At 32.8% G+C, this 59498-nt stretch overlaps 3 protein-coding genes and 1 long non-coding RNA gene across 4 annotated transcripts; 2 read left to right on the forward strand and 2 right to left on the reverse strand.

Annotated features, from left to right (window-relative positions):
- Positions 1-11926: 11926 nt before the first annotated feature.
- LOC112323344 (uncharacterized) lies at positions 11927-23508 on the reverse strand. Its single transcript, XR_002976769.2, has 5 exons — positions 23046-23508; positions 13121-13298; positions 12692-12783; positions 12506-12598; positions 11927-12429 (listed from the first exon to the last, which is right to left on the reverse strand). It is a non-coding gene; the product is annotated as an uncharacterized LOC112323344 (long non-coding RNA).
- Positions 23509-30212: 6704 nt separating this feature from the next.
- LOC18111226 (putative disease resistance protein RGA3) lies at positions 30213-31243 on the forward strand. The gene is made up of 2 exons (XM_024581348.1): positions 30213-30620; positions 30689-31243. Exons 1-2 carry the CDS (start codon positions 30213-30215, stop codon positions 31241-31243), a joined length of 963 nt encoding a protein of 320 aa, XP_024437116.1.
- Positions 31242-33874, forward strand: LOC112323288 (putative disease resistance protein RGA3). The gene is made up of 2 exons (XM_024611844.2): positions 31242-33680; positions 33767-33874. Exon 1 carries the CDS (start codon positions 31243-31245, stop codon positions 33148-33150), a length of 1908 nt encoding a protein of 635 aa, XP_024467612.1. The 5' UTR covers position 31242; the 3' UTR covers positions 33151-33680; positions 33767-33874.
- Positions 33875-55791: 21917 nt separating this feature from the next.
- Positions 55792-59253, reverse strand: LOC18111224 (putative disease resistance protein RGA4). Its single transcript, XM_006389534.3, has one exon. The coding sequence runs from the start codon at positions 59251-59253 to the stop codon at positions 55792-55794; it is 3462 nt and encodes a 1153-aa protein (XP_006389596.3).
- Positions 59254-59498: the final 245 nt, after the last annotated feature.

The raw sequence follows: 59498 nt of genomic DNA on the forward strand, positions 1-59498 counted from the left end.
TTATACATTAATTCAATCTCTTTACAAAACTCAACTTGGTATCAGAGCAGCAACAAAATCTTCCTTCACGCTTCTGGTTTATTGTTCGGTCATCTCCTCCAGACCGTTGCACTCCTCTGCTTCCGTCTTCATTCAGGGTAGTTTCTTTCAGCCCTTCCTCCCTCACTTGTCTGTCTGCCTCTCCCTCTCTCTTAACAATGGACAACCAAGAACTTCAACAAGGTGCTGCTGTTGCACCAATCTCTCAATCCTCTTTAGCGACTGCTACTGCAAGCATAGTTCCTATGCACTCTTCTCTAGATACCATGAACAGGTCTGCCATCATTCCTCTTTCTAATACACAGCAGGTAATCTCCTTACGACTCTCCAATACCAATTTCTTGTATTGGAGGATGCAGATGAAACCGTTTCTCTTGGGCCAAGGTGTGTACTCCTTTGTTGATGGCACCTCACCATGTCCTCCCTCTCATCTTATATCTACTACAACATCCTTACCATCGGTCAATCCTTCATATCTACTATGGACACAACAAGATCACCTAATCATGAGTGCTCTTTTATCCTCGCTCTCCACAGAAGTGCTGCATCTAGTTGTGGATTGTAAAACTTCTCAAGAAATCTGGACAACGCTGGAAACTGCCCTTGCTTCCCCTTCAAACTCACGGATTATGCAGCTCCACGGTGCATTCCAAGAATTACGACAGCATGATGACTCTGCCAGCACTTATTTGCAGAAGGCTAAGGCCTTGTTTGATGAACTTGCAGCTGCTGGCAGACCAATCTCCATGGCCGAATTTAATTTGTATGTGTTTCGGGGGTTACGCAGTGATTTTAAGGATCTGGTAACCAGCCTGTCCACTAAGGCTGATCCCATCTCTTACACAGACCTCCATAGCCATCTCCTCACACATGAATTTCTCCATAAGGCTTCACTCCATCCTGCTGTAACAGCTCCTCTGTTACCAACTCCATCACAGCAGCCATCTGCATTTTTTGGGCAGCGTCAGTTTGGTTCCAGTACTGGAAGAAGGGGCCGGTTTCGTGGGGGTTGGAGACAGAGTAATCGTAGCTACAATCGTGGGAATCATGGCTATAGTTCAGACTCAGCAAATAATAGTTATGGTTATGGTTCAGGTCCGAAATTTGGACAACAGCAAAACCGTTTTTCATCTGGCTCTGGTCAGCAGTTTGGGCAACAAGGAAACCGATTGGGAGGCTATAACAGAACTGCGAAGTGTCAGCTGTGTTATGACTATGGACATACCGCCCAGCAGTGCTCTCAATTGGCTACTCATAATCTACAAGCTAATGCCAATTTAGCATTTAATAATGCTCCTATAACTGCTCCTGTTACTTGGTTTCCTGATACAGGTGCAAATCATCATGTGACACCGGACCTTGCGAGTATGACGAGCTCAGAACCTTATTGTGGTAATGATCATTTACATGTTGGCGATGGTAAGGGCCTCACTATTTCTAATATTGCTCACTCTAAAATTCGTTCACCCAAACGCACATTTACCTTATCCAATATTTTACATGTGCCTCACATTAAAAAACCTCTACTTTCTGTTCAAAAGTTTTGTCTTGAGAATAATGTGTTTTTTGAATTTCATCCATTTTTATTTTATGTTAAGGACCTCATGACAAAGGAGGTGCTTCTTTCCGGTCGGAGTAGAGATGGTCTATATATTTTATCTGCATCGTCTGCAATGTCGTTGCCTCAAGTCTTCTCATCTACATGTGTCTCTACTTCTACTGATGTCTGGCATCGTCGGCTTGGACATCCTAGTCCACGCATTCTGAATTTTCTAGTGTCAACTAAACAGGTGTCCTGTACGTCAAAACAATTTAATTTTAATTGTCTAGCATGCCCTTTGGGAAAATCTTCTCGTCTGACTTTAAAAACTACGGGTCATCAAACTCAAGCTCCTCTTGATCTAATTTTTAGTGATGTTTGGGGTCCTTCCCCTATGTTTTCGTCCGATGGTTTTCGCTATTTTGTTATTTTTGTGGATGCCCATACCAAATTTATCTGGTTTTATCCTTTGGTTGTAAAATCTGATGTGTTTGCTATATTTCATCAATTTCAAGCACTCGTTGAGCGCCAATTTTCTTTAAAAATTAAGTCTGTTCAAACAGATTGGGGTGGTGAATATCGCAAACTCAATACATATTTCAAAACCATTGGTATTCAGCATCGTGTTATTTGTCCGCATACTCATGAACAAAATGGAATGGTTGAACGTCGTCATCGACATATTGTTGAAACTGGGCTCACTCTTCTTGGCCAATGTAAAGCTCCCCTAAAATACTGGAGTTATGCTTTTGAAAGTTCAGTATATTTGATTAATCGCATGCCCACTGCTGTTCTTAATCATAAAACACCATTTGAATGTCTTTTAAAATCAACTCCTGATTATGCTTTCCTCCGCACTTTCGGGTGTCTTTGCTTTCCATTTCTTCGTCCATACAATGCTCATAAGTTAGATTTTCGGTCATCCCCTTGTGTCTTTCTAGGATATAGCAATTCACATTTAGGATATCGATGTCTTGATTTGTCGTCAAACCGTATTTATCTTGCTCGTCATGTTCGTTTTCATGAAACTGTTTTCCCTCTTGACAAAACTGAACAGATTGTAGATTCACCCATACAACCTCCTGCTGCTACTTTACAGCCCATCCCATCATCCTATCCAAACACTCACCCGGCACCCCCTGCACCCCCTGCACATAACACAACCCTTTGGGCAGCCTTACCATTACCTGCATATCACTGTCATGATCATTCCTCAGGTACAGGTTCAGACTTGCCGTTCTCTCTTGCTGGTTCATCTGCCGTCTTCCCTGTTGTTCCCACCAGCAGTGAACAACGTGTGGAGGTCACCCCTGATGGTTCCCCTGTCAGCTCCCCTGTTCGTCTCCCCAGGAGTGAACAGATTGTGACTGTCTCACCTGCTGTTTCCCCTTCTCGGCTTGGCCCTGTATTGAGCTCCTCATCGCCAGGTTCTTCATCTATTTCCTCTCCTGGAATTAATTTATGTGTTGATTTGTCTCAATTCTCCCTTCAGCAAGCCACGACTAGTGAGTCTGCCACTCCCCCTCCTGCTGCCCGCACCCACTCCATGGTACTTCGCCCACGTGTATCCAAGACAGCAAATTTTAGTGTCTCCCCTGCCTCCCGGGTAGTTTCTCTACCTCAACAGGAACCACTTTCTTTCAAAGATGCCAACCGGTACTTGATTTGGCATAATGCTATGATAGAGGAAATCAAGGCACTTCATGGTAATCACACTTGGTCACTGGTGCCCTTACATCCATCCATGAATGTGGTAGGTAGTAGGTGGGTTTATAAGATTAAGCGGCACGCTGATGGTCGAATTGACAGATATAAAGCACGGTTGGTTGCCCGCGGTTTCACGCAGCAAGAAGGGATTGATTACTTGGAGACATTTAGTCCAGTGGTTAAGCCTACCACGGTTCGACTTGTGATCACGATTGCTGTCACACATGGTTGGAAAATTCATCAGTTAGATGTCCATAATGCCTTCCTGAATGGCATTCTTCAGGAAGAAGTGTACATGGCACAACCACCTGGCTTTGTTGATCCTACACTTCCATCTTATGTGTGTCGTCTTCATAAATCCTTGTATGGTTTGAAACAAGCACCTCGAGCATGGTACAATCGGTTAAGTGAGTTTCTCATCTCCATTGGATTTCAGGCATCCAAGGTTGATACTTCTCTGTTTATTCTATCTTTTGGTGGTGCAATGATCTATCTGCTTGTGTATGTTGATGATATTCTATTAACTGGGAGTGACTCGACCTTGCTTCAACGACTAATTACTTTGTTGAGTTCAGAGTTTAAGCTTCGGGACTTAGGGTCGGCCCACTTCTTCCTCGGAATAGAAGTTAAATCGACTTCTATGGGTCTCTTACTCAGTCAACACAAGTACACACTAGACATTATCCAACGAGCAGGTATGACTTCTTGCAAACCAGTTGATACTCCGTTGTCTCCCTCGTCTAAATTGGGATCTGTGCCTGGTACTCTTCACTCTACCCCAACACGGTATAGACAGATTGTTGGTGCTCTACAGTACCTTACTTTCACTAGACCTGATATTTGCTATGCAGTAAACAAGGTGTGTCAGTTTATGCATGCTCCTACTGAGGATCATTGGGCAGCAGTTAAACGCATCTTACGTTACCTTCAGGCTACAGCCACCTATGGTCTGCATATTACTCGGGACTCCTCCTTGTCTCTTCATGGCTTTACTGATGCTGACTGGGCTGGCAGTATTGATGATCGAAAATCCACAGGTGGTTATCTTGTGTACCTTGGTTCCACTCCTATTTCCTGGAAATCTGGGAAACAACGCACTGTTGCTAGATCCTCTACAGAAGCTGAATACAAAGCCTTAGCTGATGGTACTGCTGAAATCTTGTGGATTCGCTCTTTATTGTCAGAACTACGACTTCCATCTTCACCCAGCACGACGTTATGGTGTGATAATTTAGGGGCCACTTTCCTGTCTGCTAATCCAGTGTTTCACGCACGTACTAAACATGTTGAAGTTGATTATCACTTTGTTCGTGATCGCGTTGCTAAGAAAGAAATTCAGGTACGATTCATCTCTTCCAAGGATCAACTAGCTGATGTTCTTACCAAGCCTCTCCCTCCAGTTTCGTTTGTTTTCTTTCGATCCAAGCTTCGGGTGGAGTCTCCACCTTCAGCTTGACGGGGCATATTATGGAAAGAGTCCTATATATATGTAAATACCTTGTATAGGAATAATTATCATGTATAATAGATTCCACCCTTGTATTATACACAACCCTAAAGGTATTAATATCAAGGAAGGGCTGCTGTGATTGGCGTCCAACACATTATACATTAATTCAATCTCTTTACAAAACTCAACTGAGCTAACTTTATTTGTATGGGTTTCAGTTATTTTATATTTTCATTTAACTAAGACTATTTATTATTTGTTTGCCAGTTTGTCATCTTTTTTATGGCTTTGGAATCTTAATAAAATCTCTTTGATTACTATATATAAAAAAAATTAATTGGATGGTATATAATCACGGACTTATATTAGAAGTGAACATCAATAGGTTTGGTTAGGCTGGATAAAAGAATCCAATCAAATTGAAATATTTTTATAAAATATTAAATCAAACTAAACTAAATGAAAAAATTAAAATCATTAGTATTGTTTGGTTTAACTTTTATGAAAATTGAATAAGTTTAAATTAATTAAAAAAAAATGAGCTATTTTCATCATTTTTTTTTTAGATAAAAAAGGTGTCGTTTAGTGTAATGTAGTTAATTATATATATAATCTCAGTTTTTCTAGTTTTATTTCTTGTTTTTAAAATTTTAAATTAATATGGAACTGAAATGATTTTTTATTAAAAATTGTCTAATTATTTTTTTAGTTTGATTTCTCAAATCAAATTTTTAAGTTAATTTTAGAGTGATTTTTACAAATATTAGGTATAATCTACTTATTTTTCTAAGCCGGAGTACATTACACGAACTGCTGAGCTAGGTGGTCTGATATTTCAAATTACCTTTGCTTTTCTTTTCTTTGAACTTTTTGTATACAGTATAGAAGAATCCCATTGTCACGCGACAACTAAGAAAAGTTAGATGTAAACGAGCGACAATCACTCTATCATGACAAGAGAAGCCTGCAAACTCTTCTATCTCTATCTCTATCTCTTTAAATCTAATGTCCGTACGTGACAAATCGGTAGCACTTTTGGCTCCTAAAAAACAAAAGACAAAAGATAGATTAATGTTTGATAAGGCGGCCCACAAATAACATTCTTTCAGGTTGTATAATTTCAGGTTATCTTTGTCAAACTTTACGAGTCCAAGAAAGAATATTACCAAACCACTTCCAACTCCTTTTAATTATTGGGAGATATATGTTCACTTTTGGTAAGCAAACGTCAGCTCTAGCCAGTGTCCAAGGAGATGAAACATTAAATATCTTTCCATTTATCTTTGACCTACTCAAATAAACGACCAAACTTGCACGTTCTTTTCTTTAGGGAGTTGGTGTGATATCATTTTCTTAATTTCGGACAGAGTTATCTTGCTTCGAAAGACCAGTAGTAGAATCAATCAGATTAATATAATTTATATTATTTTTTAATATAATACCATCTTATGTTATTAATTAATCTCAAATAAAATAGAGAATGAAACTTGTGAGATTCGAATATGTAATTATGTGAGATTTTGCACATTGTCGCACCGCAATTAAGAAAAGTTACATTGGAGCGAGCGGCAATCACCCTAATATCGCACGACAAGTTTGCAAACTCTTCTATCCTTTTGTCTTTGAAGCTCATGTGCCTACTTACCATTTTTTAAATTAATAAAAAACAAATATCCACTATACGACAAGAGATCTATATCCTAGCAATCAGCGTCGTTGATGTTTTCTTCAAAGAAGAAAATGGATTGGAGTTCCCATAAAAAATCATCAAGTTTTAATTCTATCTTTTTTTTTTCGCTTCGGATTATTTGGGGATTTTCGAACGATATCCACAAAACCCAAGTGAATGCGGCCAGAAAGGGACTTGGACCTTCCAACATTGCCCCATTGGTCAGTATAAATAAATATCACTACCTCTTCTATTTTCATACCCAAATCCCTACAAAAGATTCCATATCATTTGGCAAATAGATTTCTAATTTTCTTTTATAAATTTTTCTCAGCCCTTTTAATTTACTAGAAATGGAGCAGGTGGCAATGGAAAAAGCATTGTCCAAGAGTGATGCAACAAATAATCGAATGGAACTTCCGATGGAAAGCCTTAGAAATTTCCCCATCCCTGATGGTCAAAATTATTTCGAATTTGTTGCAATGGACACGGTAGACCGGCCATGGGAATTCAAGGTCTCCACTCGCAACGAGGGAAAATATAAGAAGCCTTGGATGTCTGGCCAATGGGGGAGCTATGCTCATGAGAAAGGGTTGAAGAAAGGAGATAGAGTTAAGTTGATTATGCAAGTGGAGGGAAATGGTGTCAGGAGTTATCGTATCACGGCTGAAAGAAACCTGGCGATGGGCATCTGGATTCCAGTTGAAGATTTTGCAAGCTAAAAATGGAAATACTTAAGGTGTGTTAAAAGAAATGTTGCCCCTTTCTTCCTTGATGTTAAGTCTTGTTGTTGTAATTTTGGTATTAAGTTAATTAGCCTAGTTGCTTTGTACCTTGTATCCTTTGTAGTTGCTTGCACCATTAATCACTGGTTCCTGTACTTTATGTTTTTTGTAGACTTACCAGTACATGGTTGGTATGTTGTGTATTAATTTCCGTTTTTTCTTTTATAAGAAAAGGGCATGCTGTTATGAGTTTTTTGGCTTGTAATTCTATCTTTGTGGGTAATTTTGGTGTCTTTTTTTTTCCATTTTTTTTAAAGTATTATGACACCATGACATCAACGAGAACTTTCTGAAATTAAAGAGCTACTTATGTTTAATAAAAGAACAACATCACTTTTATTGTATAATTTCTTAAAAATATATTTTACTATATATTTTTCTTTTAGATTTATCTATAATTATTATTACGTCTGATATCATAATAACCTTTAAAAATTATATATAAAAAACATCTAACATGTTTATTTTTTTAAGGATTCGCAACTCGAATGTGTTACCGACATGTAGGGCCCGAGTTTTTATTTCTCTTTCTTTCTTTCAGTATTTCAAGTTGGAAAAGCCACTCTTTATGGAACGAGATAGTATTAATTAAGTAATTAATGCTGGATCGTCAACATCCATCAGACTTATGGAAGACTTGGCAGCGTTTGGAAAAGCCACTCTAATCATTTTCTTAATTCTTGAAAGCTCGTGTCTTTCAAAGGCCTTTATGACCGTCAACATATGAGATGCTCATGAGTTTGATTTCTATCAATTTTATTTTATTTTTTTATTTAATTAAATTAAATAAGTTTAATACAATGTAATGGTGGGTTTATTTAATATTTAAGGATAAAAGACTTTTATTTGAATGATATGTGTTAGAAAGCTTTACGAGTCCAAGAAAGATTATTACCAAACCACTTCCAACACCTTTTATTATTGGGAGAGCATGGCAGATATATGATCACTTTTGATAAGCAAAAGTCAGCTGTAGCATACTTATAATTAAACTTTCCATCATAAAATAAGTAAACAAGACGAAAGTATTATTATTAAATTTGGTTTCATTTAACAAATTAATTAAATAACATGTTCAAAGTATAGCTCAATTCAAGTTAGGTTTATTTAAAAATTATTTTAAATATTAACCTTTTTAAATTTAACTGGTTGATAAATTAATTCATGACTTGATTGACTAGTGATGAAACTTAAATAAAATTTAAATGAATGTTTTTATTTTATTTTTTTAAAATAATATTATTTAAATTATTTTTAAAATATTATTTTAGAATTAATTTAGATTTTCGAAATCCAATCCAAACTCTCAATTAGTTCAGGTACTGAGCCGGGCATGACAAATGTGGAGGTGAAAAAAAATAGCATATAGCATATACAGTGCATAATTGATGGGATTTATTTAATCATAACTACATATTACACTTGCGATGATTTGTTCTTTTCTTTGTGGTGTGAAAAAAAAAATTATTAGAGAAAAAATCTACTACTAACACTGAGCCTAATTGAACATGCTTCGTATTAGTAAAAAATCCTAAGATTTTTTTTTAAATAATCTCATTTTATAATTCTTAAAACAAGTTTAGGTAAATTTTATTGACAAGATCATTTTGGGAGTTGACCCGGATTTGGTTTTATATCTAATGAAAAAACTAAATCGCAAAGATAATTAAAATATTATGTTAATGATGTAATAATGAGATAAATAGGGGATTTGCAATGACTATTAAATAATGTTGTGATTTTAGAAACTGTTTTGGAATACGGTGCAAATCGTGTTTTTAAAAAAATTATTTTTTTTTGTTAAAATTTAATATGTTTTATATATTTTAGATTGTTTTGATGTGCTGATGTTAAAAATAATTTTTTAAAAATAATATTATTATCATATATTTTAGCATGAAAAGTTATTTGTTAAAATTTAATATGTTTTATATGTTTTGGATTGTTATTTGAAAACCAACCACAAGTTTTGGACAAAATACTCCCATGAAGCGTGCAGCTTTGCCAATGCAAATAAATACCCTTTCTTTGTGAAGGATTTTCCAAATTGCCAACGATTTAATTATTTCCTTAATTTCGCATTAAAAATGATTGAAAGGTAAAATCATGCATAAAACGTCAGATTATGAGATCATGCATGACGTCAGATTATGAAATCAGCTGACGTACCTATCTGATCACTTGTCTGAAATAAGATAACAAAAACTGCTTTAATGATTCTTTTAATTTTTCAATATGATTAGTGGGTCCAAGGAGATGAAACATTAATCTTTTCATTTATTTTTCGACTCCTCAAATAAACGACCAAACTCGCACGGCCTTTTCTTTAGGGAGGTGGTGTGATATGTCATTTTCTTAATTTCGTACAGATTTATCTTGCTTCCAAATACAAGTAGAATCAGTCAATTTAATATAATTTATATTATTTTTTAATACTTAAAACTTGAATAGAACCATATCTTTTTGTGATATTAATTAATCTTAAATAAAAAAGAGAATGATATTAAAATTCAAATTTATACAGATATTAAAATCCAAAATCTCAACAAGAGGACATTTTGCACATTGTCGCACCACAATTAAGAAAAGTTACATTGGAGCGTGCGACAATCACCCTAATATCGCACCATAAGTTTGCAAGCTCTTCAATCTCTTTGTCTTTGAAGCTCATGTGCCTCCTTACCATTTTTTAAATTAATTAAAAAAAAAGCCACTATACGACAAGAGATCTATATCCTGGCAATCAGCGTCGTTGACGTTTTTCTTAAAAGAAGAAAATGGATTGGAGTTCCAATAAAAACAAATCATCAAAGTTTTAAGAAAATAATAAGAATTCATCAATAAGGGTTGTTTTTTTAAAAATAATAATCAATGTTTTGAAGTTACAGATGGATATAAAAAGATGTTGGTCGTGATCCCTGCCATATATGTGAAGGTCATTGGTGGCGGATATCATATAGAAAAAGTATTTTAATTTAAAATTTTAAGATATTAAATAATATCTTAAAAATAACTTTATATTATTTTTTTATAAGACCTTCATTAATCATGAGCATCCTCTCTCTCTCTCTCTCTCTCTCTCTCTCTCTCTCTCTCTATATATATATATATATATATATATATATATATATATATATATAATAACGTGTTATATAGTTTAAAACGACCTATTAGCTTTCCAAAATGTGGATTGAAATTTAGAAATTAATGAAAGAGGATTTTTCCTGACGCAATGTACACTGAGAATAATAGAATTAGAAGTTATTCATGAGTTTTATCTTTATAACTCAAAACCATAGAAAATTTTTTAACTAATCTTTTCTAATAAAATTTTTTTAGGAAAAACTTAAAACAAATAAAACTCTACCATGATTATAAAAATTATTTAAGGTTTTGAAGATTTGGCTTAAGCAAAATTACAAATTAATTAGACAATAATTTTAAAAGGTCCAAAATCCTACTAGCAACCTACCATGATTCTTTTAATCTATTGATCAAATATCATAGTATCTTAAGAAATAAATCTCATGTAATTAATTACCAGTCAACTCATTAATTAAAATTAGTATTAGTCAATTATCAGACAACATGGTCATGATATGATTTGATGTATAAACTTTTCAGAAGTGTAGCTAAATGTACATGTGTCACATGATAATTGATTAATACTAATTTGAATTAAGGAATAAGACCTAATCAAATAATTTATTGAAAGATCGATGGCATGATATTTCTATTTAAAGAGTATTAAATACATTTTTGTCTAAAAATTTATCCACCGTTTCTCACTACAAAATTTTTTTACCGATGTAAGCTATATATGAATTTTTTTCCAAGATCACTGAAAGTTTCTTGCTATCTGCACTTTATGTCTTGAATTTTGCAAGATGCGAACGATCGATGATGTTTTTATTTGTAAGTGTGGTTGCTGTTGCAATTGCAGTTCAAAATGTTTTTTATTTAAAAATATATTAAAATGATATTTTTTAAAAAAATTATTTTTGAGATCAACACATCAAAACGATCCAAAAACATAAAAAAATTAATTTTTAACAAAAAAAAATTGATTTTTTTAAAAATACAGCTTAACCCATATTTCCAAACTACACCAAAATGCAAGAGTCTAGACAGCTTGCGAGTGTTGGGGTGTGGGTCTTCACATTTTGACCTTGATGCTTGCATCTTTGGTAGCTAGCTTAATGGTTTAGAATTTGTTTTATGATATCAAATTTAATAGTTTTATCAATAAAAATTTTTGTTGATATTTATATTCATAATTTTTGGTAAGTATTTTACTAATAGATTCATGAACAGAAATAATCTATCAGCAAAAATCTTATTAGTAATTTTTGGTCTGTTGGTAAGTCCGTCAATAATAAATTTATCGATGAATTTACAGACAAACAAAGTGGGTCAAAAACAATTTATTTGCTTCATTCAGTCAGTATTTCCCTCGAGAATTTTGTCATATAACCAACAAAATATCATATGTAATTTCATCGGTGTTTGTACATCAGTATATTCATCGATAAATACAACATATCACTGACAAAATATCATTTGTAATTTCATTGGAGAGTTGACAGTAGTGGTAATATTTGCAATAATTCTTTTCCAACTCTCTGAAATATACTAACAATGTGGTTCGTCGGTAACCCCGTCAGTATTATTTTCAAATATATATATTTTTTAAAAAATATATTGCACAGAAGTAGAAAAATAATTAAAATTAAATATATAAAAAGAAATTAAAATAATAGAAAAATTAAATATTTATTACAAATTTAAACAATTTTACATTCAAATAAAATAAATCTAAAACAAAGACGGCGCTGAAGGAGGAGGAGGTTGGTCGTCGTCGAGACCGTGAGGCCAATAAGGAGGAGCACCTAGACCACCCATTTGTGATCTCATCTCCATTAACACTTGGCGGAGTTATTCATAATCTACAATGAGTCGTTCGTATTTTTTGTTAGGATAGGTCGTCTGATCATGTATTCGTTGGTCTAACATTGCCTCAAACTCGGGAGTGAGTGCTTGGAACCAATTGTGAGCATCCAACGGTCGAAACATTATGGATTGCCCACAAGTTCTTTGTTGTAGTGTTAAAGAGTCCATACACCCGATTTTTATCGGGCCCACTAGACGATCTTGTGTCCAATCACAAATCTAGATCGAGATCCAAATGGGTCGAAGGATCGTCCTCGTATCTCTCCTTCAAGTAACTGTTATATGTATTCTAAAAAGAAAAAATAAATTCATCAAATTGAAGGAAATTATAACTTAATAAAAAAAATAGTTGAAAACCAACATACCACAAAGTGCTAAGCTCAACTATCAATGAACTGCTGCATCTCTTTTTGGCAGTCATCACTTCGCATATGAACAAAAAGTTTCATCCAACTTAACTTATGTTCAAGAATCGTGCATGCAAGATAAAAATGTTATCAGTTAAATATATTTATAAAAATAAAAAAATTGAAGAATTAAAAAAATATTACCTTTCGCTTCGTATGCGAAACAAACGGAACAGAGTCGTTGGTGTGCGTGGTAATAGAACCATGAACACGCCGGTGTCGATTCTCCATTCCGACTGTTACATCACGTGTTGAATTTAGTCTACCCATACAACCTTTGAAATATATGGCTATCTGAAATCCTTTCAATAAACTAACCAAATTAAAATAATAATAAAAAAATAAGTTAATACTAAACTTAAACTTTAAAACTCATGCTTTGAAATGCGGTTTCCATTTAAAATGTTTGGAAATTTGAATTTATTAAAACAATGGAATTTTCATTGACAATTTAAAGACCGATGTTATTGTTCTTGAAACTTCAATGTTTGTAAACCTAAAATTACATTCATTAAATAAAATTATTTTTTAAAAAATATTAAACATGTCGTTATGAAATCAAATAAAACTTACATTGAAAAGTCATTTTTCCATTAGGCCTTGTACTTGCAGGTAAATGGATCCTGCTGTGAATGGAAGCCCCCCTCAATGTTGCAGTATCGCACTTGGCAACCCCATGTCGTGAGTCGTTGCATGTGCCTTAGGTATCTGTAATTGGTCGGCACCTAATGATTTGTTGTCGTCAGCATCGCTGCTAAAAGAATTAGCAGTGATCATGTCCTCACGATGTGCAATAAACTTTCCCTTAGGCATCTATATAAATTAATAAATAAAAAAATTAAATGATTTCTATTTTTTTAAAATTCAATAGCACCTTCCCTATATGGGAGGCTACTCAAAATTTTTAAACCTGAAAATACACAACATGTATACCGCAAACCAGTTGATTTTGCTCAAAATTCTCATTTTCTAAGTGGCAATATATTTAATCCTAAATTTACAAAAAATTAATCTAAATTAAAAAAATCAAAATAATAATTAAAATTAATCCTACACATTTAATTGAAATTGAAAAATAAAATTGGAAAACAAATAACTAAAATTCTTCAAAATAATGACAAAATTATTTAAATAACAACTAAAATTAAACACAAAATTGAACAAAAATAATGACAAAAAATGCAAAAGAAAACAAATAAAGAAGAAAAAGAAATGAAAAATTCTTACCTTTATGGCATGTATAGTGTCAACTGAGAATTAAAAAAGAAAAACAAAATAAATTGATGCAACTATATTATTCGATAGTTTTGTCTATATTTACCTAGTATTTTGTTCATGTTTTATATATAAAATACCTTGATAATCTTTGTTTTATGTTTTGAAGGCACTTTTGGATGTAAGATTCGAAAAAGAGTAAATTGGAGATAAAATTCAGACCATGTTCCAACTCGTGTCGAATATTGGCAGATTTGACCTCTGATTGATGTTTTATGTAGAAATTGAGTTGTAGTGGTTGAATTGAAGTGATTCTATTGGAATTAGAAAGCTAACATCTATATCTTTCTATATATATATGGCAAGAAAAAGAAGAAGAAGGGGGATGGAAATCACAGCATTCAAAGACAAGTCTCACATTCTACCAATTTTAATCTTTGACTATTCCGACTTTAATATCTTGCATTAGAGATGTCCATTTCATGCACACTCAATTTTTTTGGATTCTGAACTCAAAGACTTATCAACCTACCAAATTGCAGTATAAAAAAAGCTGATATGAGAGAGATATGATTTTTTTAAGACAACCCATAAATTATGTCAGCAAACAGGTTTTATGAAGAAATAAGTCCAACTTACTTACAAAGCATCCAAACCGACATGACAATTGTTTCTTCGTATGGAAAAAGGTCTTTAATTGAGCAAGTTAATTTCTCTAAGTCCAATGTCAAAGCTTAAAGATTTTATGCAAGACTATTTTTTTTCTTTTTAGAAAAATAGTTATTGTACTACTTAAATGTAGATTTTCTACTTTGAAAAGGATTATTTTTATTTTTTAAGGAAAAAAATGGATTAGAGGGATGTGGGGATTAGGGTTTTCTATTAAATAAAAAGAAAGAGAAAAAAAAAAGAGAATGGTAGCCAAAAAGAAGAAGAAAACTCCACCCTTTTCTCCTATACTTGAAATTATATTCTTATATGTTCTCTTAATTAGTTTTTTAATGGACATGCAATGCTAAGTTATTTTTCTTGGTTGAAAGGATACAAAAACCATCAGATTTCAAAAGACTGTGAGATCTATTTTATCTTTTCGTTTTAGTTTATATGATGAATATGAATGTTTTTCTATGATTAGTTAGTTTCATTGTTAGAGCGGACTCTAAATTATTATTTTAAACCAATCTACTGCTAAATTTGCTATCAAAACCAGAGTTGAGATATTTAACCTTCTGAAGTGACTAGGTTTAATAATTATGATGGATCTATGTTGTTAATCTTAGGGAAAATATTCAATTACATCGAACATAGATTGCAGACAGTTATGTTGTCTAGATTTATCAACCTATTTAGTTCTTAAGGTTGCCATTGAATTAAATTACTGGTGCGGACACTATGGTTGTTTAATGGTTAGGGCTAGTTACACTGTAGATTGGTTAACTGATTAATGTTAAGGAAAGATAGATATTTAGAAGATAAATTGACGTATCGTTTCAATAATCAATTTTGATTTTTATAAGTGAACGTTTACTTGAGACCAAGGTTTTTCTCTTGATAAGTTTCATATTTATTTAATTTATCTTTATTATTTTATTCTATTTACCATAACATAGCCTAGATAACCTTAAAATCCCCTAACTTTGAATCATGTAACATAAATACCTGAACTAGATTGTCCTCATAGGAATGACCCTTTACTTCCTTCCATTATACTATCTTGTTTGTTTAAACAAGGGTAATTAATTTATGTGACCACTGTCATAACCGTCATAACCCATTTCAGGGTTATTCCCTAATATTACACATTTTTCCTTCCAAAATAAAATTAAGAAATAAAAAATAAAATAAAATAAAGACTGACAACGTGGAGAAAGCAGACCGAGGAGGATTTCAAAAATATAAAAAAATCAAACTACAATTTTGGAGGAAATTCAAGGCCTAATTGTATCCTAATATACCCAAAAATAGTGAAACAATGCAAATTCAATGTCAAATTAAATGATTATTGAATGAATTGATTTAATCATAGGCCAAATTGAAGTTTAATTATGTTTAATAATTAATTTGGATCCAGTTAAAGGATTTAATTAGGTGCAAAAACTTAATTATACTTTAAAAGGGTCAAATTAATTTTATTAGGGGCTTAATTGGTGAAAATTAAGTTTAAGAGCTCAATTTAGGCTTAATTGAAAAAATTGAAATTTTGAAAGACCAAGTTTAATTTTTAACAAGTTAATTGATTGAAATTAAGAGCAAAATGATAAGAAAATCAAAGTTTTTGGGTCAATTAGGGGTCAAATTAAAAACTTTCACAGTTAAGGATCACTTTGCAAAGAGTATCAAACTATAAAGGCGAAATTGATTGAAACCGGGGTGAAATTGAAAGTTTAATAATTAATTAAGTGTCAAATTGCATAAATTCGAGACTAAGGACCATAGTGAAAAAGACACGTAAATATTTAGGTGCTGATATTGAAGTTCGATAGGTGCTAAATTGCACTAAGTCAAACATTTAAGGTCAATTAAGGGTGCAACTAAACAATATTGAAAGCTGGAGGACTATAGGACTAGACGACGTGTCGTGTGGTAACTGTTCATTGTCTTTCCTCTTTTTTTTCAGCCAAAAAGTTACCTAGGTGACTAATTTTCAGATGCATTTAATGCTTCATATGTCCACCAAATTTGACAACACCTGAACCAAAATTATCACCTGACATCCTTCTAATCTCGGGTAAGTCCAGTTTAGGTCGAATGACACCATAACGGCCCTAGCGCTGATCTAAAGTGACAAACTAAAGCAGTCTTATGGCCTGAGTAAGGAGTTCATAGTGCCTACTTTGAACTAACAGGTAGGATCCTTCCCAACCGAATCAAGGGCTAATATGTTTTTCTAGTGTAGACAAGATTGTTCTCTTCCATCCCCTATAAATAAGGGAGGATTTCATGACCCGAGTAGGGAGAAATTCAAGTCCAAAGTCGGCTGAAAACCAGATTCCCCCATTTTTTTTCCTCTGTAACGAGTTCTCTCTTTTTTTTCTCTCTTTGATGTGGCCTTCGGCTACCACCACACTCACCATTGGCTTGACAACCATCAAATCCACCAACCCAACTCCTCACCAACGGTAGAGCAGCCACCGTGAACTCCTCTCTCTCCTCTACAAGCTTTTTTTCTTTTTCTTCCTTCTTTGCCACCCGTCACCCGCACCACTGCTGCAACCACTGGCCGCACGCCATCATTCACGACTAGACCACCATCGCTCCAGGTAGCCTGCTCCTCTTCCTCTTCTTTTGTCCAATGTTCATGCAGTGAACATTGGGTCGAGCCAACTTTGGCCCCACCCAAATGGTCGAGCCAGGCCAGACCCAAAAAAAGAAAAAAAAAAGAGATATGTTGGGTTGAGATCGGCCCAACATTTTTTAGGCTGAGTCCGGTCTAGTTAGTTGGGTCAGGCCAGCCTGCATATTTTATAATATTTAATTATAATAATATAAGATTATATATTATAATATTTCATATTATATATTAAAAACAAAAATAAATAAAAAAATTCAGAAAACAATTTAAAAAAAGATCCTTTAAAAAATTTGTGATTTTCTTGCATATTTTTCTACAAAATTTGCTTAATATTGGGTTGTATTTTTACACTGTAGAGATACAAACCTGATATTAAAATACTTGGCTTTCTCCGAAATATTTCTAAAACATTTCTAAAAGTTCAAAAAAAATTAAAAATTTTAAATTAATCTCTCTTTAAAAAAAATTATTTTATTTTCATGCATACTCTCAAATCCTAAAATTTTCCAAGCATATTTTCTTAAAAAGATAAAAATTGCATCTTTCTCATGTTTTAAAAGTAAAAAAAAATGGATATAGTAACCAATTTATGATTATTCATTAGGATTTGACCAAAATGTCAAAAACACTTTACCAATCTTTTTTTAGGGTCTAAATGTAGACTTTAATATCTGTGGGGTGTAAAATTACATAATAGAATACACTATTAGGTATTAAAGATACAAGGTATAAAATAAATGTGATGCTAAAATTCAGATTTTAGAACGGTTAGGATTAAACCCGATGAGGTAGAGACTCTTTTATGAAGGGAGATTTATCTTGAACCTTAGATGAGATCAACAAATAGAAACCCGACCTAGAAAAACAATCAAACAATAATGCAGCTTATCTTAGGTTGGGTGCACTGAGGGTGATGTGTCTTTTCCTTACACAACTAGTCCCTTATCCAGACTCTCGTAGACCATAGGTTCTTATCAACCATAACACAAGGTGGTGACTCCTGAACTTTAATCATAATTTTATGATTAAATCTAAAAACCTTTCCAACAACACACATCTCCTCAAGAGGCAAGATAAACCTCACCGTCGCCCTGACATCGTGGCACCCCCTCGATAACCACGACATCACAACATAAATGAAAATAGATTGTTAAAAAAGCTAAAAAATAGAAAAATGAGAAAAATAAAGAATAACAACATACCTTAGGACAATAAGAGAAGATGATGCTTGATTTTCAACTCGGGTCGTGAACAAAAATAAAAGAATGAAGAAGAAGAGAGAAAAAAAGAAAGTGGATGAAAGAAGAAGAATGAAGAAGATGAATCCTCATATGTTGTGTCTGTGGTCTTTTATATTAGGTTTTACTGAAAAAATTCCCGATGAAATATTGAATATTAATATCTTTAAAATTTTTATCGGTGATTCCGTATGTTAAGTCAAAGTAAAATTTTCAATTCACACAAAAAATTTCAAAAACCCCTCCAAATATTACTGATAATTTTTTATTTTATTGATGATTCTGTCGGTAAAAGAGTAAACAATCAACAGTTAAAAAAAAAAAGCATTAATTACCAGCGCATTAGAATTCCATTTCGTAGGTAATTCTATTAGAAAAGTGTACCACAATTAGAAAGAGCATTAATTGTCAGCGCGTTAGAATTCTCATTCCATCAATAAATTTATTAGTAAAAAAAACATTAATAATCACCGTCTTGAGAAATGAACAATTATAATCTAAATCATTCTTAGATTTAACTGAACTTTCCAAACATGATCTTTGATATGTAAAACTTAATTATTGGTCCTACTTCACTCCCAAACTTTATTTTTTTTTCTTGTTCTCATCTTCTTCTTTTTTATTGCATTTTTTATGATTTGTTTCTAACTTAATTTCACACGCAAAATCAATAAAAGTGACATAAATAATGAAATGACTAGAATTGATTAAATTTACTGAAAATGTATTTTTTTAATTTTCTATTTTTATTTGAAAAGTAAATGATTAAAAATCTGATATGATTTTTTTAAGGTATATAATGGTGCGCTTACATTACACAAACTTTCGAGTGAGATGGTCTGATATCAATTTCGAATCTCAGGATAAAATTTGATCAAACTGAAAAGACTAGTGATATTTTGCTTTGAACTTGTCAACTTTGCAACCATCCTGTGAAACGATTTGGATCATGAATACAATCTACAAGGCCATTTTCGCGCACCAAGTCACCTGTAAACGAGCTACAATCACCCGATCGACCCCGGTTTTTCTTTTGCTTTCTTTCTTTCAGTTTTTTAAGTTGGAAAAGTCTTTGTCAGTTTTGTAACGTGTCTGTTTATGTATCTTTTCAACTACCAGTAGAATAAGATAGAATTGATACAGGATCATTGACATTTATTCAAACACTTAGAAGGTCTACCATCACACTTTAAGCTATAAGGACCCACTCTTTATTTCTTAATTGAAAAATAATATATTTCAAAGGTTTTGGAGTCCGGGGCCTGGAGTCAGGCAGATCCTGACTTTCTTGGTCAGGTTTCGTAAGCAAATACCTGCTCAAGTGTGCATAAGATGATACTTAATTAGTGTGAACTTGAACGAACTTAGGAGTGCGTAGGTGTGGTATGATTTTTATTCTTTATAACAAAATCAGATCATAAGTGTCAAAGACCAATATGATAGTTTAATGTTTGTAGTTTTTTTTTTTTTATAAAAATGATAGTTGATTGTTAATGTTCAGAAATGAGTCACATCTTCTCCCTTTTTATATTCACCGGTCATCCACTTTTTAAACATGCTTTTTAGCTTTAATCAACATCAAAATATAGAACAATTTTCCAAGTTAAATGATCGGAAGTATCTCTAGTACCCTTCTGAAGAGCATTGCATGCATCGTTATGATCACAATCTAAAATCTGGTCAGTGTTGTGCGATGATTAACAAAAATTGACATGTAAACGTTCGATCACCACCTTAACATCACGCTATGATTAAGACTTCTCTAATTTTTTAACTCTCAGATGTTCATATGATCATATATATATATATATATATATATATATATATCACTATCTTGCTTGAACTCTCACACCACTAACCCTTCTTTGAACTATAATCCTTCAAAACCATTTGCTCAACCCGTTTGATTGTAACAAAAAATGGAGGTGATGAACAAAATACTCTCTGAGAGCGACGCAAAAAATAAGCGACTCGAATTTCCGGCTAGGAGTCTCTCGGCCTTCCCCATGCCAGATGGTCAGAACTCGGTCCAATTTGTGGCATTTGACATGAACGATCAGCAATGGAGTCTTAAGGTCTCCATCCGCAATGAAGGTAAGTATGCGAAACCTTGGCTAAAGGGCGAATGGGATGACTATGTTCATCAGAAAGGGCTCAAGAAAGGAGATAAAGTTATCTTGACAATGCATGAGGAAGAGAATGGCGAAAGAATTTATCGTATCAGAGCTGAAAGAAAGCATTTCGGTTTCTGGTATTCAATTGATGATCAGCAGTAATAGCTCTCCATAAATCGAAGCATGAGGCTGGGCTCATGTTTAGTGTGACAGGCAAGGAGAAACTATCTCTTGGAGGTGTCCGTAGTTCACTCCGATTGTGTAATGAGTTAAGTCAAAATACAATATGTGTCTGTCTTGAAGAAAGTAAGTCCTAGCTAGTCGTAAGAACTTTTGTCCCTATGAATTTGTTGCCTTGGGTCTGCTTTGGTGTTCTGTCCTTGTTGTATTTTATTTTATTGTATTGTATTATGCTTAGATAGTTGCTATGTGCTTTGTGTCTGTTGGGGTTGTTACCAGTTCCTCCATATTCTCTTGTTAGGCTTGTTCTACTGCCTTTGTAGACATCTCGAGCAGGGATGATTCTTGTATCTTTACTTCTAATTATTATATATATATATATATATTAAAAAAAAGGGTCTTGTATGTATGCATGCTTTTTAGTTCCCGTGCAATTTCTCATATTTTTGGGTAAAAAAAAACAGATTTTCTGCTGCTAAATCTAGTTTCTTTCCAGTTAATTTTATCTTGCCAATTGTTGGCTTCCGTGTAAGATTTAATCCTTCACAATTTTTAATATCTATATTTTAGAACCATCACCCGCCATAAGTCTTGAGCCATTTGGTATAATCCAGACTCAAATACCAAATTCAATACTATAAGATTCATGTTACAATGCTATATACTTTGTTTTTTAGCTCAAACTTTACCCATCAATGATGTGATGAATAAAAATGCTAATTGGTACTTAATTCTTATGAGCATCCATTAGGTCAATGATAATATTGATTGGTACGTTTCTTGTGAATATGAATATCCATAAGGTCAATGATCAAGATTTAATCTAATGTTAATTGTTGGTTAGCAATAGTCTTTGTCACACCCGACATCGCGGCGGCCTTAAAAATTTTCTAATTTCATGAAAAGAATAGATTTCTGGCATTCTATTCTTTGATGGGGAACGATTTTGTTTAAGGAGTCGCCACCTAGTAGTATGGTCACTAGGAACTCTAACTGGTCAACAGAGATTCTATGGTTCGGGACTGGTTACGTAAAAAAAAAGATATTATAACTCCTTAAATGTTCTGCCTGAAGCAGACTGCATTGCTGGTTTTATCTTAATTTGCTAAATGTTTGTTAATTTATGCTATGATGATTTGCTTATAATATTCATGACTCTGGCGCCAGAGAATATTCAACTACAGATACTTCTAACTCTGGCATTGATAAATATTACATAGTTATAAATTAAAATAAATTTAAATCCGTATTTTTATTTTTGACTCTAGAAATAGTGAATAAAAACAAAAATAAAATTTATTTTTTTGCATACACATATTTTTTTATGTAGCTAAATAAAATAAAATAAATTTAAATCAATATTTTTATTCCTGACTCTGGCGTCAGTGAATAAACCAATAAATCTATATTATTTTTTTTATTTATGCATACACATATTTATTATTTTTTTATTTTTATTTTTTGGAGGCGGGGCCCAGCTCAGCCCATATAAGCTGGGTAGACCTAGCTAGCCCGGCCCAGTCACTGGCCCAAGCTAGTGGCCTGGCTGGGCAAAACAACAGCACGCATGACGCATGCGGTACAGTAAAAGGGTTAATAATAATTCAAAGCAAGGTTGTCAATTCCATTCTGTTTCACCCGGAATGGCCGAAACATTCCATACCAATTCAAAAACAGAACAAAACGGAACAAAGTTCATCTCATTTTAAATCTTGGTCCGTTTCGGATTTTTCGGCTAAATTCCGCCTGGAACGTTCCGGTTTCATTCCACATGTTCCGTTCCGTTCTTGAAAAGCCATTGAATCAAATTGAACCTTGTTCAATTTAATTAATTAAACCATCCAATTATAAAAAGTTATTTTTCATTAGTATTTTCAATAACAATGATATTAATAATAATATTGAAAATTATTATTACTATTTGCATTAACAATGATATTAATTTTTTAAAATTAGATTTATCATTAATATATATGGTTTATATTCATGTTGTTTTTTTCATGTTTATACTTTGTAGGAATTTGAGCAAAACAAGAGATGCTTTAGATTCCAATAGTCTTGATAACATTGACCTAACTTTATATTTAAAATATTTGTGTTAAAACATTTTACTTTCATAATATTTTGATATTTTGTTTAAGTTGAATTACTTTAAGTTAAAGATCTATTTAATCTTAACTATTTAGAAATATTTTAAATTTTGAAATTATATTTGTTTGGCATTGTGTTTGTATTGCATAATTTATAATTAATTTATCTTGAATTTGAATTATATTTGTTGAATATATATATATATATAAACAGTACAACCCCGAAACAGCACGCAGAAATACTTTAAAACTAAAATATTTCATTTCAATTGAAAAAACAAAACACCAACCAAAACAGAATTTCCAACCTTCATTCAAAGCTATAATGTCTAATGAATTAAATTGCAGAATGGGAAAGGATGAACTTACCTGGTCTGGTGTGCTTGACGACGAAGACGAAGTTCGGGGTGATTAGTGCACTGGTTAGGCAACGCCTCGTTCTTCCCTTCTGTCCTCCTTTGCTTTCTCTCCTGGTCTTGGTTTCTTTTCTCTCTAGGTTCTCTCTCTGTAAAATTATGGATTTGTTTTCTTCGTGCTCTGTTTTTTTTTTCTCTGTTTGCCCAAGTTCCTCTTCTCAGTTCGTCCTCCCTGACTCTCCTTCTTCGTCTGTGTATTTGTTCCTCTGTGTTCGTTCTGGTCTTCCGCTCATCGTCCCTGTGTTTTTTTTTGTTTCGATTCGTGCTCTGCCTCTCCGTTTTTTCTCCGGTTCTCCCCTGTTTCGTTCCTTTTTTTTTTCCGTTGCCTCTGCTCTGCCTTTTATAGAGCCAGAGAGCTTTCCAAAACCAGTCCCTGTTACAGTCCTGCATTTACAGGACTGTTAATCAATCCACGATCGGGATCGTGGGCAAAAGATGTGGTCCATGAACGGATCGAATTGCTGCAGTTTTCCCTGTTGAATAGGCTTTCTCCGCGCGAAATCAAAGGGATAGTGAACAGCTCTTCAAAACGGCGCCGTTTGTGTCCTTGGGAATGACTATTTTTCACTTTGGTCCCTGAACTTCTGAAATGTATCAATTAGGTCCCTGATTCCATTAATTAAATAATTCCAAGTCCAATTAAGTCCCCAAACTTTTAAATTATGTTGTCTTGGCCCAAATTTCAATTTATTCCTCATTTTTATTATTTCATATCTTTTTTTTAATAAAACAAAAGGAGTAAAAAATTAGGTTATGAAAATTCTAATATCTAATGTCGGCTAATTAAGAATCTTAGAAGATGGCGGATCAAACATGCTTCAGTACTTCAACTTTGTTTCTTATTCAAGAACAGTCAAACTTTATTCTTTCTGTTGATATATTGTTCACATGTAAAGAAGTCTGGAAATAACTAAATAAGTATGTATATATATATATATATAGATGCTGGATTTTCCTAAAATCCTATAACTCTTATTGGACATTGCACTTAACTTAAAATAATATTTTAATTTCCAATTATTTTAAGTGCAATGTCCAATAAGAGTTATAGGATTTTAGGAAAATCCAGCATCTATATATATATAGAATCAGTTCGCTGTCTTAGCTGAGCATTGTAGTCTAGACTAGAGTGTTTATCACTTGTACCAGGAGCTTCCTACACTTGTTTTTTGTCAAAGGAACAAAGATTTATGTTTTTTTCACAGCATACAGAGAACAAAAGAAATAGCAGACAACCAAATACCTGTATTAATCATAATAGTTATAAGACCCGTTTAATGAGTAGGTCAATCATTAAGTCGACAAGTCGATGGGTTAATCAAAGTTTTTTCTTTTCAAAACATGTTATTTTTTCTTAAAATGGGGTCTGCTGTTAAGACAAACACTTTAAAACGTCTAAGCTAGGGATGCAGTATCTGGCTCTGGAACTTGGTTGAGGAATCAATTAGGACAATGCACCAGAAGAGGGTGGATATGGTGATTTTGAGATGTCCATTTTTTATATTGTTTGTCTCTCAATTATTTATTAAAAGCAATATAACTCTCATAAGTATTTTTCAGATGAGAAGATTTGGGTTTTATTTATATTGTACGTATGATCATTTTATTCTAAAAAATATTATGTTAATTTAAATATAAAGAAATTATATATAAATTAAAATTAAAATATTATTTTATCTTTAATAAATAAAACAAAATAAAATATATTTTTTAATAAATATCATATCAATGATTCGCATAAAATAGGTCACTTTTTTAAACGAACGTCAAACAATCAATCTCTCCACACATGTTCCATCAAGAAGTGTTAATGATATATATATAGATTTTTTGTCATAGTCGATTATATTATAAACTAAATTGTTAATGATATTATATATAAAAAACACGAATCTCGTGCTCATAACTATTTGAATTTGAGCATGAGAAATAGAAATAGAAGAAGAAAGCAGACTGTGGGATCTGTATTTGTTTTCTTTCTGAGTGCATCCTTCGAGGTTTCTTATAGTTTGGGTCCTCCTTGGTTTCTTATCCTTGGAATCTATTCATTGCCGTCCATTTTTGGTTTAATTTGGAAGGATTATCTCCGAGTTTTGCATAGTTTCTTGATCTAGCTATTAGAGCTTCTCTTATAATTAATAATAATCTTCCATTGTTTATAAAAAAATTAAAAATAAAAAACACCAAAATTATTTTTTTTAACCCACAAAGATAGAATTACAAGCTAAAAACCTCACACTAGAATTCCCTTTTTTATTTAAAACAAAAACGGAAATTAATACACAAGAACCAGCCACGTACTGGTAAGTGAATACTACACATTAAGTACAGGAACTAGTGATTAGTGGAGCAATGTCGGCAGGTCCAAGTCCCTCACACTAACGAGCCCTTTCTTTAGTAAAGTTAACAAGCCCATTTCTTTATGAATAATAATAATAAAAAGAAATAAAGACACAGGAACCAACGTACAATGCTGGTATACCTATGCTACACATGAAGAAGAACAAGCCCCGGTGAACGGAACTAGTCATCACACATTATAATCCAAGACAATGGTGCAAACATCTCCAAGGGACACAAGGCACAGAGTATATAAGCAAATTAAATACCAAAATAACAAGAAGGATTGAACATCAAAGCAGGTAGAGGCAACAATTCTCAAAGGGACAATTACCTTCCGCACAATATCTAGACACACAGCACACATTAAAAAAAAAATATTAATTTCCATTTCTAGCATGCCACTCTTCAATTGGAACCCACATGCCCATTGCTATGTTTCTTTCAGCTTTAATTTGATAGTTTCTTACTCCATTCTCTTGCATAGCCATAGTTAACTTCACTCTATCTCCTTGCCTAAGCTTTTTCTCACGAGCGTAAATCCCCCATTGACCATGTATCCAAGTTTTTCGATACCTTGTCGGACGAATGGTTGAGACTCCATGACTCGCCTAGAACGTCCAATGCTTCAAAAACGAATGACCTGCTATAAGCAGAAATGGGGAACCCTCCTAGACTCCTGGATGGGAATTCGAGTCGATCATTGGTCGCATCACTTTTTGATAGCACCTTGTTCATTACCTCCAGCGGATCCATTATTTTTAGTGAAACTAACTGCACTGAATTATAATGCATGGTGAATCCTTATATACTGGTTCCGAGAAAAAAAATCTAGGGCTTATCGAACTTATTCAGCTGTTTGTTTTTGCTTTGTTGAGCATGTGTACCATCGTTCCGAATTGTCCTCTTTCTGTACCTTTTTTTTTTTTTACGAAGACGAGGGATTCTAAAATGAAACAAGAATGGAAAGGCGAGCCTAGCTTGATCAAACGAAATGATAACGGCTTGTCCAAGTCTGAAAATGATGACTTAAGATGAAAGTGACCTTGATAACAAATGCAGATTAATTAATTTGTCTTAAATTTTTTGTGACTCCAATTATTACGTAGGATGCATAGTATTCAATTTTTGACATAAAAATAATTATTTTTATTGTATTACTTCTTAATTGATAAAATTTTATAAGATTTGATAATTTTATTTAATTAGACAAGTGGTTTATTAAGGAATTAATAATAACTTTAAGATTCTATTTTTTACCTATTTTGTTTTTTTATTGAGTATCATTAGGATTTTTTAGTTTTCTTATTTAAATGGTTATAACAAAACAAGAAAACTTTAATAAATAAAAATTAAATATTTTGAATGCTTCTTTATAATGATGTTCTTCATCTTTGAAAATTTTAATTTATATTAACCATTATTAATTTTTGTTATATGTCGTGTCAATTAATATCAGAATAAATTGATTTATTTGACGAACAAAAATATTGGTAACATCTTCATACCCCGATGATAATGGAGTGGGAACCATCTAGGGCGATGTAAAGACTCGAGAGGTTGCTCGGAGAACCATATCGTAAAGATTTAATTGGCTGGATCAACTGCAAAAGGGAGGCACGAACAAAGATTGTGATGAGGAGAGAGACATATCTAGACACCTACCGTGTCTTCAATTCCTCAGGCAAACCACACCCAAATCCATTCATATAAACTCATATAAGGATCATGTCAATGGAAAAGTGGTATTTATGACAAGCAGAGAACTGAAGATTTGGTTTGCAATCAACCTTTTTGTTGGTGCATTTCTATTTTTCAATAAAATTCCTTTTTTGATAGATTTTTTTTAAAAAAATATTTATTAGAATACAGTTGTTGTATTTTTAATTGAAGAGAATTTCTTTTTATTAGAAGGTAGGATTTGCAAGACTCAAATTTATTCAAGGTGCTGAAGATTAGTGGAATAATATTATAGAAGATAGAGTTCGTGGCCTATACTTTCATCATGAAAAACTATGAGAAAATTATTAGTTTTGAACTTTGTACAAGATAATTATGAAATAATTTTATCCTAGACATATATGTAAGTAATTAAATTATCATTACTTGTCTTCTATTTAACCTTCTCAAATCACAAGGATGCAAAGCACAGAGGAATGCTATTACAAATCCACAAGGATGCCATACCATAAAAAGAAGCAAAAGAGTAACAATTATCATAATCCTTTGAGGAATTGCTATAGAAAGAACAAAAAATGATTCTGAAGAAGCCCTTGATCAGAAATCACATAAGCCATAGAAAATTCTTCCTATTAAAGAATCAGAATAAATTGATGCAAAAGACACTGAAGATTCAATAGAGTAAAAAAGAATCAATAAACCAAGGTCAGCAAACACAGAACAAAAAAGAAACAGACGAGAGGAGATCGGTCAGCCTGCACACCATCATCGGCTTATTCTCTATCAGACCAGGTAAGTATCTCTTCTCTCTTTCCCCGTCTTGAAACATTAAATCAAGTGTCACTGTGCATTTCAATTTTAATTACTCTTGTCATTTTGCATACGTGCCTTAACAATTCATTCAAGTTTGCAGCTAAAAACCAACCAGATCACTAGCATGAGCCAGACCTGGTTAGATTGAATCAGATTCATCCTAAATAAATAAAAATAAAAAAAAACAAAAAAACCTGAGGCTAGGATGGGCCTCAGGCCCAGCCAACACAATCTATTTTAAACCAAAGATGTATTTGATAAAATATTCTTATGCCTTATCCCTTTTATTCCACCCCTTTTGATTTTAATATCCAGCTAAACAAACTTTTTTAAATTTATTTATAGATCTCTTGTGTTTTTTTAGGTATTTCACTGTATAATTGATTTGTGAATTTTTAATGTGAAATACAAATCCAGTATACAATACATTTTTTTTCTTAAAAAAATAAACAACTATTTATGCATTGATTTAAATTCATTTTACTGATTTATTCACTGACGCCAGAGTCAGGAATACCATATGTTTTTTTTACTACGTAATATTTATCTATGTCAGAGTTGAAAATATCTGTAATTGAATATTCACTAACTTCAGAGTTAAGAATATTATAAACAAATCATTGGTAACGTAAACCAACAAACCCTTAGCAATTTAAGACAAAACTAGCAATACAGCTTACCTCAGGTAGAATGCTTAGGTGGTGATAATATCTTTCTTTTTGCATAATCAGTCCCATAACATAGAATCTATGTTGACTAGTTAGGGTTACTAGTGACTATAATATTAGGTAACGGTTCCTTAAATAAAACATTTCCCATAAAAAAAAAAGATGTTAAAAATATGTTTTTTTTAAAAAAAAAATTAATTTTTAAAAGGTTGTTGTGATGCTAGGTATGATACCGAGCACAAATATTTTTGTGTCTTCAAAGAATAAGATCAATTCTATCAAGAAAATTAAGTGATCGAAGTCATTTTTTAAAATCAAATGAGGTCAAATATCACTATCACAAAATTTCCGAGCTCTTGTGTATATGGATATCTTTAAGCAAAACAAATATCAAAATCAAGTCTATAAGGCCTCGAAAGATTTCATTAAAAGGAAGGTCACAAAGTAGTGAAAAGTGTGGAAGTTTTTTCAAGAAACCCAGCAATTTCTGCCGGCAATGTAACTATTTCGACTGGACCACTCAAAGGATTTAGCAAGTGATTAATCAGACCATTAGATATATATACCGAAATAACTAAGCTACAAAACCAGCACTCTGTTTTTGGTCACCCTCAAATTTTACCATGGGAAGGCTTGATTGTGGCCTCTGTGATCTGCTAGGCTGTGTAAGCTCTGCAAGTGCAAGGCTTGATTTGGTTAAGGTCCAATTGACCCCTCTGATTACTAAGTGAATCTTTAACAGTAAAATAATAATAATTTTTTAGAGTTATGCCATAGCTTTGTACCTTTACCTTATACGTTCTTATTTTGGACTCGGAAGTGTTTTTCTCTGTCCCTTTTCAACTATTCTCATATTGAGCTATGCTAATATACTTTTGGGCATGGTTATAAGAATTCTCTCAAGACTCGGATGGGAAGTTAGTCGAATCAATTTACAGATAGATGAATTAATTTATTTTTTTATTAAAATAATATCATTTCATGCTTTTTTAAATAAAATAATTTTATTTTTATTTAAAAAATATAAATCAAAATAAAACTCAATCCAAATTAAATTTTAAATTAAAGAGTAATCACAAGGTTTTAGTACAATGTTTTAACTATATTTTGGATCTATATAAAATATGTTTTCTTATTTTGAGAAGCAGAAAATAGGTTCTCATGCTTTTATTCTTAAAAAGAAAGGGAATTCTTTCAGGTTAATTGGAAAATTAATTCATTAAACCGATTTTTGTTCAAATTGAAACAAATATAATAAATTTAGAAAAATACTACTAGTGATGAATTTTCGGGTCCACTGTCGGTTCCAGGCAGAAGCAGAGAGGCAACTTGCAAGAAGGAAGCTGAAAAGAAAAGAGAGAGAAATATGGGAAAAGAAAAATCCTTTCCATGTTATTTGCTCAATTCACCATTCATTTTGTGTCTGCTTGCAGATTGCTAGAAGATCATCATGGATGCTTTAGTAGTATCTCCCCTTTTACAAGTTGTGTTTGATAAGTTGGCTCTTGTGATCACCAGAAAGTCAACGACTCGAGGAGAGTGCGAGAAGGAGATGCAAAAGCTGCAGGATAGGCTTCCCATAATTCAAGCTGTGATCGAAGATGCAGAGGAGAGACAACATGGATAAGAAGATCAAGATTTGGCTGCAAAAACTTAAAGATGTGGCCTCTGATGCAGAAGATTTACTGGACATGATCCATGCTCGAGTTTTGTCCAAACAAGTGCTCGAAAGTGACCGCTTCACATATTCTCCGAGTTACGACATGGGAATACTCGGTAAAGGAAAGCTTCTGGCAGAGGAATTTGGTGAGCTGATGAATAGAAAGGTACGGTTGGCTTCTCATATTGTTGAATCAATTCCAAATCATTTCATAAACTTGCGCCAGCTGAGAGATGTTAGGGAGAGATTGGATGATATATCGAAGGAGATGGGTGAGTTCCAACTTAAGGAAGTTCTCATTTCGAGACTACCACAGACCGGTAATAGAGAAGGGAGAGAAACTGGAGCTCACATAGTTGAGTCTGAAGTTTGTGGTAGAAAAGAGGATGTCGAAAAGGTTGTGAAAATGTTACTGGGATCTAATACTGATGTCAGGGTGATTTCAATAATTGGGATTGGAGGTATTGGAAAAACAACCGTTGCTCAATTGCCTACAATGATGAGAGAGTGAAGAAGCATTTTTATTTGAAGATTTGGATCTCGCTATATGATGATTTCAATCCTAGGAAGATTATGAGTGAAATGTTGGATTATGCTGTGAAGGGCAAGTATTATTCGATGTCCCAGATGGGTTTACTGCAGTCACAATTGAGGACAGCATTGTACGGAAAAAGATATCTCCTTGTGTTGGATGATGTTTGGAATGAGGATCCAGATGAATGGGATAAAGTAAGGAATCTGCTAGGGGATGGTACAAATGGAAACAAAGCTATTGTCACCAACCGGAGCCAGAAAGTTGCATCCATAATGGGCAGTAGCCCTGCTTACCATTTGGAAGCCCTGTCGAGGATGATTGTTGGACCTTGTTCAAGCAGCGAGCCTTTCCTGATGGAGATGAAAATGGTTTTCCAAACTTACTACCTGTTGGAAAACAGATCATTGACAAGTGCAAAGGAGTGCCTTTGGCAGCCAAAGTTCTTGGAATCTTAATGCGGTTCAAACGCAAAGAAAGTGAGTGGTTGAGGGTGCAAGGGAGCGAATTATGGAATAATGATGGAGGGGAGAATAAAATACTACTGGTCCTAAAGTTGAGTTTCGATCATCTGCCATCACATTTAAAGAGATGCTTTGCTTTTTGTGCGGTTTTTCCGAAGAAATTTGAAATATGCAAGGAAAAGTTGATCCATCAATGGATTGCCGGGGGTTTAGCTCAACGTTCTGCTCATGATCGGGTGTCCAAACCTGAAGACATCGGCTCCGACTATCTCAATGATCTGCTAAGGATGTCTTTTTTGGAAGTGGTGAGTGGATGTGGTGACAGCAGCACGACAAGGATTAAAATGCATGATCTTGCTATATCAGTTGCTGGTAATGAATTCCTCGCTGCAGGGAAGACTGAACAACAAGGGACCTTGGAACAGAGCCACTCCTTGCCAAAAGTGTGTGATTTCTTCACAACAACTAGACATGCTGTGGTTGATTGCAATTCTTCGTCCGGCCTGATTCATAAAGCCTTGTACAGAGCAAAGGGATTGCGTACCCACAATTTGTTGTCTCTAGGAGATGCATCGGAGAAAGCCATCAGGAATTTAATTTCAAGCTTCAAGTACCTCAGAATTTTGAATTTGAGTGGGTTTGGCATAAAACATTTGCACAAATCTGTTGGTGACTTGACATACCCGAGATATCTTGATCTCTCCAACACTCCAATTGAAAAATTACCAGCATCTATTTGTAACCTTCAATTGCAGACACTAGATTTATCAAGTTGCTATAATCTTCAAAAGTTACCCAAAAAGACGAGAATAATGACCAGCCTGAGACATCTGAAGATAAAAAACTGTACAAGACTTGCTCGCTTGCCAGGTTTTATTGGGAGATTGAGAAATCTTCAGAGCATGCCTATATTTATAGCTGGCAAAACATGGGAGGAAGGCATATTGCAGTTACTAGAGCTACAAAATCTTCCAGGTGAACTGAAAATAAAACACCTCGAGAATGTAGAACGTCGCCATGTTGCAAGAACATGTTTAATTTCAGAAGATCTTCCTGGGAATAGACGTGACTATTGTTTGGAAAATATGCAACTTAACTCGTTGGGATTGTCATGGGGAGATGCTGATGAACATAAGCTGAGTGTTAGCATGAGGGGACCAAGAAGCCAAACTGGACATCATAGTGTTGAAACTGCAAGGATTTTACTTGATTCAACATTGAAGCCAAACTCCAGGATAAAGAAGTTGTTTGTGAATGGCTATCCAGGAACTGAGTTTCCAAATTGGATGAACACAGCCGCCCTCTGCAATCTGATACAACTTGAGTTAGCCAACTGCACAAATAGTGAAAGCCTCCCCACGCTTGGGGAATTGCCGCTGCTGAAAGTTCTCCGTATCCAAGGAATGGATTCTGTAGTGAACATCGGCAATGAGTTCTTTGGTGGCATGAGAGCTTTTTCATCATTGACCGAGTTCTCTCTCAAAGATTTTCCCAAGTTGGAAACCTGGAGCACCAATCCGGTGGAAGCATTCACTTGCTTGAACAAATTAACTATCATCAACTGCCCAGTTTTGATCACCATGCCATGGATCTCTTCAACATGTAGAGATCAGAAACTGCCACCCAGTGATGCTACGGTCAGTAGCACAGCTACGATCAATCTCCACTCTCATTATTGGCAATTCTCCGGAGTTACTCTATATACCAAAAGCACTCATAGAAAACAACTTGCTTCTCTCGTCTTTGACAATTTCCTCCTGTCCCAAACTTCGTTCATTGCCTGCAAATGTTGGGCAACTCCAGAACTTGAAGTTTCTAAAAATAGGCTGGTTTCAGGAGCTACACTCTTTGCCACATGGTTTGACAAATCTGACTTCTCTGGAGTCCTTGGAGATTATTGAGTGTCCTAATTTAGTCTCCCTGCCAGAGCAAAGCCTAGAAGGATTGAGTTCGCTGCGATCACTCTCCATTGAGAATTGTCACAGCTTAACTTCTCTGCCGAGTCGGATGCAACATGCCACAGCCCTTGAACGCCTAACTATTATGTATTGTTCAAATCTGGTGTCTTTGCCAATTGGCTTGCAACATCTCTCTGCACTTAAAAGTCTAAGCATTTTAAGCTGCACAGGGCTGGCATCTCTGCCTGAGGGACTACAATTTATTACAACATTGCAAAACCTGGAATTTCACGACTGTCCAGAAGTCATGGAATTACCAGCATGGGTGGAGAACCTGGTTTCACTTCGATCTTTGACAATCTCAGATTGCCAAAACATCTGTCCTGAACTCGAAAAACGATGTCAGAGAGGGAACGGAGTGGATTGGCAAAAAATATCTCACACACCGTATATTTATGTTGGATCATCAACATTGCAGCAGAGACGTGACACCTGCTAGCAGCTCTTCAACTTCATAGGCACACCTCTTCCAGGTCTTAATTCGTGTAAATTTTCTATTCCAAAACACACTTAATCATTGAATAATCAATAAATTTTAAGTTCTCTTGCAACATTTCAGGTCCGAAACCATTGAAAGGATGCTCTTTATCCAAAGCACCAAGAATCCGTCCCACAAGGGGGTACTCTGCTCTGTCATTTACTTGTATTTGTAAAATACAAAATAAGGTACATTTTTCTATTGAATGTTGCTTGGATTTGTTGCAAGTCAAAGGATTCCAGTTAGTGCATTTGTTCTTCAGAGAATTCAGTACCTTGTTTTCTGCTTGTGTAACATATATTTCATGAATAACTAGAGCACTCTGTCATTACTTCCTCTTGTAACTTCACTTTCAATAATTGTTTACAAGAAAAATAATATTTGCCCTTGTTGGAAGGAAAAAAGAACAAACAAAAGAAATGTCCTCTGTGTGTTCAAGTGTTAATTATTTCATCGAATTATTGAGCTCCAACAGACAACACTATGATTTGATAAATTTAGAATATTAATAATTCTAAAACGTAAGTTAAACATTCCTATTTATACCATTTTTACATCGAAATCCTAATCAGAAACGAATCTTTATTGAAAAGCTATATAGCTAATATATAATCTAATTAGCATTAGTATCTCTAAATAGGATAAAAAGTAAAATAATTACAGAAGTAATACAATAAATATGTAAAAAACTCACTCGATATTCGTCTGCCCTCATTCAAATATAAAAAACTGTTGTATTTGTGTAAATATCTCCTCCAATTATGTGACTGAGAATGTATGATTTTGACTCCAATTTGTTTGTTGGGTAGAAACTCTATACAATTACAGAAATCCAATCTCCAAGCTTCATTAGTCAGGACCCTGTCAGTCTCTTCAGCACCAAGCCCAACCTACCAAGAAACAGCTTACAAACCCAGATCCATTGAGAGTAGACAATAAATGCGCCAACAGTGCGAGCATTGCATTGCAATAATTTAGTCACTGGCAACGCATGTTTGATCCGCCGCCATCAAACATTCCTGGAAAAAGACGGGTTGAAGACTAATATTTCTTGGTCTCCTTTATATCATAATTAAATCTTAATTTGCTGACTAGATAGACATTAATTATAGCAATTATCCCACTTCCTTTTCGTCTTCTTTTACTAAGGAAAACCATTTGTTATAATAAACTAAATAAGGTGTTCTTTGGTAAATGTTTTTTTTTAATATTTTTTTATTTTAAAATGTATTTTTTTAAAAAAAATTAATAACAGTACATCAAAATAATCTAAAAATATATATAAAAAAATTAATTTAAATAAAAAAAATTCAAAAATCTTAAAAGGCACAACTAGGCTTCAAAAACAAATTGTAACTAAGTAAAGTAGCGTTGGGATATAAATATTCTAGAAATGGGAACTTCTTATGATTAACTTGTTTATGATTAATCAAAAGAGTTTATTAATTAGATAAATAAAGCTACAACAATTAACCGAGGTAGATATTGATGGATTTTAACCTCTATGAGGTGAAGGTGGAGTCGTGTAAATTCATGACTTATTAGTTATGAAGGTCGGTAGGATAATATATATTCTCTTATTCAATGAAACTCCATATTCAAATTTATAAATATAAAATTTTATTTTATTAACAATTCTTTCTATATACTTAAAAGGGAAACTTTTATTGAGCATTTTGTAATTTAATCATTTTGATCACTTTGTCTTTATTTTATTTTTTAAAATTACAATTTACATCTTGGATGAAAGTCATTTTTTAATTTTGAAAAAAAATACATTTATTTTCATATATAATACAACATAAAAGGAACAAAATAACATATCACTTAAAAAAAAAATTATCTGCGCAATTTACGAGTGGAAAAACAATTAATCACGCTTTTTTAAACCCTAAACAAACCCAAAATTGAGATAACTCTAACTTTCAAATTTTTGTTAGGAAAAAAGGATTTGGTTCGCTGAGGAGGCTGCTAATGAGAAGGAAGATAGGGGAAGTAAGAAGTCTCGATCCTAGTGAAGGTACGACAAAAAGTTGAAGCCCATTTGAAAGAATTGCCATGAAAGCATATGTGAAGGGGCGGTGGTGGAGTAATGAGGTGTTAGTGGTTGTTACAGCGGTGGTGAAGCAATGGTAATGGAAGGTGGCATTAATAGAGATAATGGTGGTTCGGTGGTGGTGGTGGAGAAGCAGTACCAGTGATGAAGGTGATGGTGGATATTAGCAGTAGCTGCAATGACAATGGAGATGGTGGAGTGCTGGTGATAATGATTTAAATCATTAGGAGATATTTTGAATGAACTACTATCCCTAAAATGTTTTTTATAAGACTTTATGAATCAAAAATGTTTTTTTAACTTATAATTTAAAGATTCATTAAAATATTCATATTAACTTATAATTTTATAAAATATTTTATTGAAAACAAGTAGAATAAATTTAGGAAAACATATTCCAGTAAAATATTTTATACAAAACATGCCGATGACTTATTATTTTGAGAGAACTTAAGGTTAAATATACTTTTGCTTATTTGTTTTATGGATCCACTGAGAGTAGAGAAAAAACTCAAAGCACATGTAGCCTGAATTCTAGAAGACCGCTCACTCCTGGATGAATGCTATTGCTTCTTCTTTCTATTTTCTTTTTTATTCAATATTCTATTCTCTCTGGTTATTTAATTATCAGTAAATTATTCTATTAAAAATTTTCACTCTAATTAACCTGTTATATAAAAAGTTACTCTTATAACTCTATCAAAAAAAAGAATCCCATAACTAATGCCGAACACAATTTTACTTCTGAGAAATGCGCACAAATTTCAACTTGACATAATTCACTATTCTACTATAATACGACTTCCACACTTGCTCTCAAACATATTCCTACCACAATCTCATGTACTCGTCTACAGAAAACCACTATTGATCAACCTGCGCCGGAACATATTCCTGCCTCAATCTCATGCACTCGTCTACAGAAAGCCACTATTGATCAATCGAATACCAGAAGCCGAAATGCTTTCTTTCAGCTATGATGCGATAATTGTTGGCACCATTCTCTTGATCATGCATAGTCAAGGTAACTCTGTCTCCCTGCCTAAGCCTTTTCTGAAGAACATAGATGCCCCATTGACCAGATATCCAAGGTTTGGGATACTTACCTTCGTTGCGAACCGATATCTTCAGTCTCCAAGGTTGGTCTAGCATGTCAACTGCATCGAATTCAACTGAATTTTGACCAGCGGGCAAGGAGAAAGCCCACAAGCTCTCGGTCGGAAATTCAAGTCTTTTATTACTTGTGTCACTTCCCGATAACAGTTTGGCCATCACCTCCATTTCTAGGGTTCGGCTGAGAAAAATGTGCAGATGGTTAATTTGAAGAATTTCAAGGAGGGATAGTGATATGGAAGTTGGATATATATTGATAGATTTAAGTCGTATTTATAAAGTTGATCTTTATGAACCTCAATCTCCCCGATTATTAAATTCTAGAACTTGGATTGGGACATGCACAGAAGTTTCTGGTGATCTTTCAAATGGTCATTGACCTGAGTTTTTTTTACTTTAAAAATGAAAGTGGAGTCAAGTGGCATGCAAGGTTAAAAAATACGGTTCAATTATATGATTAACTGTTAATAAGAAAATAAATTCTTAATTACAATTGTTTATAGTGTAGGTTTCAATTGTTTATTACATAAGTTACTTTTAAGATTTGAAGGATGAACAAAGATAAGGCCTTCTTCTAGAATAATAAAAAACACCTTTGAAGTTTATGATAAGAAGAAGAATTGGAAAACACGCAAATAAAAGTTCGATTATAGATAAATTACAGAGCTAAATAAAATTAATTACAAATATCAATCCTACCCACATATTTGCTTAGCTATAAAAATACCTAAATAAAAGTAATAATAATTAAGGGTCCACTAGTTTCAGATAAAATAATTTTTAATGTTTATCTTAAAAAGTATTTTTACATAAAATATTTTATATGTAAAATGTTCATGATGAGATGGTAATAATAATTGTGCCATAATAGTTGTTATAAAAAATAAAAAATAAAAAAGATGATAGTGAATTTTTTTTGGAGGTGGTTAACAATAAGATGGTAATAAAAAAATAATTATAATATTAGAATAATGGTGACATGGTGAAAAGATATATAGTAACAGTGATTGATTGATAATAATATTATAATGATGATAGTTACATGAATAATATTTATCATGCATGCAACGAAAGGAATATCGTTTTCAATTGTTTATTACATTCGTTTGCAATTAAGATTTGAAGTATGAAAGAAAAGAAAATTTAAGGCTTTCGTGTAACACCTTGAAAAAAAAACAAATTTGAATATAAATGATGTCAAAATCAACATCACCGTTGGCTTTCAGTGTTGCTTGTTATAATAGTGATTTGGTGACATTAACTGACTGGTTGAGATTGTAGTTTTGATTGTTTTTTAAAGTGTTTTTTTGTGTTAAAATGTATTAAAATAATATTTTTTTTATTTTTTAAAAATTATTTTTGAGATCAGCGCATCAAAACGATTCAAAATATACAAAAAGAATTAATTTTTAGCAAAAAGAATTAAATTTTGGTGGAACGCGGGCCCTCTAAAGCTAAACAATTTTGGTTTATGTGTTAAAAGCATTTTAAAAAAAGTTTAATTTTTTATATTTTTATATTATTTTGATTTATTAATATCAAAAATAAATTTTAAAAAATAAAAAAAATTATTTTAATATATTTTCAAATAAAAAATACTCATTAAAACAACCGCTACTATAATATTAAATGAGATTTAATGGAATTATAGGTTATTTTATTTTATTTCATGGAATTGGATTCAACAATATTTAGGACTATATAATGTATATTTATATTAAACTCTAGCTTTAGAATAGGTATTAGTAATTTTTAATATATATCTTTAGCATGCAGCTCGACTCTGCTCGGTTCACTTCACTCCTCTCGCTCTGCTTCCCCATGCTCCAGCATCTGTATAAATGAGGCACAAACTACAACAATTACATATCAATCCTTATAGGGCTGCTTTATATATAATTCTCTCTGTTACTAAAAAAATAAAAAAATAAAAACAGAAAGGTTGAAACATTGAATATCAAAACCAGATATACTCTCATTGCTCTGTTTTGCTAGATTAGCAGCAACAAAATTGCCTTGTCTAAGTACATGACTAAAAGGTGCCCTTTTCACTTTTTTTTTTTTATTATTATTAATATAGATATCCGGACTAGTTTGTGCGTATCTCAATTAATCCCACAAGTCTTAAAATTATTAATCATATAAGCTTCCGGTGATCCTAAAATTTATGAAATGTGATGTACAAATAATATTAAGTTTCTTAGCATTTAACAATTTTTAAATAAAATATATTTATTAGTTTACTAGTTCGAGAGAGAGAGAAAATACATAAAAGACAATAAACAGTTCCTTTAAAATTTCTTACCCCTCCTTTCTAAAAAATATTAATAATTATCCTTGTAAAATTTAACTTCATTAGTCTAAGTGTTTTTGTTACCATTTTTTTTGTTTTGAATTTAACTCTTAAAAAGATGATAATTATCTTGTAATTAAATAGATATAGGTTTCAATTGTTTATTAAATACGTTGCTATTAAGATTTGAAGGATGAAACAAATATAAGGCTTTCTAGTGTAAACCCTGACCTCTGCACGGTCATCTGCCCTATCACCACCACCAATCTACCTCGCCACCACCGATAACCATCCTTCTTTCGGGCCACTGCCTTCTACACCACCCTCCAACTCCACTTCCGACCATCATCAAACCCTCCCTTCAAACCAACCACTACTGGAGCCCAGCCGCCACAACCCACTGTCCAGCACCCACACACAAATCACCATCGCCAACCAGCTGTAGATCCAAACAAAATACTATATGCATGCATCACTATCTTTCTTGAACTCTCACACCACTAACCTGGCTTTGTACTTTAATCCTCCTACTCACTTGCTCAACTCATTTGATTATAACTAGAAATGGAGGTGATGAACAAAATTCTCTCGGCCTTCCCCGTGCCTGATGGTCCGAACTCGGTCGAATTTGTGGCATATATATGACAAACTAGAACAGCAATGGAGACTTAAGGTCTCCTTCTGCAGTGAAGGTAACTAGGGAAGTATCTGAAACCTTGACTAAAGGGCGAATTAATGAGATGACTATGTTCGTCAGAAGGGGCTGGAGAAAGGAGTTAATGCTATCTTGACCATGCATGAGCAAGAGAATGGCGAAAGAATTTACTGTATCAGAGCTGAAAGAAAGTTTTCGGTTTCTGGTATCCAATTGATGATAAGCAATAATGAGGTATGTTTATTTTTATGTTTTAAAAAAATTTAAATTTTTTTTGTTTTTTTATTTCAAATTAATATATTTTTTTTATTTTTAAATTATTTTAATGTTATGATATAAAAATAATTTTAAAAAATAAAAATATATATTATTTTAATAAACAATGATCTTAACTACATTCTCAGATACTCTCCAAACAAATTGAACATATCCCCATGTCTAGTGTGATAGGCAAGCAGAATCTATCTTTTGGAGCTGTCTGAATTAAAATGCAATACGTGTCTGTCTAGAAGAAAGGAACTCCTAGCTAGTCGTAAGAATAACTGTCCCTATGAATTTGTTGCCTGCAGTATACCTGGGTGTTCTGTCCTTTGGCTTTTTGTTGAAGAAAATCTAACTATCTTTTGGCTTTTTGTTGAATAACTGTCCCTATGAATTCGTGAAAGTGATTGGGTACAAAATCTAACTATCTTTTGGCTTTTTGTTGAAGAAAAAAAAACAGAGAGGAGGGGCAACCAGAGAGAGAGCAATAAACATACACACTTGGTCCACCAATTCGAATATGAACACAAGAAAAAGAAAAGAAAAGGTGACATGTCAATTAAATGCCAAAGCAGATGAAATGTTCAGAACATTAATAAACAAATATGTTCTTTCTGTTTTTTCTCGCAGGCAAAGAACATCAATTTGACGTAAATTGTGAGTTTTGATGCATGTTTTCCTCATTATCACGACCATTCGTCGTGAAAGATCCAATAAAGAATAGAGATAGAAGAAGAAAGCAGATTGTGGGCTACATTTGTTTTCTTTCTATCATAGTGCGCATCTTTTGAGGTCCTACTTGTTTTTGACGGATGTGCAATCTATTCATTGCTGATAAAGTTAGTTATAATTGTTTTTTAAAATATTTTTTATTATATTAAAAATAATATTAATATATCAAAATAATCTAAAAATATTAAAAAATATTAATTTGAAAAAAAAAGAAAAAAAAAGCTTGATGTATATGTTTGCATATTCAGTTTGGTGCATTAAAAAGCTGAGATGGTATTGGAATACCAATTTTCTTTTTTTTCCGGATGTGTTAATGGCATGGTTGATATATATGCTTGACTTTTAAGTTTAGAAGGTTATCTCTAGTATAATAATAATTATTTTTTAATATATTTTATTTTGCTTGAAAATATATCAAAATAATATTATTTTTTTATTTTTAAAAATTTATTTTTAATATCAACATATCAAAACTATAAAAAAAACAATAAAAAATTAAATTAAAACAAAAATTAAATTAAAATTTAATGTCAAACATAGTGTGGACACTTTCACTTCTTTTTCTTTATTTCTTGCTGCCAGAACCCCTCATTGTCTAATCAGACCTTAAATAAAACAACCTTCGTGTTCGTCGTCGTATATTCGGCAACAAGGGCCAGTATTGCAGTTAATTTATTCAACAAAGAATCATGTTGCAATTACTGAGAAAGGTTAAGCCATGTTAAAGAATCATTTCAACCCAATAGCTTAAACTGTTAGGTAAGGTTTCAGGATATGATTTATATTATTCTCTAACACACCCCCTCAAGTGAAAGCCCTTTGGGCTTGAAACTTGCACAAGTTCACATTACCTTGTGCTTAATTTTTATCAAATAAATAGGTATGGTGAGATTCGAACTCGTGACCGCTTGGTCATCAAGGCTCTGATACCATGTCAAAGAACCATCTCAATCCAATAGCTTAAGCTGTTAGGTGATGTCCCAGGATATGATTTATATTATTCTCTAACAAGCCACATGCATAAACATTAAAAAAAAAAAAAAAAAAAAAAAAAAAAAAAAAACACCGATGAAAAAGAGATGGAATCTGTGTTCTATCAGCTTTTGTCACTTTTTTCTAAGAAAAAAGAAAAGGAAGTTAGATATAGACCTTCCTTTGCCCTTTTTGTCTCCTGTCACATGCATGCCCATGTTTTTTTCTCCGCGTATATTTAATTAGAGACTTTACTTCATTGTTTTTATTTGTTTACTTTGGGTGGAAGTTTTTACTAATTTTATAAATGATTTAGATTTTCTTGAGTTTGTTTTTTTCATTATTTATTGAATTTTTGTGGCTAGTTTTTAAAGTTGATATTTTTCAATTTCATCTTTAAATATTTAAAATATTTTTTAATAATTTATAAAACTAGAATTATTTTTCAATTTCACCTCCTTTAATTTTTTTTATCTTTCAAGTTTTGGTCCATATTTTTTATTGTTATTTGTTTTTTTATAATAATTTTAAAATTGATTTTCTTTTCTTACAATTTCATCTTCCTTAACCTTTTTCATTTTACTATCAATTGTTTATCACATACATATGCTATTAAGATTTGAAGGATGAAACAAAAGAAAAATAAAGTTTTCTAGTGTTAAACCCTTAAAAGAGAAGCAACATATTGAAGTTGATGATAAGAAAACGTGATGGAAAATGTCATAACCCATTTAGGCCTTTTCTGGGAGACAACCCCAAAAGGATATCAACCCGGAAAGTACTAGTGATCTCTCATATTCATACAAGGCTAAGATTGTTGAAAGAAAGGTTATTGATCATGATTGGCCATGTTTGTTTGATTAAAATTATGCTGAACTCACTATCCTTATATTACATGTTCATCTTTCTTATGCCAAAGGGTGTTGCTCAAGTGATAAGTTCCATTTAGACAAGATTTTTATGGGCTAGAGTCTTTGATGCATGAGAAATTTGTAACATTCCATGGAATATAGTTTTGAGAGATGAGAAAAGGAGGCTTAGGTGTGAGAATTTTTGTAAGTAAAAGATATAGCCAGGTTGTTTAAATGGTTGCAGAGGGTAAGAGATCAGAATAAAAGGAACTATGCAAAGGAATAGTTCCACCGAATATTGCAATGTTCTTGTTAGAGGAAAGTTCTAGCATTAGGAAATCCTCATGTTTTCTTATGAAATTTTGTAGGAAATTTGGCTTTTTAGAAATAAATTGAATTTTGATAATGAGATGCTAGATTGAAATATAGTTTTTGAGTTGATTCTTCATTGCTTAGTATCATTGTTAAAGACAATGAATGGTAATTTTAATTATATAGGAGTGGACTTAGTCAGAAGATGAGATTGAATACTGAAATGGACAAATAAGTAATGATTTCATTATATGGCTATAATCCTATTTTAATTTTAATGTTCTCATGTAAACCTTTTATGTTTTTCTTGTTTTTGTTGGTCTGTTTTGTTTCAATTATGCTTGTTATTCATAATGTTGTTTGTTGGAATGAAAAAAGCGTTTTTTAGAAGCCTTAAATGACTATGGGATTTTGGGTTTTCTGGACATATTATGGATTCATATTCTTCATGTTCATCCAAAGAATAATTTCATAAATACTAGTTTTAGGGTTTATTTTGATTCAATTCTAGTTTCTACAAGTTAGTATATCATTATTAATAAATAATCTAGGAGTGCTAATACCTTTCATAACAACTAGTCTAAAAATAAAGATAATTAATAAACAAATCTCATTCCTTTTTTCCTGGGTTTGAAGGTCATCTAATTAATTTATTCTTTAACTAAAGTTTTTTTTTTTTTTCTGTGAAAGACTTGAAGATACATTTCAACGCGGTGCATTTTTATAATATTGGTTTCAAAATCTAAATTAAAAAAAGTTAATCATCATATTCATCCTCTTAATCAATGTTTATACCCGACTTTGAATTCCATATTGAATTCCATATCTAAGACTACAAACAAATGCATGAACAAAATCACTGAAAAATCTTTTACGTACCCAAAAATAAAGAAAAGAAATTGTCATGTCCATGGCTGTCATGAGATTGGGTGTATTTAGACTAGAAATGGTGAAAAAGGAGAAAAACGTGTGCCGACAGTGATCTACGGTTGATTGGGCAAGACTTTAGGATGACGATGAACATAGGACAGCCAGGCTGTATAACATTCATTATCTTTCATACTTTTTTTTTTTATTATTAGATTTTATTTTCAAAGGTCTTTTTAATATATTAAAATAATATTTTTTATTTTTAAAAAATTAATTTTTTATATCAACATTTCAAAAAAAATTAAAAATATAAAAATTAATTTTAAATAAAACAATTCAAGATTTTATTTGGCCCTATTTGTTTTTGCGTTTCAAAAGCGCTTTTGAAAAAATTTAAAACTTTTTATTTTTTTCCTTACTTCAAATTAATATGTTTTTGATGTTTTTAAATTATTTTGATGTGGTAATATCAAAAATAATTTTTAAAAAATAAAAAATATTATTTTGATATATTTCGGAATGAAAAACACTTTAAAAAACAATCGCAACCACACTTCCAAATAGACCCTTCTTAGTATTTGTTGAGAGTAAGTTATTGTTGTGTTTTGGTACATTTTAAAAATATATTTATTTTAAAAAAATTAAATTAATATTTTTAATTATTTTAATGTGTTAATATTTAAAATTAAAAAAATAATTAAAAAATATTTTTAAAAACATTTTTTTATCATAATATTAAACACAAACTAGGTCTAACCTCAAGCATGCATAAAAAAACATTCTAGAAAGAAATTCTGATGGCCAATATTATCCATAAAAGCTGAACATACTCGAATATTTCAAAACCTTTTCAATTGTGTTGATGTCTAAAATTAAAAAACAAAAGTTATTTTAATATTTTTAAAAACATTCTTAATCGTACCATGAAATACACACTGCGTCTAGCGTCAAACATGCATAAAAAACACTCTAGAAAGAAATTATGTTGGCCAATATCCATTAAAGCTGCACATGCTTGGATATTTCAAAACCTTTATAGACAAATATATAAAGCTGCACACTGCATGAAATATACACTGCTCTGTTTCATTTTTTGTTCCTCTTGGCCAGTTCCTTTTGTTACTTTTTAAATATTTTTAATTCAACAATATATATATATATATATATATATATATATATAACCAACAATTTTGCAATCTAGCCTTTTCTACATAATAGTAAAAGCTATTATAATTACAAACACAAACTTGATAAATTAATAAATATAATTTTTTTCTTTTGTAAAGCTTATTATTTTCAAATTGATTTTTTTTCAAACGATCTTAAGACTCTTTTATCCTCTTCATATATTTAAAAGAATAAAAAACCTTATCTTTTGTAACTTTCCAGGAGGTTAATTTGTAAATATGCTATTTTATTCATAATATTGTACTCCTTAATCTATCAGTTCATAGCGTGAAACCCTCACAATGGACAAGTTCAAAATCACAAAATGATTGCTGTTTGCCTCCACTTCTTGGGCTGGGCTGCATGCCCAAGTAACAACCATCAGGCTTTCTATTATAGAAGGTTTGGTTATATTAAATTATGTTTCATATTTCATCCGTATTATCAGTATTTATTTGCGCTTCCCTCCTATTATAATTATTTTAGATTAATCAAATAAAATTTTGTTTTATCAAATTAAATATCAAACGCGGATCAAAATCTTTATCACACCATCACGAATCCTCATATCATTAAAAAAACACTATTCAATTCAATCTCAAATAAATTTAATGTGAAAGCATTAATTGTTTTTGTTTTTTTCTAAATTAAGTGACGAAATAAAAAGGTTGATCTTTCTCCTGTCCATGTCCTTGATTCTTTCAAGAAAAAAAGGTTAAATATTTATTTGTTGTTTAAATTTGATCCTTGTAATTTTAATTATTTTTAATTAATAAAATTTCATTTAATTTTACTAAACAAAGCATCAAAATATTTTCAAACTCAATCCCAAATAAATAGAAATCCAAAGGAACAAATCGAAAAAAAAAAGATCAAATGAAAAAAAGCCAAAGGAACAAAGAAGAAAAAAAGAAAAAGAAGAAAACATTTCGGAACATTATTATAATCCACACCCTTTATTTTTTTTTTCTTGTAAGATTTACAAACATATATAGATTGTTAAATGCATATATTGTAGTAATTAACTAGTTTATAGGTAAGTGCTATACTATGGATTAGATTAAAATATTTTTGTATGTAAAAAAAAATATTTTGGTTGTAGAGAACTATTTAGCATTGTTATTAAACTCGGCCCAACATGTCAACCTTGAAACCTCCTGATTCGACTCCTTATCTCATTCGAGTTTAAAATTAAATTGTGTTGGAGTTTTTCTGACATGATCCAGTTGACTTGGCCGGTCTAAAGTCAACCTGATCAATTGATAAAAATGCATGAAGATGAAATTGAGAAAAAAAATTGATGAATTTGACAGAAAAAATCTCTCAACCCAACTTCATGCGAAACCTAGGTTTAAAATGAAACCATGTGATAGTTGCCTTGATGTGGTTCCATCAACTTTGTTGGTCCAAAGACAACCTGATCGATCAGTAAAAAAATTTGAAGATGAAATTGAGAATAAATAATGAGATTGATAAGAAAAAATATCTCTCGATCCAACTCCCTTTCTAGCCCAAGTTTAAGATTAAACCTTGTGAAAATTATCGTATTGTTATCTAATCAACTTAGCCGATTTAGAATGACTCTTGCTCCTACTAAAAAAATATGAAATGTAAAAAAATTGAAAAACAAAGGTTAAATTGAAAAAAAAAAAAGCCCCTTTAAGTTACCCAAGTTTTTTTAGTACACGAGGGTAATTTATCATTAGAATTCATATTATCAATCATTGGCAACATGTCCCCCAGAATGCTGCTCAAAACTGAATTTTCTTTCTTTATTGTTGAGATCCAATTATTTTAGTTATTGAAATTAGTGTTAATTTTGATTTTCTTTTTTTATTATTGAGATCCAGTAACTCTTTCTCTTCTCTGTTAAACCAAGAACTTAAAAATAAAATAAATGAAGTTTTGGAATGAAATTGAATTTGTTCTTAAATTTTGAAAATTGGAGGAACATAATATTTATAATTTGAAAAGGATAAGGACTACATTAAATATTTTACCCAAAGTTTGAAATAGCCACTCATTTCCTCAACGGTTTTCACCTTGGACACTGTTTTTTAATCTCACTCTTTTCTAAAAAAGTTAATTTAAATTGGCTTATAATTCGATCCTATAGAGGTGAAGAAAAATCAATTTATAGTATTTTGTATGGAAATTTATAGTGCAAATTTACATAGTGAATTCCCCACTTATTTTAGAATTTTTTAATTATAAAGAATGTGATGTCTGTAGAATTTTAAATTATTTATCATTTAATAATTTTTAAATAAAATATGTTTATTAGTTTGAGAATGAGAGAAAAAAACATAAAAGACAAACAATTCCTTAAAAATCTCCTACGCATCCTTCCTTTCAAAGGTTAAAATCCCCTCCCTCAACCCTTATTTACACCTTTTAAAGGTTAAATTTTAACCACCTTAAAGATTGCCCTCCCCCATTTTTTTCTCTAAACAATTATAATAATTATCCCCATCAAACACATTCTAAGTGTTTTTGTTACCAATTCGTTATTTTTTAGAATTTAAGTCGTAAAAGGATGATAATTATCGTGTAACTAAATAGATAAAACTATACGTGATGACTAAATAAAATTATTTACGAATATCAATCCTACCCACTTGTTTGCAGTACCTAAATAAAAATAAAAATAACTAAAATTAAGAGGTTCTGCCGATATCAAAAAAGTGTTGTCCATGGTAGCTTGTGTCGCACGTGTGCGGCGTCGTAGCAAAAATATATGTCTCACTTTAAATCTAAAATGTAAATCTATTTGGCAAATATGAGGAGACAAGAAATTCTTGTTGTTTATTGGTAGAAAATGAATGGGAGTCGCCACCTAATATTTTGGTCACTAGGAACCCTAACTGGTCTTAGAGATCGGGTACGGGGACTGGTTGCGTAAAGGGAAGGTATTAGCATCCCCAATACGCCTTACCTAAGGTAAGCTGCATTGTTTGATTGTCTGATAAAAAACTAAGGTGTTATCCTATTTCAATTGTTGGTCTATTTACGGTTCAAGAAAAGTCCTCCTCAATGAGGAGGTCCTTATCTTATCGGGTAAAATCGTAACCGTTCTAACATCTATATAAAAACTATATTTTTAATGTCAGGAATACGTTTTACGTATAAATTCATAATTCCCAATACTAAAGGAAGACAAAAAGATTTTTTTTAGAATTTTTGAAATATTGGTCTAGTTCTCGTGGTTCTAACAAACTTATTGTTAAAGCCAAAGTGCATGCTAATACATATATTTTTTAAAATTTCTTTTGTTGTATGAAAATATGATGTTATGATTTTTTAAAAAAAATTTGGAGAGACTAGGCCGTATGCATTAAAACAAAAACATCCTTTTATATATATATATATATATATATATATATATATATATATATATATTTTGATGTCTTGACGAAAATTGAGTATTTTAATACTGGATTTGTATCTTTACGGTATAAAAATACAAACCAATAGTAAGCCATTTTGATAAAAATATGCAGGAAAATCAACGATATTTTTTAAGGATTTTTCAGAATTTTTGAAAGCAAAACATTTTTTTTTTATGTTTTAACAAAAACCGGGTATTTTAATACTGGATTTGTATCTTTACGGTATAAAAATACAAACCAATATTAAGCCATTTTGATAAAAATATATAGGAAAATCAATAATATTTTTCAAGGATTTTTCAGAATTTTTTTAATTAATTTGTTTTAGATATATATCTATATATAAATAATATATAATATTAGGTGGGCTGGGCTGGGCCGACCCAACTAACTGGGCCGGACTCAGCCTAAAAAGGGTTGGGCCGATCTTGGCCCAGCAGAGATTGGGCCGATCTCGGCCCAACAAAGTCTCCTATTTTTGTCTGGGTCGGACCTGGCCAAAACAGCAGGGATGGGCCAGAATCAGTCTGGCCCACAAAACACATGGCTGGGCCAGAACCAGTCTGGCCCAGAGAAGAAAATACCAACAATGCTGGGCCAGAATCAGCCTAGCCCAGCAACATAACATCAGGGGGGGAATTATTTCCCCCCTCCCCTCCTGCATGCAGAACGTTGTTCGTTCTGCATGCAGGGGAAAAACAACGAAGGTGCAGACAATTAGGGGGGAGAAAAGTTACCTGGCGTGGAGGAGGTGATGCGTTGCTGGTCTGGCTGCTTCGCTGGTGGTGCTGTGGCGGAGGCTGGTGGCGGTGTTGTGGCTCACGGGCGGCGGCTCCAAACAGTAATGTTACTGCTTCAGGCGGTGGAAAAAAAGCTTTTGTTCTTCCCTTCTCCTCCGTTCTCCTTCTCTCCTTCTGCTGCGTTTCCTTTCCCCTTTGGTTTGCTTTGTATCTTTACTGGTTTTTTTTTTTTGGTTTGCTTTCCCTTTCCTCTAATCCTCACAGTCCCTCTCCCGTTTGTGTCTTCCCCAGTTCTTTCCTTTTTGGTCCGTTTTTATCCCTCTCAATTTGGGTTTACTGGTGGTTCCTTTTGTTTCCGGTTCTTCTTCCTCTATTCACTTCCCCTTTTCTTTTTCTTTTTTCTCCCCTCTGTTACGTTACTCTCCTTTCGGTCACTTTCTCTCCTCTCTGCGGTTCGTTTCTTTCTCTCTTTTCCTTTGTTATTTCTCTGCCTCTCCTCTTCCTTTTTCTTTCGCGTGCTGGCGTTGGGGGTATTTATAGGGCAAAAGAGAGCGGGGGCGTCCCTATTGCCACCCTATGGCAGCGCCTGGGGAGCAGGGCTTTGCTGCCCTACCACAGCGCCGAGTTGGCTGGCCAATGGGCGAAGCTGGCAGGGCGCGGCTCCCTTGGTTTTTTCATCATGAGAGTGCATGGGGGGTCGGGTTTCGGCAGGGCATGCGGCGTCCAGGGTTTAATGAAGAAAGAAGAGAAAAATAACACTACCTTCCCCTGCTGCACGTCCAGGGGAAGGAGAAAGGAGAACAGTGTCGTTCAAAACGACACTGTTCTGCCCCTCTTTTTTTTTTTTTACATGAAACGGTGTCGTTTTGGACAAAACACGCCGTTTCATTTAAATAAGGCGCCACACGTCAACTTCCAAATCAGTCCTTAATTTATCTTTTGTTCATTTCAATTGCATCCCTGACAACTTCAATCTTCGCCCTTATAGTTGGCTGCCTTTCCCACTTTGGTCCTTGGTCTCTAATTTATGCAATTTGACCCTCAATTGACCAATAAACTTCTAATTTCTTCAATTTGGCCCCTGATTGGGTTAATTACAGCCCCTCTATTTACGCGCCTTTTTCAATTTGGTCCTTGGTTTCAGATTTCCTCAATTAAGTCCCTAATTGGCCATTAACCTTCAATATTTATGCAATTAAGCCCCTGATTTGACCAAATCAACTCTCAAAAATTATAATTTGACCCCAGAACTTTAATTTCTTCCAATTAAAGCTCAAATTGACTTAAAAATCAATTTTTCTTGCAATCAAACCCTCTATAAATTCAATTAAACCTTCAATAAAATCCAATTGAGTCCATAAACATCCAATTTTGGACTTTTCTCTTCAAATTAATTTTTCTTTTCCAACAAGGCTCTCATCATTCAAGTATATACTGTAAAATTTCACTCCTTGTATTTTTGAACTTCCTTAATCAATTTTTCTGATCCTTTTCTGAACACTCCAACCTCCTATTATTTTTCTAATTTCTTCCGGCTATATATTTATATATTTATTTTTATGGGGGATCCAAAATGGGTTACAACAGCTTGTACGTTCATCGCCAAAAACACCATTGGCTTTCAGTGTTGCTTGTTCTCATAATGATTTGGTCCTGTATCATTATTCAAAGCTATACAACTTAATTTGTCTTTAGCATATCTTAATGGAAGGTGGTTTATTTTATTTATTTATTTAATGGAATTGCATTCAAAATTCATTAATTAATATATAGTAAATTACTTGCAAAGAAAAAACAGAAAGGCTACTCTTAAATGGTGGTCTCAGCGCAAAAGACTTTTTTAGTGAGAGAGGAATTATTATCTATGAGAAAGGTCTGTCCTTTTTGCTGCAAGGATATTAAAATTATACATCAACTTTTCCATCATTCTCTTATAACATAGTTTTTTTTTTTTTTTGATAAATTCTTGAATTGGTTTGGATGTTTAGATTATTTGCCTAGGGATCCAAATCATAACTTGCAAGAATGGTTCGGCTCCATAAAAAATAATTTTTAGTGTCATGCAATTATCCTTCTCCCTAAAGGACTTGACTGATCTATTCGAATAACTCGCAATCGTCTAATATTAGAGTCTAAGACTCCAGATTGAGATGTGATTTTTTACTTTATCTTTTACTATTTGATCTTTTGGTTAAAGTTTTCAGTTAGAAATTTCAGCTACATAAGCTTTAATTTTTTTTAGAATCCTTTATGTATCATGAACTAGACTAATTAGTTTGTTCTCTTGTTTCCTTGCTTTCCTTTTTTATTTTATCTTTGTATTCTTCTTTTTCTTTTAGCTTCCTTTTACTTATAGAACTGCTTTATATATAATTCTCTCTGTTACTGAAAAAAAAAAGGTTGAAACATTGAATATCAAAACCAGATGTACTCTCAACGCTTTGTTTTGCAAGATTAATTAGCAGCAACAAAATTTTCTTGTCGGCCCCGTTTGTTTACTGGAAAGTATTTTTTTTTTAAAGTAAATTTCGGGAAAATAAATTATTTTTCAATGTTCGGTAGTGTAATGGAAAATAAGTTGAAAAATATTTTCAAATGTTTGGTTATGTCATGAAAAATAAGCTGGAAAATAACTTATTAATGTTTTATTTTTTTTCAAGTTTATTAAAATAATGAGGAACAAATCTTACAAATTAAAAAGTTGAATGAGAGTGAAATTGAAAAAAAAAATTCATAAATTATCTCAAATAAAATAAATAATAATCAAAATAATAGAGATCAAATCTAAAAAATAAAAAAATTGAAAGATGAAGAAATTAAAATAATAATAATTAACATTTCATAAATTATTTCAAATAAAATAAGTAACAATCAAAAGAATGATGACCAAATTTGATAGATAAAAAATTTCAATAAAAAAATGATAAGGAAAAAGCAAATAACAATTATAAAAATGAGGATCAAAGTTAATATAAAAATTAAATTCTAAAGGATGAAATATTTAAAACAAAATATATATATATATATATATATATATATATATATATATATATCAATCAAAAGTTTGAAGACCAAATTTGATATAATCAGCAAATAATATAACATTTCTAAATTTTTCACAACTTCCAGAAAATGTTTTCTTTCCAAAATAAAAGGAAAACACTTTCCTGAAAACCAAGCCAAATTTTTCTTTGACTGGAAAGTATTTTTCATTGACCGGAAAGTATTTTCTGTTGACCAACTTTTCTAATGGCAAACAAACACTTAAAAATTTAAAAATTAAATTTTTAAATATTATTTTCCAAAAAACAAAAACACATGAATAAAAAGTTTCCCTTTTCAGCCTCCTTGTCATCATGGTGATTATTTATTATTGAGGCAATTAATAGAATTTGTCTGATTCCAAGATTCAATTAATGGAATTTTAAACACCTTAACTATTGTGCCCTCTCACGTTTTCTTTCTCTAAAAAATATTAATAATTATCCTTGTAAAATTTAACTTGTAATGATTTAAATCATTATCACCAGCACTCCACCATCTCCATTGTCATTGCAGCTACTGCTAATATCCACCATCACCTTCATCACTGGTACTGGTACTGCTCCTCCACCACCACCACCCCGAACAACCATAATCTCTATTAATGCCACCTTCAATTACCATTGCTTCACCACCGCTGTAACAACCACTAACACCTCATTACTCCACCACCGCCCCTTCACATATGCTTTCATGGCAATTCTTTCAAATGGGCTTCAACTTTTTGTCGTACCTTCACTAGGATAGAGACTTCTTACTTCTCCTGTCTTCCTTCTCATTAGCAGCCTCCTCAGCAAACCAAATCCTTTTTTTCCTAACAAAAAATTGAAAGTTAAGAGTTATCTCAATTTGGGGTTTTTTTAGGGTTTAAAAAAACGTGATTAATTGTTTTTCCACTCGTAAATTGCGCAGGTAATTTTATTTTTTAAGTGATATGTTATTTTGTTCCTTTTATGCTGTATTATATATGAAAATAAATGTATTTGTTTTCAAAATTAAAAAATGACTTTCATCCCAGATGTAAATTGTAATTTTAAAAAATAAAATAAAGACAAAGTGAAAAATGATTAAGGCCCGTTTGTTTGCTGAAAAGTAGTTTTCTTTTGGAAAGTGAATTTTGGAAAAGTGAATTATTTTCTGATATTTGGTAGTGTAATGGAAAATAAGTTGAAAAACACTTTCCAGTGTTTGGTTATGTCATGGAAAATGAGTTGAAAAATAACTTATTAATGTTTTATTTTTCTCAAGTTTATTAAAATAATGAGGAACAAATCTTACAAATTAAAAAGTTGAATGAGAATGAAATTGAAAAAAAATATAATTTCATAAATTATCTCAAATAAAATAAATAATAATCAAAATAATAGAGATCAAATCTAAAAAATAAAAAAAATGAAAGATGAAGAAATTAAAATAATAATAATTAACATTTCACAAATTATTTCAAATAAAATAAGTAACAATCAAAAGAATGAGGACCAAATTTGATAGATAAAAAATTTCAATAAAAAAATAATAAGGGAAAAGCAAATAACAATTATAAAAATGAGGATCAAAGTTAATATAAAAATTAAATTTTAAGAGATGAAATTGAAAAATAAATATTCAAAACAAAAAATATATATAGTAATCAAAAGTTTGAGGATCAAATTTGATATAATCAGAAAATAATATGACATTTCTAAATTTTTCACAACTTCCGGAAAGTGTTTTTTGTTGACCAACTTTTCTAATGGCAAACAAACACAAGGAAGTTTGGAAAGTGATTTCCCGAAAACCACTTTCCGGAAAACAAACATAGTCTAAATTACAAAATGCTCAATATAATTTTCCCTTTTAAGTATATAGAAAGAATTGTCAATATAATAAAATTTTATATTTATAAATTTGAATATGGTGTTTCATTGAATAAGAGAATATTATCCTACCCACCTTTATAACTAATTAATAAGTCATGAATTTCACCTCATAGAGGCTAAATTAAATCCATCAATATCTACCTCGGTTACTTGTTGTAGCTTTATTTATCTAATTAATAGACTTTTTTTTTTACTTAATCATAATTAACAAGTTAATGTGCTTGTTCTATTACTCTTCATTGTATTATTTTCTTGGCTTTCCAAACTGAAATAATTAAATTAACCACATTCACATTGTGAGATTGAAATAATCATAAGAAGTTCCCATTTCTAGAATATTTATATATATCCCAACGCTACTTTGCTTGGTTACAATTTGTTTTTGAAGCCTAGTTGTGCTTAAGATGTTTATTGAGAGAGAAACAAAAAAAAAATGAGATAGAAATATTTAAATAACATTAGGTGAGATCAATTGAGTTTTCTCTCTTATTTTTATGTCTTTTTGCTCGCGTGATGAGAATAATAATAGATAATTAACTATATTTTAAAAAAATCATCTTATCTTTCTTATTCATATCTGAAATTTAGAAACATCTCAACTGCATTTATTTTAATTTGAAGATAAAAAGTTTGCATAAAAATAATAAACAAAATTCGAATTTGACCTCAGACTTGATAAATCCTCCAATAGCTTTAATTAACATCTTGAAGGTACTAATATATAAAAAAATTATGTACTTTAATTACATAAACTAAAAAAATTTGAAAAATTTCAACGGAAAATTAGGGAAGATTATATCGGTTATGAAAATTACTGATGGACACAACAATGGAATATCTCCTTTGAAAACTAACATGTTAAGTTTTTTATTTCGTTTATAATTTCATTTGTAGTTTTCAATATCAATAGTTGATGAAATATTGGCATCTAAAAATCAGTTTTAATTATCTTTTTTGTCAGAATTGAAAATTACAGACAGAAAAATTAAATTAGAAACTGTCACTGATTTTTTATAGCTATTTAATGTCACTTGATATACTAAATCTTTCAACCAAAGAAGCTAATGCTAATGTAATTCCAAATTCAAATGTGTGAAGGAAGAAATTTGATGATGACCTGAAACAGAGTGCAATGGATCTGGGTTTGCAAGCTGTTTCTTGGTAGGTTGGGCTTGGTGCTGAAGAGACTGACAGGGTCCTGACTAATGAAGCTTGGAGATTGGATTTCTGTAATTGTATAGAGTTTCTACCCAACAAACAAATTGGAGTCAAAATCATACATTCTCAGTCATATAATTGGAGATATTTACACAAAAACAACAGTTTTTTATATTTGACTGAGGGCAGACGAATATCGAGTGAGTTTTTTACATATTTATTGTATTACTTCTTTAATTATTTTACTATGTTATCCTATTTAGAGATACTAATGCTAATTAGATTATATATTAGCTATTTAGCTTTTCAATAAAGATTCTTTTCTGATTAGGATTTCGATGTAAAAATGGTATAAATAGGAATGTTTAACTTACGTTTTAGAATTATTAATATTCAAAATTTATCAAATCATAGTGTTGTCTGTTGGAGCTCCCTAATTCGATCAAATAGTTAACACTTGAACACACAGAGGACATTTTTTTTGTTTGTTCTTTTTTCCTTCCAACAAGGGCAAATATTATTTTTCTTGTAAACAATTATTGAAAGTGAAGTTACAAGAGGAAGTAATGACAGAGTGCCTATGAAGTTGAAGAGCATCCTTTCAATGGTTTCGGATAAGACCTGGAAGAGGTGTGCCTATGAAGTTGAAGAGCTGCTAGCAGTGTCACGTCTCTGCTGCAATGTTGATAATCCAACATAAATATACGGTGTGTGAGATATTTTATGCCAATCCACTCCGTTCCCTCTCTGACATCGTTTTTCGAGTTCAGGACAGCCTCTGATGGACAAATGCTGGAGTGCGCGGAGTCGTTGGAGACCTTGTGGGAAAGACTTGATGTTTTGGCAATCTGAGATTGTCAAAGATCGAAGTGAAACCAGGTTCTCCACCCATGCTGGTAATTCCATGACTCCTGGACAGTCGTGAATTTCCAGGTTTTGCAATGTTGTAATAAATTGTAGTCCCTCGGGCAGAGATGCCAGCCCTGTGCAGCTTAAAATGCTCAGACTTTTAAGTGCAGAGAGATGTTGCAAGCCATTTGGCAAAGACACCAGATTTGAACAATACATAATAGTTAGGCGTTCAAGGGCTGTGGCATGTTGCATCCGACTCGGCAGAGAAGTCAAGCTGTGACAATTCTCAATGGAGAGTGATCGCAGCGAACTCAATCCTTCTAGGCTTTCCTCTGGCAGGGAGACTAAATTAGGACACTCGATAATCTCCAAGGACTCCAGAGAAGTCAGATTTGTCAAACCATGTGGCAAAGAGTGTAGCTCCTGAAACCAGCCTATTCTTAGAAACTTCAAGTTCTGGAGTTGTCCAACATTTGCAGGCAATGAACGAAGTTTGGGACAGAAGGAAATTGTCAAAGACAAGAGAAGCAAGTTGTTTTCTATGAGTGCTTTTGGTATATAGAGTAACTCCGGAAAATTGCCAATAATGAGAGTGGAGATTGATCGTAGCTGTGCTACAGACCGTAGCATCACTGGGTGGCAGTTTCTGATCTCTACATGTTGAAGAGATGGAAACCATGGCATGGTGATCAAAACTGGGCAGTTAATGATAGTTAATTTGTTCAAGCAAGTGAATGCTTCCACAGGATTGGTGCTCCAGGTTTCCAACTTAGGAAAATCTTTGAGAGAGAACTCGGTCAATGATGAAAAAGCTCTCATGCCACCAAAGAACTCATTGCCGATGTTCACTACAGAATCCATTCCTTGGATACGGAGAACTTTCAGCAGCGGCAATTCCCCAAGCGTGGGGAGGCTTTCACAATTTGTGCAGTTGGCTAACTCAAGTTGTATCAGATTGCAGAGGGCGGCTGCGTTCATCCAATCTGGAAACTCAGTTCCTGGATAGCCATTCACAAACAACTTCTTTATCCTGGAGTTTGGCTTCAATGTTGAATGAAGTAAAATCCTTGCAGTTTCAACACTATGATGTCCTGTTTGGCTTCTTGGATCCCTCATGTTACCACTCAGCTTATGTTCATCAGCATCAGCATCTCCCCATGACAATCCCAACGAGTTAAGTTGCATATTTTCGAAACAATAATGATGTCCAGGCCCAGGAAATTTTTTTGCAGATAATACATTCTCGAGGTGTTTAATTTTCAGTTCACCTCGAAGATTTTGTAGCTTTAGTAACTCATATAGGCCATCCTCCCATGTTTTGCCAACTATAAATATAGGCAAGGTCTGAAGATTTCCCAATGCCCCAATAAAATCTGGCAAGCGAGCAAGTCTTGCACAGTTTTCTATCTTCAGATGTCTCAGGCTGGTCATCATTCTCGTCCTTTTGGGTAACTTTTGAAGAATATAGCAACTTGATAAATCTAGTGTCTGCAATTGGAGGTTACAAATAGATGCTGGTAATTTTTCAATTGGAGTGTCGGACAGATCAAGATATCTCAGGCATGTCAAGTCACCAATGGATTTGTGCAAAATTTTTATGCCAAACCCACTCAAATTCAGAATTCTGAGGTACTTGAAGCTTGAAATTAAATTCCTGACGGATTTCTCTGATGCATCTCCTAGAGATAACAACTTGAGGGTACGCAATCCCTTTGCTCCGTACAAGGCTCCAGGAACCCGGTTGGATGAAGAATAGCAATCAACCACAGCATGTCTAACTTTTGTGGAGTGGCTCAGTTTCAAGGTCCCTTGTTGTTCAGTCTTCCCTGTAGTGAGGAATTCATTACCAGCAACTGATATAGCAAGACCATGAATAAGATCATGCATTTTGATCCTTGTTGTGCTGCTGTCATCACATCCACTCACCACTTCTAACAAAGACATCCTTAGCAGATCAGTGAGATAGTCGGAGCCGATGTCTTCAGGTTCGGACACCAGATCATGATCGCATTGAACTAATCCCCCGGCTATCCATTGATGGATCAACTTTTCCTTGCATATTTCAAATTTCTTCGGAAAAACCGCACAATAAGCAAAACATCTCTTTAAATGTGATGGCAGATGATCGAAACTCAACCTTAGGATCTGTATTATTTTATTGTCCTGTCTATCAAGATTCAATAATTCGCTCCCTTGCACCCGCAACCACTCACTTTCTTCGCGTTTGAACCGCATTAAGCTTCCAAGAACTTTCGCTGCCAAAGGCAATCCTTTGCACTTGTCAATGATCTGTTTTCCAACAGGTAGTAAGTTTGGAAAATCATTTTCATCTCCATCAGGAAAGGCCCGCTGCTTGAACAACACCCAGCAATCATCCTCAGACAGGGCTTCCAAATGGTAAGGGGGGCTAGTGCTCATTATGGATGCTACATTCCAGCTCCGGCTGGTGACAATAACTCTGCTTCCATTTGTACCATCCCCTAGCAGATTCCTTACTTTATCCCATTTATCTGGATCCTCATTCCAAACATCATCCAACACAAGGACAAATCTTTTTCCGTGCAATGCTTTCCGCAATTGTGACTGCAGCAAACCCATCTGGGATATCGAATAATGCTCGCCCTTCTGGACATAAGCCAACACTTGACTCATAATCTTCCTAGGATTAAAATCATCATCATATAGGGAGATCCAAATCTTCAAATCAAAATGCTTGTTCACTCTCTCATCATTGTAGGCTAATTGAGCAACGGTTGTTTTTCCAATACCTCCAATCCCAATTATAGGAATCACTCGGAAATCAGTATTAGATGCCAATAACATTTTCACAACCTTTTCCACATCCTCTTTTCTACCACAAACTTCAGACTCAACTATGTGAGGTCCAGTTTCTCTTCCTTCTCTATTACCAGTCTGTGGTAGTCTCGACATCAGATGGAACCCGCCCATCTCCGTCGATATATCGTCCAATCTCTCCCTAATCTCTCTCAGCTTACGAAAGTTTATGAAATAATTTGGAATTGATTCAACAGTATGAGAAGCCAACCGTACCTTTCTATTCATCAGCTCACCAAATTCCTCTGCCCAAAGCTTTCCTTTACCGAGTATTCCCGTGTCGTAACTCGGAGAATATGTGACGCGGTCACTTTGGAGCACTTGTTTGGACAAAACTCGAGCATAGATCATGTCCCATGGGAAGCGGTCACTTTCGAGCACTTGTTTGGACAAAACTCGAGCATGGATCATGTCCAATAAATCTTCAGCATCATAGGCCACATCTTTAAGTTTTTGCAGCCAAATCTTGATCTGCTTATCTCCATGTTGTCTCTCCTCTGCATCTTCGATCACACCTTGAATTATGGGAAGCCTATTCTGCAGCTTTTGCATCTCCTTCTCGTAATCTCCTCCAGACGTTAACTCTCTGATGATCAGAAGAGCCAACTTATCAAACACCGCCTGTAAAAGGGGAGATACAACTAAAGCATCCATGA

The sequence above is a fragment of the Populus trichocarpa genome, chromosome 11 (genome assembly GCF_000002775.5).
Source record: "Populus trichocarpa isolate Nisqually-1 chromosome 11, P.trichocarpa_v4.1, whole genome shotgun sequence".
Taxonomy (NCBI): Eukaryota; Viridiplantae; Streptophyta; class Magnoliopsida; order Malpighiales; family Salicaceae; genus Populus; species Populus trichocarpa.

What these genes read in the sequence shown, in the direction of transcription:
- LOC18111226 (XM_024581348.1), top strand. Translation starts at nt 30,213, where the DNA reads ATGGATAAGAAGATCAAGATTTGGCTGCAAAAACTTAAAGATGTGGCC. An exon ending in CTCACATAGTTGAGTCTGAA is followed by an intron (nt 30,621 to 30,688) that starts GTTTGTGGTAGA and finishes TACTGATGTCAG; the next exon opens with GGTGATTTCAATAATTGGGA.
- LOC112323288 (XM_024611844.2), top strand. Translation starts at nt 31,243, where the DNA reads ATGCGGTTCAAACGCAAAGAAAGTGAGTGGTTGAGGGTGCAAGGGAGC.
- LOC18111224 (XM_006389534.3), bottom strand. Translation starts at nt 59,253, where the DNA reads ATGATCCATGCTCGAGTTTTGTCCAAACAAGTGCTCGAAAGTGACCGC.